Raw genomic sequence first — 72,089 nt, 5'->3', positions numbered from 1 at the left:
GAACCAGGTTTTCCTAGTCCTTGCCGATGGCAAGCACACCCATAACATGATACAGCTACCACCATGCTTGAAAATATGAAGAGTGGTACTCAATGATGTGTTGTGTTGGATTTGCCCTGAACATAACGCTTTGTATTCAGGACATAAAGTTCATTTCTTTGCCACATTTTTAGCTGTTTTACTTTAGTGCCTTTATTGCAAACAGAATGCATGTTATGGAATATTTGTATTCTGTACAAGCTTCCTTCTTTTCACTCTGTCATTTAGGCAGTGCTTAATTTGTAAAAAGTGAGCCTGAGAGGGGAGTGACCTGGGGGCTCTGACCTACCGGAACGCATGAAGAAAATCACCTTTATTATAAAGCAATGAATGCATTATCATCAATTTTGCATACTGGCATAGAACAGTAGAGTAGAGGGCATGCAGACGTTTCAGACATGGGGAAACATTTTTGTAGCCTAGGGTGTGGCCTTTATAAACGCGTTTCATGCAATTCTACAATATTTTTTAATACCTCACAAATGATCGAAATGACAGGCTACTTTGACACTGACAAACTGAGAATCTGAGATCAATAAAAACAACCTTGTCTTGAATCCATCAATACCCTAGGCCTAGGTGTATGGAGACACACATATTGTACAATATGAGAAGGAAATTATAGCTCTATATAAGCTTTCCTGTTTCACTGACTCACCAAATGATACACAACTCACTCACCAGCGAAGGCCGATCACTCTCGTTTTACATTGTAAAGCAATACTGTTCACTCAATAGGCCTATTTGGATGTAGATAACTTGGTAGCCTATTTTTTATATATATTTTTTATATTTAACCTTTATTTAACCAGGTAAGCCAGTTGAGAACAAGTTCTCATTTACAACTGCGATCTGGCCAAGATAAAGCAAAGCAGTGCGATAAAAACAACAACAACACAGAGTTACATATGGAATAAACAGAACGTACAGTCAATAACACAATAGAAAATCTATATACAGTGTGTGCAAATGTAGTAAGTTATGGAGGTAAGGCAATAAATAGGCCATAGTGCAAAATAATTACAATTTAGTATTAACACTGGAGTGATAGATGTGCAGAAGATGATGTGCAAATAGAGATACTGGGGTGCAAATGAGCAAAATAAATAACAATGTAAATAACAATATGGGGATGAGGTAGTTGGGTGGGCTAATTACAGATGGTCTGTGTACAGGTGCAGTGATCGGTAAGCTGCTCTGACAACTGATGCTTAAAGTTAGTGAGGGAGATAAGTGTCTCCAGCTTCAGAGGTTTTTGAAGTTTGTTCCAGTCATTTGCAGCAGAGTACTGGAAGGAATGGCGGCCAAAGGAGGTGTTGGCTTTGGGGATGACCAGTGAGATATAACTGCTGGAACGCATACTACGGGTGGGTGTTGCTATGGTGACCAATGATCTAAGATAAGGCGTGGATTTGCCTAGAACTGATTTATAGATGACCTGGAGCCAGTGGGTTTGGCGACAAATATGTAGTGAGGGCCAGCCAACGAGAGCATACAGGTCACAATGGTGGGTAGTATATGGGGCTTTGGTGACAAAACGGATGGCACTGTGATATACTACATCCAATTTGCTGAGTAGAGTGTTGGAAGCTATTTTGTAAATTACATCGCCGAAGTCAAGGATCGGTAGGATAGTCAGTTTTACGAGGGCATGTTTAGCAGCATGAGTGAAGGAGGCTTTGTTGCGAAATAGGAAGCCGATTCTAGATTGAACTTTGGATTGGAGATGCTTAATGTGAGTCTGGAAGGAGAGTTTAAATTCTAACCAGACACCTAGGTATTTGTAGTTGTCCACATATTCTAAGTCAGACCTGCCGAGAGTAGTGATTCTAGTCGGACGGGCGGGTGCAAGCAGCGTTCGATTGAAGAGCATGCATTTACAGTTGAAGTAGGAAGTTTACATACACTTAGGTTGGAGTCATTAAAACTTGTTTTTCAACCACTTCACACATTTCTTGTTAACAAAAGTTTTGGCAAGTCGGTTAGGACATCTACTTTGTGCATGACACAAGTACATTTTCCAACAACTGTTTACAGACAGATTATTTCACTTATAATTCACTGTATCACAATTCCAGTGGGTCAGAAGTTTACATACACTAAGTTGACTGTGCCTTTAAACAGCTTGGAAAAGTCCAGAAAATGATGTCATGGCTTTAGAAGCTTCTGATAGGCTAATTGACATCATTTGAGTCAATTGAAGGTGTACCTGTGGATGCATTTCAAGGCCTACCTTCAAACTCAGTGCCTCTTTGCTTGACATCATGGGAAAATCAAAAGAAATCAGCCAAGACCTCAGAAGAAAAATTGTAGACCTCCACAAGTCTGGTTCATCCTTGGGAGCAATTTCCAAATGCCTGAAGGTACCACGTTCATCTGTACAAACAATAGTACGCGAGTATAAACACCATGGGACCACGCAGCCGTCATACTGCTCAGGAAGGAGACGCGTTCTGTCTCCTAGAGATGAACGTACTTTGGTGCGAAAAGTGCAAATCAATCCCAGAACAACAGCAAAGGACCTTGTGAAGATGCTGGAGGAAACCGGTACAAAAGTATCTATATCCACAGTAAAACAAGTCCTATATCGACATAACCTGAAAGGCCGCTCAGCAAGGAAGAAGCCACTGCACAGCCATAAAAAAGCCAGACTACGGTTTGCAACTGCACATGAGGACAAAGATCGTATTTTTTGGAGAAATGTCCTCTGGTCTGATGAAACAAAAATAGAACTGTTTGGCCATAATGACCATCGTTATGTTTGGAGGAAAAAGTGGAAGGCTTGCAAGCCGAAGAACAGATCATGAGGAAGGAAAATTATGTGGATATATTGAAGCAACATCTCAAGACATCAGTCAGGAAGTTAAAGCTTGGTCGCAAATGGACAATGTCCCCAAGCATACTTCCAAAGTTGTGGCAAAATAGCTTAAGGACAACAAAGTCAAGGTATTGGAGTGTCCATCACAAAGCCCTGACCTCAATCCTATAGAAAATGTGTGGGCAGAACTGAAAAAGCATGTGCAAGCAAGGAGGCCTACAAACCTGACTCAGTTACACCAGCTCTGTCAGGAGGAATGGGCCAAAATTCACCCAACCTATTGTGGAAAGCTTGTGGAAGGCTACCCAAAACGTTTAACCCAAGTTAAACAATTTAAAGGCAATGCAACCAAATACTAATTGAGCTTATGTAAACTTCTGACCCACTGGGAATGTGATGAAAGATATAAAAGCTGATATAAATAATTTTTTCTGCTATTATTCTGACATTTCACATTCTTAAAATAAAGTGGTGATCCTAACTGACCTAAGACAGGGAATTTTTACTAGGATTAAATGTCTGGAAGTGTGAAAAACTGAGTATTTGGGTAAGAAGTATGTGAACTTCCGACTTCAACTGTAGTTTTACTAGCGTTTAAGAGCAGTTGGAGGCCACGGAAGGAGTGTTGTATGGCATTGAAGCTTGTTTGGAGGTTTGTTAACACAGTGTCCAATGAAGGGCCAGATGTATACAAAATGGTGTCGTCTGCGTAGAGGTGGATCTGAGAGTCACCAGCAGCAAGAGCGACATCATTGATATACACAGAGAATAGAGTCGGCCCGAGAATTGAACCCTGTGGCACCCCCATAGAGACTGCCAGAGGTCCAGACAACAGGCCCTCCGATTTGACACATTGAACTCTATCTGAGAAGTAGTTGGTGAACAAGGTGAGGCAGTCATTTGAGAAACCAAGGCTATTTAGTCTGCCAATAGCCTACAGACAGATTAGTCTTCTTTTCTCAACAAGATCCATTTGCTTTCCAACCTGTGTTTCCCGCGATTGTATTTGAAATATTGTGAAAGGCCTGTTTTGGCGGCATGCTGTTCACTGACAGATTTGCCGCCCATTCCCAACTGTAGGCATGCCTTGTGATTGGGCTACACACAATCCACAGCTAGGCTATTTAAAAAAAAATAAGCTATTGATTCTCTGTGGCCTACTCCTGGTGTAGTATTCTGAAATATTTTCTTTCTGAACAGATTCTATAACTTTGGCATGTGTTTCAATTTATCAGGGGTGCTGTGGCACCTCCAACACCCTTCCCGCGGCTATGATTCTATAAGGAAATAAATGATGAAGTGCAACGCTGGAGAGATGAGAGTTGCAGGCTCATGCCTATCAGAACAGAGACAGAGAGAAAGATCATAGAAAGTGAATCTCATTCTAGTTCTGTGAGAGATACAGGCGCGCTTCGCTCTCTCAGCACAGCAATGGCCACGCGTTGGTCGATATAGGCTACAATGTTGCGCAAACCATAAACCCGGGCCGGCCCAAAACGAATCAGTTCTTAGAATATCAGGCATGTTTTCACATTACATTTTTTAGGGGGCAGCCAGGAGAATTACAGAGGAGTCAACTTGAATTAACTCTGATTGCTTTTATTAGAATTTGTACATTACAAACAGTGACAATTATTTGTCATGTCAGGAGAGGCACCAGATCCTGGCAAATGGGTTCCGGAATGAAACAGTCTAAAACTAAGAGGTGCCAGATCCTGTTCAGGCAGGATCCGGCTCAAATTAAGCACTGCATTTAGGTTAGTATTAACTGTTTTGCCAGTGCTAAAGATGGCTATGTTGGGCTGCTAATACAGGACTAGTAAAGGCCCAGTGCACTAGTTTTGTGAAAACATATATTTTTTTGTATTCTGATTTTTCAGGGGGGGGGGTGCTGCAGCACCCTCAGCAACCCTTCTTCCTGCGGCTATGCCTCATGATGAAATCCCTGAGCAGTTTCCTTCTTCTCCAGCAACTGAGTTAGGAAGGACGCCTGTATCTTTGTAGTGACTGGGTGTATTGATACACCATCCAAAGTTAAATGAATAACTTCACCATGCTCAAAGGGATATTCAATGTCTGCTTTTTTTTTTTACCCATCTACCAATAGATGCCATCTTTGCGAGGCATTGGAAAAACCTCCCTGATCTGTAGTTGAATCTGTGTTTGAAATTCACTGCTTGACTGAGGGACCGTACAGATAATTGTATGTGTGAGGTACAGAGATGAGGTAGTCATTCAAAAACCATGTTAAACACTATTATTGCACACAGAGTCCATGCAACTTATTATGTGACTTGTTAAGCAAATTTGGTAACACTTTACATGACACCCAGCGTCATAACATGTTATGAGACGGTCATAACCATGTCATAATATGTCATAACAGCTGACATATCTTGCCATAACCTGTCATAATATGGTCATAATATGGTCATAACACTGTCATGACACATATTGTGACATATTTATGAATGTGGTTGCTACCATGATTATGGATAGTCCTGAATTAATTGTGAATAATGATGAGTGAGAAAGTTACAGACGCACAAATATCATACACCCCCCCAAATGCTAACCTCCCCTGTTATTGTAATGGTGAGAGGTTAGCATGTCTTGGGGGTATGATATTTGTGCGTCTGTAACTTTCTCACTTATCATTATTCACGATTCATTCAGGATTAACCGTAATCATGGTAGTAGCATCCATATTAATGTAGAAGTGTTTAGAAACATATTCTAATTTGTCCCAATACTTTTGCTCCCTATGTACAAAAAGTGATGTAATTTCTAAACGGTTGACCCAATATGGATGAAAATACCTACAAATTAAAGCTGACAGTCTGCACTTTAACCTTGTTGTCATTGCTTGATTTAAAATCCAAACTCTTGGAGTATAGAGCCAAACAAAGAACACATGCTTCACTGTCCCAATAATTACAGAGTGCACTGTAAGCCAGATGGGCTATGCCCTTATGCCAGTCATCAGTCAAAAAGAGAGTGTCTTGCTCCTGATATCTGCTCCTGCATTCACCCCAGTCATCAGAAACAGAGCATTGGGGTAGGTGCATGTCTGACATCAATGTGTGCGCAATTAAAATGATAATTTAATATGGTCAATATTGTTGACAAGTAGGCTATGGTGTAATGGAATGTTTTGCCTTGTGTGGTAGGTTTTGTGAGTTTTGACACTCTTATGTAGGTGTCATAACCAGCCATAAAATAACGCAATATATGTCACAACAGGTCTAAATATATGTGTAATGACAATGTTATGACCATATTATGATAGGTTCAGGCAAGTTATGCCAGCTGTTATGACATATTATGACATGTTATGACCTTGTCATAACATGTTATGATGCTGGGTGTCAAGTAAAGTGTTAACCAAATTGGTACTCCTGAACTTATTAGGCTTGCCATAACAAAGGGGTTGAATACTTATTGACTCAAGACATTTCAGCTTTTCATTTTTTGTTAATTTGTAAACATTTCTAAAAACATAATTCCACTTTGACATTATGGGGAATTGCGTGTAGGCCAGTGACACAACATCTCAATGTAATCCATTTTAAATTCAGGCTGTAACACAACAAAATGTGGAAAAAGCCAAGGGGTGTGAATACTTTCTGAAGGCACTGTATATACAAGCTAGTCTAAGAAAGCTCTGTGGTGTGAAATCGCATATTAATTCAAATGTGTAAACGCTACATCAGACACAGCAATGGACACAGTTTGATCCAGTAATCAGTCATTAACAGGAAGAACAGACAGACTATGGCAGCATCCCAAATGGCACCCTATTCCCTATAATAGTGCACTACTTTTGACCAGGGCCCTTAGGGTAGTGCACTATAAAGGGAATAGGGTGCCTTTGGGACGGACCATGTATATCTATGTGGCTGCTGCATAATCAGGAAGTTTCATGGTGTAATACGGCATAAGAGTCCTTCATTAAAGCAGCCTTCAAGGGAGGGACACTGACTGCAGGGTAAAGCATGTAAAAACAGGCTCTCCTTTGACTCATGGAATACTAAGTGATAATTAATGTATTGCTAACTTAGATGGGGCATTCATCTTAAAGCTAGTTGCTATTACTGGGTGTCAGGCCAGTTGGGCCCGGGCTGCAGTTTTGTATTGTAACAGCCCAGCCAGCCTTGTCTATAAATCACAAAGTCCCTGTGGCAGTCCTTCCACACACACGCGCTGCGCACACACACAGACATGCACAGTCACCCCCCCCCCCCACCCCCCACACGTTATTTCCAACCACTCGATCACTATGGCATTCATTCTGTAAAACCACCATGAAAAATGAGTGCACCAGCAGACCTCTTCTGCTCTCTCACAGTGATACCGAATGTTAGAGTCCACTAATTGTTCTTTCAGTCTGGTGGGAAGTGCTGTTCATTGGTCTAAACAGCAGGGTTGGGAGAGGTGAAATCACTGATATGAAGATGGATCTCTCCCCCTCTCTCTGAATGTGTGGCCTAGATTTCATGAAGAGAAGTCCAGTACAGTACAGTGATCTCAAGTGTATATACTCTTATAAGAACAATACAGCCAAAATACCATTATGGCACAAAAATGGCTGATCATTGACAGTATTATAACCATAATGTCAAAGACAAAGAGCTATAGGACATAATGTAAGACACCAAACTTCTCTTTGTCACACATACACACTCATAGGATGTTTTCACTGCTAAGGCAATTACGTCATACGGAACACACAAAATTATTGTTATTTTTTAAATGTATTTTACACTCAAAGTATTGCTTTGACTACTTTTTCTATGTGAGGTGAGTGAGGTGACTAAGGGCATGACATTAGACAACCTGATGACTGAATTACATTATCCTCGGCCCTAGAATATACAGTGCGGTCCATAATTATTGCCACCCTTGATAAAGATGAGCAAAAAAGACTTTATTATGTTATTTTATACTGATACAATTGCTAATAATAATAAAAAAGTATTGGCACCCCTGTTTTCAATACTCTAGCACCCTCCCCATGTTGGGAGGGATCTTATACCGTTCCATAGTCCCGTGTAGCTCAGTTGGTAGAGCATGGCGTTTGCAACACGGGGTACCAGTATGAAATAAAATGTATGCACTCACTAACTGTAAGTCGCTCTGGATAAGAGCATCTGCTAAATGACTAAAATGTAAAAATTCCTCCATACAGAGTCTTTCCAGATCCTTGATATCCTTCGTCTGTGCTTATGGACTGCCCTCTTCAACTCAAACCATGGGGTTCAACTCCGGAGACTGAGATGGCCATTGCAAAATGTTGACTTTGTGGTCAATTAACATTTTCTTTGTGGATTTTCATCAACGTTTTGCAATGGCCATCTCAGTTTCCGGACTTGAACCCCATTGAAAACCTGTGGTTTGAATTGAAGAATTGAATTTAAATGTTCACTGAATGTTTCAATAAGAGTTTTAATAACACTGCTAGCTTAGTTTGGGTTAACTGTTTCGAACTAAGGCGGCAGGTAACCAAGCAGTTAAGAGTGTTGGGCCAGTAACTGAAAGGTAGCTGGTTCAAATCCCTGAGCCAACTAGGTTAAACATCTGTCAATGTGCCCTTGAGCAAGGCACTTAACCCTAATTGCTCCTGTAAGTTGCTCTGGATAAGCGCGTCAGCTAAATGACTGAAATGTAAAAAACTCCAAGCACAGATAGGACACATGGCGATTCATTTGCTAAGGCATTAAATCATGCAAATACTTATTTCTCTAAACTATTGTCCTTGAGAACTATGATAAAATCATTGTGTTGGGCGATGTGAATATTCATGTTGACAAAGAGACTGACTCCAAGGCCATTGAATGTATTAATCTTTTCAGCTCTATGGACTTTATCCAACATGTTACTGGGCCCATCCAAAACCACGGCCATACTCTGGACCTGGTAATTACCAAGGGCCTTTCTATTGACACATCCTCTACTGTTGATGTTGCTTCATAGGATCACCACATCATGTATTTTTTACTACCTTGTTGCCCATAGCACAGGGTAATACTGAACGCATTATTAAGAAATGCTACAGTGGCTTGCGAAAGTATTCACCCCCCTTGCCATTTCTCCTATTTTGTTGCCTTATAACCTGGAATTAAAATGGATTTTTGGGGGGGTTGTATCATTTGATTTACACATTTGCGTCATTTAGCAGACGCTCTTATCCAGAGCGACTTACACTTAGTGCATACATAATTTTTTCATACTTGCCCCCCGTGGGAATCGAACCCACAACCCTGGCATTGCAAACACCATGCTCTACCAACTGAGCTACCTCCCTGCCGGCCATTCCCTCCCCTACCCTGGGCCAATTGTGCGCCGCCCCATTGGTCTCCCAGTTGCGGCCGGCTACGACAGAGCCTGGATTCGAACCAGGATCTCTAGTGGCACAGCTAGCACTGCAATGCAGTGCCTTAGACCACTAGACCACTGCGCCACAACATGCCTACCACTTTTTGTATATATTCCCCCCATTTTAGGGGAGCATAAGTATTGGGACAAATTCACTTATATGTGTAGTAAAGTAGTAAAAAGTTAAGTTAAGTATTTGTTACCATATTCACAGAAAGCAATGACTACATCAAGCTTGTGACTGTACAAGTTTGTTGGATGCATTTGCTCTTTGTTTTAGTGGTGTTTCAGATTATTTTGTGCCAAATAGAAATTAATAGTAAATAATGTAATTTTGGAGTCACTTTTATTGTAAATAAGAATAAAATATGTTTCTAAACACTTCTAAATTAATGTGGATGCTACCATGAATATGGATAATTCTGAATGAATCGTGAATAATGATGAGTATAAAAGTTACAGACGCACAAATATCATACCCCCAAGACATGCTAACCTCTCACCATTACAATAACAGGGGAGGTTAGCATTTTGGGGGGTTATGATATTTGTGCGTCTTTAGGAAAGTTATGCTAATGTTCAAAAATTCCCACAGAAGAACGTTGTTTCTTAATGTTCTTTGATCAATTTCAGAAAATTACTTTAAATAGAAGCATAAGGAAACCTGTAGGAAACGTTATGCTGAAGTACTGAAATTCCCACAGAAGAATGTTGTTTCTGAATGTTCTCTGAACTATGAGAACATTACCAAATACCAAGAAAAATACGTTTTTTTGTCAAATTCCTTAAATGTGCTGAGAATGTTCCAAAGCCAAGCAACTATCCCACACCATTCCCAGAAAGTTGTGGGAAGTTTGTATGCAAAATAACCATATGACAACCACACTCTCACAAAGCTCTAAGAAACATATGGTTCTCAGAACGTTATGTGCTAGCTGGGTATTTTCCTATTGAGACGCATTACATTGAAAATTGTACACTGTCTCTTTAAGAGCGTCAAGTTTCCGCAAGAGATTCGTAATTCATTCATTGCTATGATCATTGTTCTTCTGAAGAAGCTACCCCTTTTCCTTCCTTTCTTTGCCCAAAAAATATTTTGTTGCATATGACATATGGTCGCACTTTAGAGCACTGGGTGCCAAAAACTTTTAGCCCTATCTTTTTTAGATTTGTTGTATTACTTGTTAAACAAAAATCTCTTTCTCTGAGCAATTGTATTAGTATAAAATGTATTTTCGCCATTTCTTTAGCATACAATATATCTCAGTATTTGTATTATTTATTTTATACAGTCTTTTTTGCACATCTTTATTAAAGGTTTCCAATAATTATGGACCCCACTGTAACATATGTCAATATTCTACCCAGACATGAATAACGTAACCTTCCCTAGTGTGCAGTAGCTTCTCCGATACACTCAAATCAAATGTATTTATAAAGTCCTTTTTACATCAGCAGAACCCCAGCCTAAAATCTCCAAACAGCAAGCAATGCAGATGTAGAAGCACGGTGGCTAGGAAAAACTCTCTAGAAAGGCAGGAACCTAGGAAGAAACCTAGAGAGGAACCAGGCTCTGGGGGGTGACCAGTCCTCTTCTGGCTGTGCCGAGTGGAGTCATTTTAGATGACTCTACTGAAGTCATCAGAAGCACTATAATAACGCTAAACTAAATTCTTATTTAAATGTTTCTGTTAATTTGAAACCAATCTTTTTTTTATGAAACCAATTTAAACTAGACTGTTGTCGAAGACACCTTCAAAACTTGTCTAGCAGATGTACTGTGGGCTGTGACAGAGGTGAATGAATATTCATCATTGTGACCTATGGTAACATAAGGCTGCCATGGCCCTGCGCTGAATGAAAACAAACAGAAACAATAACAGAACAAAAGGCTATGCCACCAAGAGGATGAATGAGGGAGTGTGGGCTGTAGCCTCTCAGAGACTGGTAACCAAGTGCCATCTAGTGTCACATGGGGTTTGTGAGTGTGTGTAGAAAAGGCTTACATTTTTCTTCGACTTTTAATTACCTGTCCCTTTAATTGTACTTTTTGGTTAACTGTCCCTTTAACTGCAGGCACGTCTGAGCCACAGAGATGTATAGAGATCGCAACGTATCCTCAATGGCGCCCATGTAATATAGGCTTTTGGGCACTGGAGACCTCTATACATCTCTATGGTCTGAGCGCACCTGCAACCAATTCCCTTATTAAATACCTGAACGCCCTTTGTCTTTTAGTTCAGTGCCAAACAAGCTATGCCTCTTAAAGAAACTCTCCAGCATTTTTCCCTTTTATTTCTGTTATCTTTGCGTGCAATACCCAACATGAGTAAAATGTAAATTAGCAACCGTAATATTGTTTACATTTTATATTTTGTTTCATGTGTGAATATATTTGCATATAATGATGCTCTGTTGTATCAGTAGTGGTAGACTGTTGAGTTGTTGCCACATGTCACGTATGGACATTAATAATGAATATATTTTGTATATACTTTGGAGAATGATGGTTTAAGAATGAGAATTATGGAAATAATGGGTTTGATAATTGTTTTATGACGAATCCTCTTGTTTATGATATGAAAATATGCTGATGAGAATGTTTTGTTTTCTGTTTATTTCTAGCACACACTTATGGAAATTAAATGGATATTTGTAAGGATCAAATAAATGGGAGCCGCAACTCTCTAAACCGAAACCCCAAGCATTTCTGCTCTATCCTTGTCCTCCAAAAGCCAATTTATGCTTGATCTGAAAATGTGGTTAGAGGCTCTGTATGGAGGTTGTGATGCAATTGCGGTGGCATGCAGAGGCCAAATTGAACTCTGTACCGCATCGCCGTGCACCTCCCAAATGTTGTAACAATGCGGAGGGCTCCTTATAGCGTCGTATAGCTCCACATTGACATGATTGGTTGACGGTAGTGTTATGTATGGTACGACGTGCTGTACGTCGTACTGTACGTTGTTATGGTTTACGACAGTGTGCTGCTTTACGGATGAATGGGTTGCCAGAATGTGTGGCACATGTCATTAAACGACAGAGTGATGTACAATATGAAACTGTGCAGATGTCCGTTCTTCTACAGCTAGGCTAGATATAACATTGGCGACGAAGATGGCTGAATTCAGTTTACCACCGCCAGCACCATTCCTCGCCGTGCCTGGCGAACCTCCAGTCCCGTGGAATAACTGGCTTGAAAGTTTTAACACTTATCTCGAAGCTATGGACTTTTCTACAATCTCCGACAAGCGGAGGACAGCACTGCTCCGTCACTGCCTTGGTACAGAGGGACAGAGGATTTTCAGAGCGCTTGGATCGGCTCCTACATTCACTGCTGCAGTCAGCCTCCTACGGAACCACTTCGCCGGGAAAGAGCGAGTGCTCCTCCGACGCTACCGGCTACGGAAGAGACACCAACGGCCGGGTAAGTCCATTCAAAGCTACGTGGCTAATCTGAGGGATTTGGCTAGCTCTTGTAACTACGGGACACTTCAGGACAAGATCATCAGGGATCAGTTGATAGAGGGGACGTTATGTGAAAAGACAAGGGAGAAACTGCTTTTGGAATCGGATAATTTACAACTAGATGGAGCTATTAAAATAGCACTCCAGGTTGAAGCGGCGTTGGAATGCTCTTCTATGCTAACAGACAACTCTGCAGCATACACTCGGCCCCCAGCCATTCTCACACAGCAGCTTCAGCCCGAGCAGGCGCACTACAACGATCACGCGCTGCGCACGCCCTCCCACGTCGATAGCTGCATGGACACAGACACCGGCATGCCCGTGCAGCAGGCACACAGACAAACAAACAGAAGTAGCTGTGGCAACTGTGGGGCTAGCTCTCACAATTCAAGGGCTTCAAACTGCCCAGCCCGTGGGAAAATATGCAAGAACTGTTCAAAATACAATCACTTTGCGAAAGTGTGTCGTTCTGCCCCTGCTACTAGCTCCACCCAGAACAGGCCCTTCATTTCATCTCACTCTCAACATGAACACACGGAAATCCGAACCGTCTCCACCAACCATGTGTCATTCAGGACATGCACTGTGCAGCTGGGTGAGGTGGGTTTGCCTTTGCTGCTGGATACTGGCGCTGCGGTGTCGTTGCTCAACCTTGCCACTTACTACAAGTTTTTCAGTCACCTACCACTCCAACAGCCCTCCACTGCCCTGTGTGGGTACGGTAGATCCAAGATAGACATTGTAGGCACCCTCCAGGTCCCAGTACACTATGGCACCAAACATCTGCCATCATTCACATTTCATGTTGCAAAGCGGGGTGCCAACCTCCTGGGCCTCGACCTCTTCACAGGCTTGGGATTCACACTGAGAGATGACAGTGGGTCAGCTATCTACCAGGTTACCTGCACATGGCAACAGAACTGGCCGACTCTGTTTGATGGACTGGGCTGCCTCACAGCCTTTACTCACAGGCCCCTAGTGAATCCGGAAGTGACCCCAGTCATGCAGCCCCTGCGGCGCATTTCCTTTGCACTGCGTGATGACGTCACAAAAGATCTCCAGTCACAGTTGGATGCAGGCATCATTGAGCCAGTAAACGCTGCCCCCTGGATTTCAAACTTGGTCATTGCAAACAAAAAGTCAGGTGGAATCCGGACCTGTGTGGATCTCCGTGCTGTGAACAAGGCCGTTGTCCCGGATAAGTACCCCTTGCCTACAGCTGAGGAGCTGACCGCACAATTCCATGGCTCCACGATCTTCACGAAGCTTGACCTTCGTCAGGGTTATCTTCAGGTACCCCTCCATGCAGCTAGCAGGCCTTTGTCACACATGATGGCGTGTTCAGATATACACGCATGCCTTTTGAACTTAGCTCCGCCCCCAGCTGCTTCCAGAAGGTGATGAGCACCATCCTCGCTGGAATACCTGGGGTGGCGGTCTATCTGGATGACATCGTGGTCCACGGCCCTGACCTCCACATCCATGATTATCGACTCCACAGAGTATTCAGTGCTCTACTGCGGAAACAACCTGACCCTTAACGGTGGAAAGTGCACCTTTGCAGCTCCAGCCATCGAGTTTGTGGGCTTCCGCCTGTCGGCCAAAGGCATTGCCCCACTCCCGGAACCGACCTCAGCCTCTTAGGTGGCCTCATTCTTGGGCATGACAGCTTACTACCTCCGGTTTCTGCCCCACTACTCACAGACCACAGCGCCCCTTCGCCAGCTCCTCAAGAAGGATGAGCCATGGGCCTGGACGGCGGCCTGCTCAGACGCGGTCCGCTCACTGAAGAGCCAGCTCACCACAGCCCCAGTCTTGGCTCACTTTGACCCCGTCTGCCACACCATTCTCACATGTGACGCCTCAGCTGGAGCACTAGGAGCTGTCCTCTCACAGCTGCAGAATGGCATTGAGAGGCCCGTCGCCTTCGCCTCAAGGGCCCTGAGCCCCACAGAACAACGGTACTCTGTGGGTGAACGAGAAGCACTGGCCTGTGTCTGGGCGTGTGAAAGGTGGCACCTCTACCTATATGGCCATCTGTTCACACTCCGAACCGACCACCAGTCCCTCACAACGCTACTGTCAGCATCAGGAACTGGCCACAAGCCACTTCGGCTGCACAGACGGGCCGACCGCCTCAGACAGTATGACTATCAGCTGAAGTTCACTCCGGGGAGGGATAACGTGGTGGCAGACCTCCTCTCACGCTCTTTTGACGCTCCTACTCCGACCGTCTTGCCAGACGACAACGAAACAGAGCTTGTACAAATTCTCTACGCTCCTCTTCAGTCAGTCGTCTCACTGGAGGAGCTGAAGCAAGCATCGGAACAGGATCCCACACTGTCTACCCTGCACACCTACATACACACTGGATGGCCAGCACATGTGCCGGAAGAGCTGGCGACTTTCGCCAGGGTGAAGCACGAACTTTCTTGCTGGGAAGAAGTCTGTGTCTCTCGAGGGTTTTGCACTGTGGTCCCGAGTGGCCTGCGTGCGCGTGTTCTATCCATGGCGCACGAGGGTCACTTGGGCATAGTGAAGGTCAAACAGCAATGTCGAGACCTTGTGTGGTGGCCAGGCATCGACCACGACATTGAAGCCCTGGTCAGGGATTGTGCTGCATGCCTCCTCAGTGGGAAAACAGGACAGTCCGCCCCACCCCCCCTGCAGCCTCTCGCATGGCCGTCCCACCCCTGGGAGCACATCCAACTGGACATCTGTGGCGAGATCCATGGACACGCAGTCCCTCATCATCAGCGCTTCCTGGTGGTGGTGTATGACCTCCACTCTAAGTGGCCAGAAGTGGTTCCTGTCGGAACTGTCACAGCACAGGCCATCGTGGACATCCTAGACAGCCTGTTCACAAGGTGGGGCCTACCCCTCACCCTTATCACGGACAATGGGCCCCAGCTAACCTCTGCCGAGTTCTCCTCATATCTCAGCAACAAGGGAATCAAACACATCCGCACGGCCTACTACAACCCACAAGCTAACGGAGGGGTGGAACGCTTCAACCAAACGCTGAAGAACGGCATCAGAGCGCTCCTGGTCCAGGGGTGCACGTTCCAAACTGCTTTGAATCAAACGCTAATGCACTACAGAGCAAGCAAACACACAACAACACAGGTCTCCCCGGCATCCCTCATGCTAGGTCGTGAGATGGAACTGCCACTGGACAGACTCAGAACACAGAGAGTAGCAGAACCGGCGACTAGGCGCACCCAAGAACAGCAGGCAGTGACCAGACACCAAAGAGCAATGAAACAGCGTTTTGACAAGGCACACAGGGTGAAGAAGTCGATCATCCAAGTGTCAGACTGGGTCCGAGTCCGACGGCCTCAGCGGTGCAACAAAATGGCCTCATTCTGGTCGGACCCCTTGCAGGTCAATCGACAACTGGGGCCCGCCACATTCATGATGAGCAATGGATCACGCTGGCACGCCAGCCGCCTCAGAAAAGTCCCTGCCCCTCAAGGAACACGAAGGCACACAAAACAGACATGCAGGCCAGAGACGCCACCGGATGGACCTCCTCCACCACTACCACCCGAGCCCCAGCCTCTGTGGGCTCCCCAAGGGCCAGAGCCACAAGCGGTGGCGGTTGAAGAAAGGCCTATGCGGGCACGAACTCGCCTTGCTTATCTGGGGGACTACTTAACCTCTTTTCATTCTTAGGCTCCGTTAGGTGTCTTAGTCAACCTCCAGGTTAATGGACTGAACTGGCTAGTTTGGAGAGTCCATCCGTTTAAGGGTTCATGTTTATTTCTTACAGGTATCACTCTAGGTTCTTGCCCTATGGACATTTTATATATGGTACCAGTCCCTGGTTTTGGAAAGGGGGGGAAATGTTGTGTATGGTACGACGTGCTGTACGTCGTACTGTACGTTGTTATGGTTTACGACAGTGTGCTGCTTTACGGATGAATGGGTTGTCAGAATGTGTGGCACATGTCATTAAACGACAGAGTGATGTACAATATGAAACTGTGCAGATGTCCGTTCTTCTACAGCTAGGCTAGATATAACAGGTAGGTGGGGGCGGGAGGTCCTGTATAAACACAAACTCACTTCCTTCACAACAGCTCTGCGCTGCTCCGCGACCCACAAGAAATGCTGCACAGCCAATGCAGATTTCGGATTGACCATGCAGTGCCTTTAACTAGGACACCCTGCACCTGTATCAGTTTCTACTTCACCCAGTGCATTCAGAATAGGCAACCTGCCTTAATGTGTGTAGGCCTAGTTGTCTTCCCTGCTGTTACTGTAACAGGCCATGTTGTATCTAACTCTGCTCTGCTCCTCTGACGCTGTTCCTCCAGACACAAAATATATTTATTAAGTTATTTGGTATTATAGGTCTATAGCCTACCATAAACTATAAAATGGTTGATGTATGTGTATGTAGGCCTACAGTATCGATGTGGCATAATCATACATCTGCAATAAAGAGATTAAGTATATGAAGTATGTCCCCAGCTGGCGCATAACGTTTTGAGAACCATATGTTTCTTAGAGATTTGTGAGAGTGTGGTTGTCCTATGGTTATTTTGCATACAACCTTCCCACAACTTTCTGGGAATGGTGCAGGATAATTGCTTGGCTTTGGAACATTCTCAGCACATTTAAGGAATTTGACCAAAAAAAACATACTTTTCTTGGTACTTCATTACATTAACAGAACGTTTTCTACAAGTTCAAACATGGTTACATTTAATTTCAATTTTGGTAATGTTCTAGGAACGTTCTCCAACTGGTTTGACATTGGGAATGTCCTCAAATTGTTCCAAGAACATCAAGAATAAGTTATTCTGTGGGAATTTCAGTACTTAAGCATAACATTTCCTACAGGTTTTCTATTGGTTAAATTTAAAGTCATGTTCTCATTGTTCCAATAATGTTACGAAACAACGTTCTACTGTGGGAATTTCAGCACTTCACCATACAGGTTTTCTCATGGTTCTATTTAAAGTAATGTTCTCAAATTGTTCTGAAAACGTACCATATTAAACACAATAATCTTTAGTAACGTTCAGAGAGTATTCTAAGAATGTTATTTAAAAACCTATACATTCCGTTCTCAGCATTAACAAAATTCTAGCCTCTATCTTAAGTGTGTTCAGCTGTGTTGGCCAGCTGTGTTGGCCACGCTCACTCATTGGCCACACCTCCTGATCTTAATGAGTGCTTGTTTCCATTGAAATGGGGTCCATTTCAATAGACAAAAATTAACAGCTTTGTATGCGTAACAAAAAATAGGTCATGCTAGCTCCATCCAGTTGGTTCAAGGGACTAATTCCATGGATAGAAAACAGAAGATTATAGGTCTGAATCTCACTGATGCAGTGTGACAATAAAAAATACATGTATTTGCATGGTTAATGCCTAAGGAAACACATTTCCATGTATCTGTGCTTGGAGTCCAAAAAAGGTTTACCCAAAATAAGCTAGCAGTGTTAATAGAAATCTTATTGAAACATTCAGAGAAAGTTAAAGAAGTTATTAAAAACCTAAAAATAACCAATATTTTGCATTCTCAGAACCTTAATAAAACCTCCTAGGAAAACATTCTCAGAACCTCCCTGCAACCTAAAACTCAATGTTTCCAGAACAGGCAAAATGTTTTGACCGGTAAAATCAGTTTTACCGGTCAAGAAACATATGGCTTCGCACCCAGAACCAATGGGAAAACAAAAACGTACGTTCCCACAACTTCCAATGAACCAAATGGTTTAGCTGGGTCAAGTGTTCACTCTTTCCTCTAACCTTGATCATTCATTTTGGGCAACAGGATCTGACCCTAGTAATAATTATTAATATAATAAATAATTAATAATAATAATTAGTCATTTAGCAGACGCTCTTATCCAGAGCGACTTACAGGAGCAATTAGGGTTAAGTGCCTTGCTCAAGGGCACAGACAGATTTTACACCTAATCGGCTCGGGGATTAGAACCAGCTACCTTTCGGTTACTGGCACAACGCTCTTACCCACTAAGCTACCTGCCGCCCATAGTGGTGACCTACCTAACAACAAACATTCCCACAACTTTAGAGAACGTTCCCTTAAAGGGACATTTTAAAAATCATTCTACTTCATATTCATAATCTCCAGCACCACCCCAACATCAACATATGTGAAAATTGCACATTTCTATGTTTTGTAGTAAAAAAAGATAGAGGAAGATGTGTTTCCAATGACATCATCGGTGTGCATCTTGTGGTTTTAACCACTTATGAGTAGGCATTGCCTACTAATTGCCTGCTAATTGGTTGATGATGTCATTGGAAACACTTCTATATTTTTTACTACAAAACATAGAAACACGCCATTTTCACATATGTTGATTTTGGGGTGGTGCTGGAGGTATGAAGTTGAAACATTTTGAAATGTCCCTTTAGAGTCTCATTAGGTCATTAACTAATGTTTTCATAGAAACGTTCCTGTGATGTGCAAGGAATGTTTCCAAGAGACCATTCCCTTAACGTCAAATAGAACTTACCCAGAACGTTGTTACCATGTTCGCAGAACTTAAGATATTAATGTTCTAGACACGTTTCATGAGAACGTGGCTAAAACATTGTGTCATTTTCTATGGGTTTGGAGGATTTTCCATCAACGTCCCACCAAACATACACAGAACATTGTTGCCATGTTCTCAGAACATAAGATATTAATGTTCTAGACACGTTTATTTGGAACGTTGCAAAAACATGTCCCAAAAAATAATCATTACACATCAAGTCTTGGTACTGTTGCAGAGCCAATCAAGGCCCTGATTGGTGAACCACTGATCCATTCATAGCTCTTTGTTTGTTGGCAAGGTTAGGGCTAATCACACACAGTGCTTTTAAGATAGTGTTTTCAACTTAAATATTTGACATACATGATTACATTGTCATGTTCAATTAATCAGACATTATTATTCAACATGTCCTCACCTGGGATTTGAACTCACAACCTCTTGGTTCACAGTACTCCAATCGTCCTGCTATGCCACTATGTCCAAATCAGGTATCAGTTAATATGACAATTCTCTCATCATTGATTTGATTTACTTATTTCAACAATTTAAGGGCTTTCTGTATAGTTGTCTAATGTTGGTGTGGCATATTTACCTGTTTTAATGATACTCCTGAATCGCTATGATCAATAAAAGTTTTTCTTGAGTGTACTTTTAACAGAGCTGAGATTTACTTCAAAGTGCATTCACCCTATTGCTTACATCTATCAAGTGGTTTCAGATCGACACAAGTGCCTAGGGAGGAGGGGTTAGGGTTTCTTCTGGACAGGGCCTATAAGCACATGCCCTAGAGCAGTTGTCACCAACCTTTTCTGAGTCAAGATCACTTTCGCAGTCAAAAAGCAAGCGGAGATTTACCGCTCAGGTTTTCACAAAAAAACATGAACATTTTAAGCCTATGGACTAAATACAGTCTGTAGGAATGAAATAGACATTACGAACTCCTAATAATAAAAACGCAGGCCTATCGATACACTTGGCTACTAATTCAGTGCAGCTGCAGCGCGAGAGTCGGGAGAAGCGCGTTTTATGTTTTATAAAAACAGTGTTGACAGTGCTGAATAAAAACTTAAACATACAGCTCTTTGACTGTTTCTCTCTGGTCATGGTTTTAAATGTCAGTGAATCTCACGTTGGCTGGTATCAAACTTTGCTGTAGGGTCGTGGAAGCTGCACTAGACACGGTGATTTGCGCTATCCGTTTGGCCAGCACAGTAGGCCCACTTGATTTAGCTATAGCTCTCCTGGTCCTCCTTTGTTCAAAATGGGAAAACTTTGCAACCCCGGCGCGCAGGGTTTCTGCCAAAAGCGCAAAGTCAATAATAATAATAATAATAGAGCGCAAGTCTTTAACGTTGGCTTTTCTACAGAAATGTTTGGTGATAGACTAGGAATGCCTAGAAGATTGACCGGTTGGTGACAGCTAGAGATATCCTTTATTGGGACAGTGGTTAGGGTGTTCATCATTGGTGCTGGTGGCCTGGGTTCGAGACCCACGAGGGGAGTCACCCTACTCTCACATTCTTAGCAATATATGTTAACGTCATTATTTGGCAACAGTTACGACACACCTATCTGATCTAATTAAAATCTGTTTCTCATTGAAAGATGAGAATCTCTAGTATTACCCCTTGAGCACGAATTATGACCACATTTCCACTACCTCTCAAATTATCAGACATGTACAAGTCGCAGGAAGCTCTGAATGCCGTGAACCAAGAGGTTGTGAGTAAATGTTGAATAATAATTACTGTATAAATGAACATGCACAATGTAATCATGTGTGTCAAATATGTAAGTTGAAAACACTATGTTAAAAGCGCTGTATGTGTGAGTATCCCTAACCTTGCCAACAGACAAAAAGAGCTGTGAATGGATCAGTGGTTCACCAATTAGGGCCTTGATGGGTTTGGCAACAGTAACAGGGCGTGATGTGTGATGAAACAAAACATTTCTTTGGGACCATCTGGCGACATCCTGACAACTGATACACAGAAATGTTCTTGCAATGTTCCCATGAAACGTGTCTAGAACATCGAGCCATGTTCTGTGAATGTTTGGTGGGACGTTAATGGAATATTCTCCTAACCCTCAGAAAACTGGACACAGGAATGTTCTTGCAATGTCCCATGAAACGTGTCTAGAACATTAATGTTCTACAGTATATTCTGAGAACATTGTAACCACGTTCTAGATAAGTTCTGGTTGACATTAAGGGAATGTTCTCCTAACTTTAACACCAAAACATGCAAAAAAGATTCTCAGAAAGTTTTTGCTATCATGGATATAATGTTCCCCTAACTAACAGAAAACTGGACACGCAAACATTAGGGGAACATTACGGGTAACATTACAAAAACGTTCTCTCTTCCTAGAATTGTTAGCTGGGGAAACTAATCTGAATAAATTGAATAAAACCAGACCGCTAGGAGACATTGGGGGGGAAATCTCCTCATATTACAATGGGGGAGGGAGGTAGGGGAAAGGAGGCGTGAACAAAGTGCCCTTTCCATGCTCATCTGATCATGTGCTTGACAGTTCTGTTCTGCAGTGGAGGGAGTACGGCTTGTTGAACAAAAGTTAGAAAAGCATCATGGAACTCAATGACAGGCGAGCTCTGACAGTCAAACGAACCCTGACCTGACAGACAGACAGACACGCCTTGCCTTCGCTCCACCGCCAAAACGAAAAAGCACCCTGACCCACTCCAACCCTCAGATAAAGAGATGGGGGGTGGAGGGGGGAAGGGGGGGTCAAAGGTTAGGATTTAAGGAGGCAACCATGAGAGGAGACTGTCATGCCCCAGCACTCTCTGCGTGGCAGCCCAGGAGCGGAGCATGCAGAGTGAACTCATTCTGTCCAGTCCGGCTCTCATCTCAGCATTCTAAATTAGTTCCATTGCCAATTCATGAAAGGCAGAGAGCTGACAGCTTGCCTGTCAAATCCCGGACTGTAAACCAGAGCTCTTTTTCCATCTAAGATCACAACTAGGCCTACATGCAAAGTTTGGGATTATGCATAGAACAGGACCTGATTGATAGCCCTGCTGCTTCCCTTCACAGAGGATGGTCTGAGGGAAATAAATGGTTCCACTTCAGATAAAAAAGTTAAACGAACGATAAACATGAAGAAGCATAGAAAAGATTGTATAAAACATTGGGACATTCATTAACTTAATTGTAAAATATCCTACACATGTAGGCTACAACACGACTGATTTTGCACAATCCCCATTGCACTACACATTGTCCTATCCCACCTGGATAAGAGGAATACCTATGTGAGAATGCTGTTCATCGACTACAGCTCAGCTTTCAACAGCATAGTGCCCCACAAGCTCATCACTAAGCTCAGGGCCCTGGGTCTGAACTCATCCCTGTGCAACTGGTTCCTGGATTTCCTGTCGGGCCGACCCCAAGTGGTGAGGGTAGGCAACAACAACTCCGCCACGCTGATCCGCAACATAGGGGCCTCCCAGGGGTGTGTGCTTAGCCCCCTCCTGTAGTCCCCTGTTCACCCTTGACTGCACGGCCATGCATGACTCAAACTCAATCATCAAGTTTGCTGACGACACGACAGTGGTAGGACTGATCATCAACAATGACGAGACAGCCGACAGGGGGGAGGATAGAGCCCTGGCAGAGTGGTGCCAGGTCAATAACCATTTACATTATTTACATTTACGTCATTTAGCAGACGCTCGTATCCAGAGCGACTTACAAATTGCTGCATTCAACTTATGATAGCCAGTGGGACAACCACTTTTTTAATTATTATTATTATTTTTTTATGGGGGGGTGGGGGAGGGGGGAGTAGAAGGATTACTTTTCTACTATTCCAGGTATTCCTTAAAGAGGTAGGGTTTCAAGTGTCTCCGGAAGGTGGTCAGTGACTCCGCTGTCTTGGCGACGTGGGGGAGCTTGTTCCACCATTGGGGTGCCAGAGCAGCGAATAGCTTTGACTGGGCTGAGCGGGAACTGTGCTTCCGCAGAGGTAGGGGGGCCAGCAGGCCAGAAGTGGATGAACACAATGCCCTCGTTTGGGTGTAGGGACTGATCAGAGCCTGAAGGTACGGAGGTGCCAATCCCCTCACAGCTCAGTAGGCAAGCACCATGGTCTTGTAGTAGATGCGAGCCTCAACTGGAAGCCAGTGGAGTGTGCGGAGGAGCGGGGTGACATGAGAGAACTTGGGAAGGTTGAACACCAGATGGGCTGCAGCATTCTGGTTAAGTTGTAGGGGTTTAATGGCACAGGCAGGGAGCCCAGCCAACAGCGAGTTGCAGTAATCCAGACGGGAGATGACAAGTGCCTGGATTAGGACCTGTGCCACTTTCTGTGTAAGGTAGGGTCGTACTCTGCAAATGTTGTAGAGCATGAACCTGCAGGATCGGGTCCCCGCTTTGATGTTAGCGGAGAACGACAGGGTGTTGTCCAGGGTCACGCCAAGGTTCTTTGCACTCTGGGAGGAGGACACAATGGAGTTGTCAACCGTGATGGCGAGATCATGGAGCAGGCAGTCCTTACCTGGGAGGAAGAGCAGCTCTGTCTTGCCGAGGTTCAGCATGAGGTGGTGATCCGACATCCACACTGATACAGTGGGGGAAAAAAGTATTTAGTCAGCCACCAATTGTGCAAGTTCTCCCACTTAAAAAGATGAGAGAGGCCTGTAATTTTCATCATAGGTACACGTCAACTATGACAGACAAATTGAGAAAAAAAAATCCAGAAAATCACATTGTAGGATTTTTTATGAATTTATTTGCAAATTATGGTGGAAAATAAGTATTTGGTCACCTACAAACAAGCAAGATTTCTGGCTCTCACAGACCTGTAACTTCTTCTTTAAGAGGCTCCTCTGTCCTCCACTTGTTACCTGTATTAATGGCACCTGTTTGAACTTGTTATCAGTATAAAAGACACCTGTTCACAACCTCAAACAGTCACACTCCAAACTCCACTATGGCGAAGACCAAAGAGCTGTCAAAGGACACCAGAAACAAAATTGTAGACCTGCACCAGGCTGGGAAGACTGAATCTGCAATAGGTAAGCAGCTTGGTTTGAAGAAATCAACTGTGGGAGCAATTATTAGGAAATGGAAGACATACAAGACCACTGATAATCTCCCTCGATCTGGGGCTCCACGCAAGATCTCACCCCGTGGGGTCAAAATGATCACAAGAACGGTGAGCAAAAATCCCAGAACCACACGGGGGGACCTAGTGAATGACCTGCAGAGAGCTGGGACCAAAGTAACAAAGCCTACCATCAGTAACACACTACGCCGCCAGGGACTCAAATCCTGCAGTGCAAGACGTGTCCCCCTGCTTAAGCCAGTACATGTCCAGGCCCGTCTGAAGTTTGCTAGAGTGCATTTGGATGATCCAGAAGAGGATTGGGAGAATGTCATATGAAACCAAAATATAACTTTTTGGTAAAAACTCAACTCGTCGTGTTTGGAGGACAAAGAATGCTGAGTTGCATCCAAAGAACACCATACCTACTGTGAAGCATGGGGGTGGAAACATCATGCTTTGGGGCTGTTTTTCTACAAAGGGACCAGGACGACTGATCCGTGTAAAGGAAAGAATGAATGGGGCCATGTATCGTGAGATTTTGAGTGAAAACCTCCTTCCGTCAGCAAGGGCATTGAAGATGAAACGTGGCTGGGTCTTTCAGCATGACAATGATCCCAAACACACCGCCCGGGCAACGAAGGAGTGGCTTCGTACGAAGCATTTCAAGGTCCTGGAGTGGCCTAGCCAGTCTCCAGATCTCAACCCCATAGAAAATCTTTGGAGGGAGTTGAAAGTCTGTGTTGCCCAGCGACAGCCCCAAAACATCACTGCTCTAGAGGAGATCTGCATGGAGGAATGGGCCAAAATACCAGCAACAGTGTGTGACAACCTTGTGAAGACTTACAGAAAACGTTTGACCTGTGTCATTGCCAACAAAGGGTATATAACAAAGTATTGAGAAACTTTTGTTATTGACCAAATACTTATTTTCCACCATAATTTGCAAATAAATTCATTAAAAATCCTACAATGTGATTTTCTGGATTTTTTTTCCTCATTTTGTCTGTCCTAGTTGACTTGTACCTATGATGAAAATTACAGGCCTCTCTCATCTTTTTAAGTGGGAGAACTTGCACAATTGGTGGCTGACTAAATACTTTTTTTCCCCACTGTATGTCTGTGTGTCGTCTGCGTAGCAATGATAGGAGAGACCATGTGAGGATATGACAGAGCCAAGTTCCGTGAAAACCGCCCAGGGCACCGTATCCTATGACGCCATAGCTAACTAGCATGCTAGCTTCCAATAACACGGTTTAGCACCAATACTCGGTTACAACAAACTACCAATAGTATGTTAACACGCTAAACAGATCATTCGTGTCTGTGTCTAACGTTGTGTAAAGTTTTGGATTGGTTTTGACAGTTTGAGTGAGTACGTCGTCAACTTATTCAGCCAGTTAGTTAGCTAGCTAGAATAGTTAGCATATTAGCTAGCCATTGCTCTCTGTCAACGAACCAACCCCACGGTATGAAACACACAGAGAGAGCCAAGCTAAAGTTAACTAGTCACCCATGTCTTGAATTCCTTTTGAACGACTCTGGTTACCAGTATGTAAAAAATAAAATTAAAATAAATGTAGGTTATAACTTACCCTTAGTTGCTACTGTTAGCTAGTTAAGTGTAAAGCTAGCTACTGAATCAATTTAGCCGGTTCGCGTCTGTCCCAACGGAGAGAAAGCGTCTCCAAACATTACAGCTAGGTCATTCCAGCTATTGTTTAGTTAGCTATCCAGGTAGCAACAAGCTAGCTACATTTCGAGTACAGTAGCTACTAACTACCTAACGTTAATGCTAACGTTATGTATACCATATCGCTGCCCACCTGCCCCGTAATACCCGGTCTAGATGCTCCTACCCATCTCTCCCTTGAACCTATCCCTCAACGTCAATAAAACCAAGGAGCTGATCGTTGACTACAGGAGACAGAAGAGGGATAACTCCCCCATCCACATCGACGGGAACACAGTGGGGAGGGTCAAAAGATTCAAGTTCCTCGGCGTGCACATCACTGAGGACCTGAAATGGTCCCTTCACATTCACACCGTGGTGAAGAAGGCACAACAGTGCCTCTTCAACCATAGAAAGCTGAAGAAATTCGGCATGGCCCCTAAGACACTCACAAACTTCTACATTCTGTCGGAATCACCGCCTGGCTCTTCAGAGGGTAGTTCCATTAGCCCAACGCACCATCGGGGGATCGCTGCCTGCCCTCATTAAGGACTTCAGCCACCCGGGCCACAGTCTGTTCACTGTGCTACCATATAGCAGACAGGTGCATCAGAGCCTGGACTGAGAGACTGAGAAACAGCTTCTATTACCAGGGCCCAGTAAAAAAAAAATCCGGATTATCTATTTCGGCTATCATATAGGATTTCTATTTTTATATTATTATCCATGTTTATGTGTGTTTGTATGCATGCGTCTGTGCCTATGTTTGTGTTACTTCACAGTCCCCACTGTTCCATAAGGTGTATTTGTATCTGTTTTTTAAATCTAATTTTACTGCTAGCATGAGTTACTTGATGTGGAATAGAGTTCCATATAGTCATGGCTCTATGTATTACTGTGTGCCTCCCATAGTCTGTTCTGGACTTGGGGCTGTGAAGAGACCTCTGGTGGTATGTTTTGTGGGGTATGCATGGGTGTCCGAGCTGTGTGCAAGTAGTTCAAACAGACAACTCAGTACATTCAACATGTCAATACCGCTCACAAATACAAGTAGTGATGAAGTCAATCTCTCCTCCACTTTGAGCCAGGAGAGATTGACATGCATATTATTAATGTTAGCGCTCTTTGTATGTCAAAGGGAAAGCTGTGCTGCCCTGTTCTGAGCCAATTGCAATTTTCCTAAATCCCTCTTTGTGGCACCTGACCACAAGACTGAAAAATAGTCCAGGTGCGACAAAACTAGGGCCTGTAGGACCTGCCTTGTTGATAGTGCTGTTAAGAAGGCAGAACAACACTTTATTATGGACAGACTTCTCCCCATCCTAGCTACTGTTATATCAATATGTTTTGACCATGACAGTTTACAATCCAGGGTTACTCCAAGCAGTTTAGTCTCCTCAACTTGCTCAATTACCACATTATTCATTACAAGATTTAGTTGAGGTTTAGGGTTTAGTGAATGATTTGTCCCAAATACAATGCTTTTAGTTTTGAAATATTTAGGACTGACTTATTCCTTGCCACCCATTCTGAAACTAACTGCAGCTCTTTGTTAAGTGTTGCAGTCATTTCAATCACTGTAGTAGCTGACGTGTATAGTGTTGAGTCATCCGCATACATAGACACACTGGCTTTACTCAAAGCCAGTGGCATGTCGTTAGTAAAGATTGAAAAAAGTAAGGGGCCTAGACAGCTGTCCTGGGGAATTCCTGATTCTACCTGGATTATATTGGAGAGGCTTCCATTAAAGAACACCCTCTGTGTTCTATTAGACAGGTAACTCTTTATCCACAATAAAGCAGGGGGTGATAGACTATGATAGATTGTCAAAAGCCGCACTGAAGTCTAAAAAAACAGCCACCACAATCTTTTTATCATCAATTTCTCTCAGCCAATTATCAGTCATTTGTGTAAGTGCTGTGCTTGTTGAATGTCCTTCCCTTTAAGCGTGCTGAAAGTCTGTTGTAAATTTGTTTACAGTAAAATAGCCAGGTTGCAGGCAAATTCAATTTATTGGACATGATTTGGAAAGGCACACACCTGTCTACATAAGGTCCCACAGTTGACAGTGCATGTCAGAGCAAAAACCAAGTCATGAGGTCGAAGGAATTGTCCGTAGAGCTCCGAGACAGGATTATGTAAAGGCACAGATCTGGGGAAGGGTACCGAAACATTTCTGCAGCATTGAAGTTCCCCAAGAACACAATGGCCTCCATCATTCTTAAATGGAAGAAGTTTCCAAGCTTTCTCTTGAGTGGGCAGCCTGATGAAAGCCAGTCAATATTTAAATCACCCAGAAAATATACCTCTTTATTGATATCACATACATTATCAAGCATTTCACAAATGTTATCCAGATACTGACTGTTAACACTTGGTGGTCTATAGCAGCTTCCCATCAGAATGGGCTTTAGGTGAGGCAGATGAACCTGTAGCCATATTACTTCAACAGAATTTAACATGAGATCCTTTCTAAGTTTTACAGGAATGTGGTTCTGAATATAAACAGCCAAATCTCCACCGTTGGCATTTCTGTATTTTCTGTAGATCTTATAACCATGTAATGCTACCACTGTATCATCAAAGGGATTATCTAAGTGAGTTTCAGAGATAGTCAGAATATGAATGTCATCCGTTACTAGCAAATTATTGATTTCATTAACCTTGTTTCTTAAGCTACATATGTTAACGTGGGCTAATTTTAACACTTTTCTGGGATTATTGGATTGTTTTTCTTGCTTTACTGAGATGTTTAGCAGACATGCTCAAGTTATTTATGTTAGTGCAGGGTGAGCTGCACATGGTGGACTTCCTGCTAGGGTACACCACCTCAGCGCTAACAGTATATCTCTGGTTCATAGTCATACGCTTACTGCATACAATAGCTGTAGGATCAATAGAAGCATTCAGGGCAGTAAGATGGACATAAATTAGGTTACTTACATTGTGTCTTCCAACACCCTTGGGATGATGTACATTTGTTGAAGCATTATGACAACTCCGCGACACAATGGTAGGGATTAAATTAGCTGGGCTTGATAATTCATTGTCTCAACGCAGCCTTATAATGCTGTGAAAGGATCCAGGAACCCAAATGATTTGGGTGGATCCCATCCTCCTTATAGTACGAGCTTTGTTTTCAGAAGGTATCAAAATTGTCAATAAATGTTACACATACAGAGCTGCAATAATCTCGTAGCCAGTTATGGAAGGCCAAAAGTATGCTGAACCGTTCAATGCCACAATTTAGGGAGGGCAGAGGGCCAGATATTATGGGGCGTTTGTTGGTGTCAAGTAGTGACCCAATCAGTTCTTTAAAATCCATCTTCAGCTGTTCTGAGCTGCCATTCATAATGTCATTCGATCCCACATGAACCATGACAGTATAAGCCCATGACAGTATAAGCAATCTGGTGATATCTTTGCCCAGGTACAGATACAGTGCCTTCGGAAAGTATTCAGAACCCTTGACTTTTTCCACATTTTGTTACGTTACAGCCTTATTCTAAAATGGATTAAATAAAAAATGTCCCTCAACAATCTACACACAATACCCCATAATGACGAAGTGAAAACAGGTTTTTAAACATTTTTGCAAATTCACTAAACATTTTAATCAGAAATAGCTTATTTACATAAGTATTCAGACCCTTTGCTATGAGACTCGAAATTGAACTCAGGTGCATCCTTTTTCCATTGATCATCCTTGAGATGTTTCTACAACTTGATTCCACCTGTGGTAAATTCAATTTATTGGACATGATTTGGAAAGGCACACACCTGTCTATATAAGGTCCCACAGTTGACAGTGTATGTCAGAGCAAAAACCAAGCCATGAGGTCGAAGGACTTGTCCGTAGAGCTCCGAGACAAAAGGCACATGACAGCCTACTTGGAGTTTGCCAAAAGGCACCAAAAGGACTCAAGATTATCTGGTCTGATGAAACCAACATTGAACACTTTGGCCTGAATGCCAAGCGTCACATCTGGAGGAAACCTGGCACCATCCCTACGGTGAAGCATGGTGGTGGCAGCATCATGCTGTGGAGATGTTTTTCAGCGGCAGGGACTGGGAAACTAGTCAGGATCGAGGGAAAGATGAACAGAGCAATGTACAGAGCGATCCCTGATGAAAATATGCTCCAGAGTGCTCAGGACCTCAGTCTGGGGCGAAGGTTCACCTTCCAACGACCCTAAGCACACAGCCAAGACAACGCAGGAGTGGCTTTGGGACAAGTCTCTGAATGTTTTTGAGTGGCCCAGCCAGAGCCCAGACTTTAACCCGATCGAACATCTCTGGAGAGACCTGAAAATAGCTGTGCAGCGAAGCTCCCCATCCAACCTGACAGAGCTTGAGAGGATCTGCAGAGAAGAATGAGAGAAACACCCCAAATACAGATGTGCCAAGCTTGTAGCATCATAACCAAGAAGACTCAAGGCTGTAATCCCTACCAAAGGTGCTTCAACAAAGTACTGAGTAAAGGGACTGAATACTTATGTAAATGTGATATTTCAGTTTGTATTTTAAATTTGCTAAAATTTCTCCCCAATTTCGTGATATCCAATTGGTAGTTACAGTCTTGTCCCATTGCTGCAACTCTCGTACGGACTCGAAGGTCGACACACTGCTCGCTTAACCCGGAAGCCAGCCGCACCAATGTGTTGGAGGAAACACTGTCCAACTGGCGACCGTGTAAGCGTGTATGCGCCCGGTCCGCCACAGGAGTTGCTAGAGCGCGATAGGACAAGGACATCCCAGCCGGCCAAACCCTCCCCTAACCCAGACGATGCTGGGCCAATTGTGCGCCGCCTAATTGGTCTCCCGGTCACGGCCGGCTGCGACACAGCCCGGGATCGAACCCGGATCTGTAGTGACGCCTCTAGCACTGCGATGCAGTGCCTTAGACCGATGTGCCACTTGGGAGGCCCGAGCAGCCATTTTCTGGTTCAAGCTAGTAGAGGGGTGCAGAGGCGGAAATGTATCATAGTCCAGGAAGGTCCCATTATGATCCTCATGGATGTTTTGATGGGAAGCATTTAAAGATGCCGATAGTATCATGGAATCCTTATTCAGTTCAATTGTTTATTTCTTCATGAAGAGTAATAATCATTTCTTTAGCTGCGTCAAGTTCAATACATTTTTCACAAATGAAGGTATCCATCGGAACTTTCCCCATGACAACTACAAACATGTCGCAGATTATACACTTCATAGCACGCGAATCTCCAGCAGATTCAAATGAGTTTTCACTGCTGAATGCCGACAGTTCAAGGGAACAAACATTTCCCCGCACCGCCGGGGCCTTAGATGCTCCCTGCATGGCCGCGGACACCCTCACCAGCGCCTCGCACAACTGTGTTGTTGTCTGTCTCTCGTTGAATGTGAAGAGCGAGAGAGAAGTGCAGGGGGGCGGGTGATGGCTGGGTCGGTTGGCAGTGGCAGGTCGCCGGCTGTTCCTTGCTACGCACCGGCCTGGCTGCGTGTTAATGTTCGGTGTAGCCTCTCAGAGCTGTGTCGGGCATGCATAGAAATAGAATGAATAGAACAGGTGTCCCCATTCAAGTCAATGATTCGTCCGTTCTATTCATTCTATTTCTATGCATTAACCCTATCTGATAGACGAAATACAGATAGATAACTTTAGAAAAACTGGCCAGGCCATTAGATTGTTGAACAGCCATCACTAGCCGGCTACCTTCCCGGTACTCTGTCCTGCACCTTAGAGACTTTCTTGCACACATACTCCCACACACACACTCTCACTCACACAAAACACACACACAAGCTCATACACACGCAGACTCCTGCACTCACATATACACTCACACACACGCATATACCCATACTCACAACACACACACAGCCAATGCTGCTGTCCCATATAATTTATATAGAGACATTAAACACTGGACACTTTCCATTTATTTTATACTGTTTCTCACACTGTGTATTTATATACTGTATTCTCGGCATAGCTAATTGTTATATCTACTACTGTAAATTGCATTTTCTGTTACACTGTTTATACACCCCGCGTATTTACACACTGGATTCTTGACATAGCTAATATATATACTGCTGTACATACAGTATCATATGCATAGATTGCATTTGGATTACTGATAGTGTTATTTGGGTTGTTAATTGGATTCTTTCGGACATTTCTTGTTTGACATTTTACTTCATTGTTAGGAGCTAGTTCCTCAAGCATTTCGGTGCACCCGCTATAAATACATATCTATATATCTGCTAAACTGTGTACACGACCAATACACTTTCATTTGATTTGGCATTGCAGGTATCATGGTAAAGGCTAGCCCTGGATCATGACTCTCAGTTTTTTTGTCATTTTTTAGTATTTTTTTTAGCAGACGCTCTTATCCAGAGCGACTTACAGTTAGTGAGTGCATACATTATTTTATTTTTCATACTGGCCCCCCGTGGGAATTGGCAAACGCCATGCTCTACCAACTGAGCTACCTCCCTGCTGGCCATTCCCTCCCCTCCCCTACCCTGGACGACGCAGGGCCAATTATGTGCCGCCCCATGGGTCTCCCAGTCGCGGCCGGCTACGACAGAGCCTGGATTCGAACCAGGATCTCTAGTGGCACAGCTAGCACTGCGATGCAGTGCCTTAGACCACTGCGCCACTCGTCAGTTCCTTTAAATTACACATAAGTCATTGTGCGAAGGTGCCTTCTGTACAGGGGAGTTTGGTTATGAGCCCTGACACTCGGTCTGAACATTAACACACATCGCTTGAGGTACGGTTTTGGAAGCATAAGGACCTTATCTTTCATATAATAATTTTCTAAAAAGCAAAAGGTTAAATTGATACACACCTTTATAGGGTTAGTGTTCCCACACGGCCATATCTCCATGTTCCAGTGCGTGTTTACGGAAGACAGACGTAAGACAGAGGGTGGCCCCTGTGCTAACGGCGAAGGTGCTTAAAGATGGAGGAATTCCGATATTATGTAATTGTTTTTAGCAATACCCACAGAGTTCTTAAACTACGGCAAGCAAACAACATGGTTCAATGTGACAGTAAATCAGCACAATCTACTTTTTAGTTTTTCAAATTGCCGCCGTCTTGGAGCTAGAATTGGGATGATGTATACTGCGCTAACGCCGATACAAGAAAAATAGTCACTGAGAGCAATGTACAATACGGTGAACTTCGCAAACAAAGCATTTGTGTTAAGTACATGGGGGCCGCCATCTTTATGCACTTTCGCCATTAGCTATCTAGCATGCTTCGAACACCTGTGTGTAATGGAAGCCCCAATAGCGTCCAGCTGTGACGTCATCTCTCAGAGCAGTCATTCCTCAGGGCCTCTATGCTGCCACCTACTGATATGTCATCTCTCAGTGCAGTGCAGCTCTCAGGAAAAGTGGGGGTGTCGATAGGAATGAGCGTTTAGAAAGGAACCATATAAGGAGAAGTGGGGATTTCGAAAGTTGTCTTTTAACACTAGATGCGCTGGAATTCTATAACTACTAGCACCGCCATGACTTTCAAATAATAAATAATACATTCATACAACAACAAACAATTATGCATTTTTAAAAATAAGTTAAGATAGCTGGTCCCGTGTAGCTCAGTTGGTAGAGCATGGCACCAGGGTTGTGGGTTCGATTCCCACGGGGGACTAGTACGAAAAAAGTATTAAAATGTATGCACTCACTACTGTAAATCTGCTAAATTACTAAAATGTAACGGAAATTCCTAACTGTCATCTCTGCAGACCATGACTAACGTCCGATAACCCAAACAATTTATTGAGTGAAACGTGTCGAAACCCCCACTTCTCCTTATATGGTTCCTTTTGAAACGTCCACTCCTTTCTCGGTTCTGTGACACCATTGGAAGGGCGACACCTGTGGGAGAAGTGTGGGGGATGATTAAGAGGATGAGTGGGATCAGAAGGGAGTGGGATTATCCAGCGTTGATGAGTGGGGAGGATGTGGCAGTAACAGATGAGGAGAAAGCAGAGATGATGGCCAAAGCATTTGTCCAAGTGCATAGCTCCGCAAATCTGTCAGAGGAGGGGCAGAGGGGGAGAGAGAACACAAGAGAGAGGAGCATCCTGGAGTGTTGGAAAGGAGGGAGGATGTAAATGATGCGTTGAATGCACCATTTACCAGGGCAGAGGTAAAAAGAGCAATAGGTAAGGCTGGGTTAACTGCAACTGGGAAAGGTGAGGTGTGCTATGTTATGTTGGCCCATCTTTGTGATGAGGCACTGGATAAGGTATTGGTGTTGTACAACAGAGTGTGGGAGGAGGGGAAACTAACAGGCAGTTGGAAGGAGGCAGTAGTGGTACCAATCCGGAAGCCCGGGAAGGATCCAACGAAGCCAACAAGCTATCGGCCAATAGCTTTAACATCACATGTATGTAAGATTATGTAACGTATGATTACGGAGAGGCTAACTTACTTCCTGGAGAGCAGAGGTGTCACGGTTTCTGCCGAGGCTGCTCCTTCTCCTTGTTCAGGCAGGCGTCGGCGGTCGTCGTCCCCGGAGTACTAGCTGCCACCGTTCGTTGTTTCTGTGTTCGTTTGGTTTGGTCTGTTTTGGTACACCTGTTTCTCATTTTGTCTTGATTATGTGTCCTTTAAGTTCTCGTTGTTTCTGTCTTGTGGTTGTGTGTAGTTGTTCATTGTCAGCAGGTGTTTCCATGTCAAGTTTGTGCTCTATTTCTGTAGAGAGTCCGCACTATTGTGCGTGTTTTGTTTATTACGCTGAGTGCGTTATTTTTCTTGTGCCTCCGGCTCTGTTTGTAGCCGTTCATTCTGTGGACTTTATTAAAGTATTTTGGACTACTTCTGCATCCTGCATCTGATTCCCACACCACCCCTACGCCAGCTTTGACAGAACTACACACCACTCATGGAATCAGCAGGAGCAGCAGCAGCGACCGAGTCATGGGAGGAGCGCGTCCGCGGACAGGATGACAGGATAGCTCAAATCACCAACGCTCTGCAGGGAGTAATGAATACCCTGCATCGCCTGGAGACCAGTTGGGCACCCACGCCTCCTCCCACATTACCACCAGCACCGGTCAGTCCCTTTGTCCACGCTCCGGAACCCAGTGGGATTCGGCTCTCGCTCCCGAGGGCGTATGATGGTACCGCTGCCGGGTGTCAAGGTTTCCTCCTACAAGTTGAACTCTACCTCGCCACCGTACACCCGGTGCCCTCGGGACACGAGAGCGTTTCCGCCCTCATCTCCTGTCTCACCGGCAAGGCGTTGGAGTGGGCCAACACCGAATGGAGGAGAATAGACCCCGCGACGATCACCTATGCGGAGTTCTCCCGTCGCTTCAGGGCTGTATTCGACCATCCACCTGAGGGGAAGGCGGCGGGAGAACGTCTATTCTACCTCCGACAGGGGAAGAGGAGCGCCCAGGAGTTTGCACTGGAGTTCCGGACTCTAGCGGCAGACGCAGGGTGGAATGAGCGGGCCCTCATAGACCACTTCCGCTGCAGCCTACGGGAGGACGTCCATCGTGAGTTGGCCTGCAGGGACACCACCCTCACGTTTGACCAGTTGGTGGACATGGCCATTCGCCTAGACACCCTGCTGGCCACCCGCGGACGTCCTGAGTGGGGGTCGTCCATTCCACCCTCCAGCACCTCCGAGCCTAGTCCTATGGAGCTCGGGGGTGCTGGCGCTAGAGAGGAGAGGAGAAGGAGCCCCAGGGGGACCAACCCCTGTACCAACTGTGGCCGTGGAGGACACACTGCGGCCAGGTGCTGGGGGGGGGTCTCCTAGGGGACGAGACGGCAGGCCACGCACTGGGGAGTCCTTCCAGGTGAGTAGGCGCCCCACTTACCCAGAGCTCTCTGTTGTGCACCTAACCATACCTGTTTGCTTCCCACAGGTTGCACCTCGTTCCCAGCATAAGGCGCTAGTAGATTCAGGCGCAGCTGGGAATTTTATAGATCGGAGATTTTGTGCAGAGTTAGGGATTCCCCTCCTTCCTGTCAACAAACATTTCCCTGTACATGCTCTAGATAGCCGTCCGTTGGGATCGGGGTTGATTAGGGAGGTCACAGCTCCACTTAGGATGGGGACGCATGAGGGTCATGAGGAGACTATACAGCTATATCTTATTGACTCTCCTGCGTATCCGGTGGTGCTGGGGCTTCCCTGGTTGATTACCCATAATCCCTCTATTTCGTGGCAACAGAGGGCTCTTAAGGAGTGGTCTGCCCAGTGTGTAGGGCGATGTCTGGGCGTTTCCGTAGGGGCGACCTCGGTGGAGAGTCCAAACCAAGTGCCCGCATTGCACATTCCCCCCAAGTATGAGGATTTAGCACTTGTGTTTAGTAAGGCGAAGGCGACGCAATTGCCACCACATAGACAGGGGGATTGTGCGATAGACCTCCAGGTAGGAGCTGCGCTTCCGCGGAGCCATGTGTATCCTTTGTCTCAAGAGGAGAAGAGAGCTATGGAGACTTACATAGCCGAGTCTCTGAGACAGGGATACATACGGCCCACCACTTCCCCTGCGTCCTCGAGTTTCTTTTTTGTGAAGAAAAAGGATGGAGGTTTGCGCCCGTGTATTGATTACCGCAGTCTCAATCAGATTACTGTGAAATACAGTTATCCACTCCCTCTGATTGTGACTATGACGGAGTCTTTACACGGGGCGCGGTTCTTCACAAAATATTAGGGAGGGAGACGAATGGAAGACAGCATTTAGTACCACCTCGGGTCATTACGAGTATCTCGTCATGCCATACGGGTTAATGAATGCTCCTTCAGTCTTCCAATCCTTCGTAGATGAGATCTTCCGGGATATGCAGGGGCAAGGAGTGGTCGTGTACATTGACGACATTCTGGTGTATTCTTCTACCCGAGCCGAGCATGTAGCCCTGGTGCGCCGAGTGTTGAGGAGATTGTTGGAGCATGACCTATATGTCAAGGCAGAGAAATGTCTGTTTTTCCAGGAGTCTGTCTCCTTTTTGGGTTATCAGTTGTCTGCGTCAGGGGTAAAGATGGAGGTTGACCGTGTGTCGGCCGTGCGTAATTGGCAAACTCCAACCACTGTTAAAGAGGTGCAGCGGTTCTTGGGCTTTGCGAATTACTACAGGAGGTTTATCCGGGTTTTGGACAGGTGGCAGCTCCCATAACGTCTCTTCTAAAGGGAGGTCCGGTGCGCTTGCAGTGGTCTGCTGAGGCTGATAGGGCTTTTGGGAGACTGAAGGACCTGTTTACCTCGGCGCCGGTGCTGGCGCATCCGGATCCCGCGCTACCATTCCAGGTCGAGGTAGACGCGTCAGAAGCCGGTATAGGGGCCGTGCTCTCGCAACGGTCTGGCACGCCCCTGAAACTCCGCCCCTGTGCCTTTTACTCTAAAAAGCTCAGTCCGGCGGAGCGAAATTATGACGTGGGGGACAGGGAGCTGCTAGCCGTGGTCCAGGCCCTAAAGGTGTGGAGGCATTGGCTTGAGGGGGCTCAACACCCTTTCCTCATTTTGACTGACCACCGAAACCTGGAGTACATCCGGGCAGCTAGGAGACTGAACCCTCGCCAGGCTAGGTGGAACATGTTTCTGGCCCGGTACGTTTTTAAGATCACGTACATCCCTGGGTCCCAGAACGGTAAGGCAGATTCCCTGTCCCGGCGGTATGACACGGAGGAGAGGTTCGTTGAGCCCACGCCCATACTCCCGCCGTCTTGCCTGGTGGCACCGGTGGTGTGGGAGGTCGATTCCGAAATCGAGCGGGCGTTGCGTACCGATCCTAGCCCTCCACAGTGTCCTGTGGGTCGGACGTACGTTCTGCTCGAGGTTCGGGATCGACTTATATATTGGGCTCACACGTCACCCTCCTCTGGACATCCAGGGATTGGCCGGACGGTGCACTGCCTTAGCACTAAGTACTGGTGGCCAACGTTAGCCAGGGATGTGAGGGTTTATGTTTCCTCCTGCTCGGTGTGTGCCCAGTGTAAGGCACCCAGACACCTGCCCCGGGGAAAGCTACAACCCCTGCCCGTTCCACAACGACCCTGGTCTCACCTCTCGGTGGATTTTGTTACTGACCTTCCCCCCTCCCAGGGAAATACCACCATCCTGGTCGTTGTGGATCGGTTCTTGAAGGCCTGTCGTCTCCTTCCCATGCCGGGTCTCCCCGCTGCCCTACAGACCGCTGAGGCACTATTCACTCACGTCTTCCGGCATTACGGGGTACCCGAGGATATAGTGTCTGATCGAGGCCCCCAGTTTACCTCTCGAGTCTGGAGAGCGTTCATGGAGCGCTTGGGGGTCTCGGTGAGCCTTACCTCGGGGTACCACCCGGAGAGCAATGGGCAGGTTGAACGGGTAAACCAGGATGTGGGTAGGTTTCTGAGGTCGTATTGCCAGGGCCGGCCGGAGGAGTGGGCGAGGTATGTTCCCTGGGCCGAGATGGCCCAGAACTCCCTTCGCCACTCCTCCACCAGACTCACTCCTTTCCAATGTGTACTAGGGTACCAGCCGGCTCTGGCACCTTGGCATCAGAGCCAGATCGAGGCTCCTGCGGTGGATGAGTGGGTGCGGCGCTCGGAGGAGACATGGAACGCTGCTCACGTACATCTGCAGCGGGCCATCCGTCGACACAAGGCGAGCGCCGATCTCCACCGCAGTGAGGGACCGGTGTACGCACCGGGAGATCGAGTCTGGCTCTCGACCAGAAACCTGCCCCTCCGCCTGCCCTGCCGGAAGCTGGGTCGGCGGTTTGTGGGGCCTTTTAAAGTCCTGAGGAGGTTGAACGAGGTGTGTTACAGATTACAACTTCCTATTGATTATAAGAATATTAACCCCTCGTTCCATGTGTCTCTCCTCAGGCCGGTGGTAGCTGGTCCACTCCAGGACTGTGAGATAGCAGAGACTCCTCCGCCCCCGCTGGACATCGAGGGGGCTCCGGCGTACACAGTTCGGTCAATCCTGGATTCGAGACGCCGGATGGGGGGTCTCCAATATCTCGTGGAGTGGGAGGGGTACGGTCCGGAGGAGCGGTGCTGGGTGCCGAGGAGAGATATCTTAGACCCGTCCCTTCTGACTGAGTTCCATCGTGGTCATCCCACGCGCCCTGCTCCGCGTCCTCCTGGTCGTCCCCGAGGCCGGGGTTGGCGCACGGCTGGAGCCGCGCGTCAAGGGGGGGGGCACTGTCATGGTTTCTGCCGAGGCTGCTCCTTCTCCTTGTTCGGGCAGGCTTCGGCGGTCGTCGTCCCCGGAGTACTAGCTGCCACCGTTCGTTGTTTCTGTGTTCGTTTGGTTTGGTCTGTTTTGGTACACCTGTTTCTCATTTTGTCTTGATTATGTGTCCTTTAAGTTCTCGTTGTTTCTGTCTTGTGGTTGTGTGTAGTTATTCATTGTCAGCAGGTGTTTCCATGTCAAGTTTGTGCTCTATTTCTGTAGAGAGTCCGCACCATTGTGCGTGTTTTGTTTATTACGCTGAGTGCGTTATTTTTCTTGTGCCTCCGGCTCTGTTTGTAGCCGTTCATTCTGTGGACTTTATCAAAGTATTTTGGACTACTTCTGCATCCTGCATCTGATTCCCACACCACCCCTACGCCAGCTTTGACAAGAGGGGTAGTATTGCCACATCAGAGTGGGTTCTGGAAGGGTAGGGGAACTATGGATCCAGTGCTCTGCTTAGAAGCAGAGGTTAGGAAGGCTCAGGTGAACAAGGAGACTGTTGTAGCTGTCTTTTTTGATGTGGAGAAGGCGTATGATATGATGTGGAAGGAGGGGTTGTTAATCAAGCTTGATATTATGGGGGTAGGAGGAAGAACGTACAACTGGATAAAGGATTTCCTGTTTGGAAGGTCTATCCAGATGAGGGTGTGGAAGTCTTTATCTGGCAGCTACTTGGTGGATAACGGTACACCACAGGGGAGCGTGATTAGTCCTCTGTTGTTCTCAATCATGATCAATTATGTTTACTCTCAGGTACAGTCGGGTATAGGGAAGTCGTTATTTGCAGATGATGGGGCCTTATGGAAGAGGGGAAGAAATGTGCCATACATAGTCAGGAAGGTACAGGAAGTAATTGATGAGGTAGAGCAGTGGGCATTAATGTGGGGATTCAGGTTCTCTGTAGAGAAAACTCAAACAGTGTTCTTTACCAGGAGGAAGGTGGGAGATGAGGTATGCTTGAGGTTATATGGGAGAAACTTGGAGAGGGTGGTGGCCTTCAGGTTCCTTGGGGTATACTTTGACACAAGACTGACCTGCGCAGAACACATTGAGAGCGTAGTGGGAAAGTGTAAGAAGGTGCTAAATGTGATGCGCTGTCTGACGGGGAAGGAGCTGACGGGGAAGGAGTGGGGGGCTGGGCGTTCCTCATTGAAGACCATGTATGTTGCATTGATCTGATCTGTAATAGACTATGGCAGTATTGCATATGGTTCGGCAGCCCGAACCTCACTGGAAAGGCTAGATGTCATACAGGGGCAAGGACTCAGAATATGTAGTGGGGCGTTTCGGACGTCCCCAGTGGCTGCATTACAGGTGGGGGATATGCCATTGCAGATTAGGAGACAGCAGCTGGCAATTAATTATTGGGTCAACCTACAATGACATGGGGTGTCTCATCCTGCGAAAGGGATTTTACAGGCATGCTGGGAACATTAGGAAAGACAGAACATGAGCTTTGGCTGGGTGGGTAATACCCAGGCGAAGGAGATGGGACTGTATGGAAGGGAGTTTAGTCCAACGGTAGTTATTCCTGTAAATCCACCATGGCTACTCCCGCCTCCAGTAGTTGATCTAGACGTGTTGGAGAGACTACAGAAAGATAGGGAGGGTGTTGATCCAGTTGATTTCTTTAAGAGATGTCTGGAAACTGTGTATCAGAATTTTGTGGCCATTTACACAGATGGTTCAAAAGATCCAAGGACAGGACATACTGGGTCAGCATTTGTAGTGCAGGAATGTGGGGTAGAAGTCAGGAAACGTATTACAGATCATCTGGCGGTATATACGGCGGAGCTGATGGCCATAGTGTTGGCCTTGCAGTGGGTGGAGGAAGTCAAACAAGACAGAGTAATTATTTGCTCTGATTCATGTGCAGTGTTAATGAGTCTCCAGTCCTTTAGCTCATGTAGCAGACAAGACCTGCTTTATGAGGTGCTACAAACCCATGGCAGGATTAAACAGATGGGTATTCAGATAAGATTTACTTGGGTCCCAGCCCATGTAGGGGTGGAGGGGAACGAGGCAGTAGATGAACAGGTTAAACAAGCACTTAGTAGTGGGAATGTTGATGTTGAAGTTTCAATGAGCAAGGCAGAGGCAAAAATACTGATATATACAGTGATGGTGCAGAGATGGCAGGAGCAGTGGAATAGAGATAATAAGGGAAGGCATTTATTTCATGTACAGAGGAAAGTCGGGGAGGGGAGGACGGCAGGAAGGGACAGAAGAGAGGAGGCTATTTTTTACAAGATTAAGGGTGGGACACAGCCAGTTGAATAAGACATTAAATGTAATAGGAAAGCATCCATCAGGAAAGTGTTATTATTGTCAGGAAATAGAGACTGTGGAGCATGTAATGTATGCACTCACTAACTGTAAGTTGCTCTGGATAAGAGCGTCTGCTAAATGACTAAAATGTAAATGTTATTGTATTGCTACAGTGTGGGCTGTATCAGAGGGAAAGAGAGAGGATGAGATCTAGTATGAGGGAGAAGGGGATACAGGAAATTAGTTTAAAGAGTATATTGAGTAGAACGTCATTAGATATAGTCTCAAATATTTTGTTATCTTTTTAAAGAGAAACTGGGTTGGCAGGTAGGATTTAGTTTCTCCCTGTCTCTGGCCCACACTCTAGTACAATAGGTGGCGGTAATGCACCATAACGTTGGATGCCAACCGCCGATAAACCCCACTGAAGAAGAAGAAGAAGAAGTCCACTCCTTTCGAAACCCCACTTTTCCTGCAAGATGACATAGCAGTAGGTGACAGCATAGAGACCCTGAGGGATGACTGCGATCTGAGAGATTATGTCGCAGCTGGACCCACCCCCTGGAAGAAGGCCGCCAGAAACGTTTTGTCACTGAAAAATACTGTGGGCTGCAACAGTGTGATAAAGCCGGTTAACATTTGTATTTATCCTTAATTTAACTAGGCAAGTCAGTTAAGAACAAATTCTTATTTACAATGATGACCTACCCCGGCCTCCCCTAACTCGGACTATGCTGTGCCAATTGTGCGCCGCCCTATGGGACTCCCGATCAGTTGATATACAGCCCGGGATCAAACCAGGGTCTACAGTGACACCTCTAGCACTGAGATGCAGTGCCTTAGACCGCTGCGCCACTCCGGAGCCCTTAAACAGTTTACAGTGTACAGTAAGTGTATATTTTGAATTTGCGCGATTATTATTACTTTGATGTGATATGATATGAACGCCTATCAGCATTACAAAGTAGGCTACTGTACTAAATACCTTTTAGAGACTGACTCACTATACATCATATTTTGGAATATACTCACTCGCCTGTTCCTTTCTGACTGTACTACTCTTCTCCTGAAACTACGTATCCCATGATTCTTTGGAAACGCATGCACCATGGAAACAGGAAGGAGGTTGTTTGCTAGCAACAGTCGCCGAGGAGTGAAATGTTAATTGTGAAACGGTAAGAAATGTGTAAGAAATGAATAGTTAACTGTCAAAATTATGCATGCTTTACCATTGGATAGACACGTTTGAAATGGACGATAGCTAACTTGTTAGCTTGCTTATCCACTCTAAAACTAGCTAGCTAATTGAGACTTGACTTCAGACGAGCCGCTTGTTTTGTAGGTAGCCAACCCCACCTAGTTTAGCTAGCCTATTTGTGAGCTCAGCGTAGTCTTTTGAACGAGAAATGTAGCTAAGTTAGTAGGACAAGAATAAGATGTACACCTATTCTAGACATTGATAGCAGCTAGTTAGTACTGTTAGTTGCATGGTTTTTATCTGACCTTCCTAGATGCAACAAGCCACAGGAGGCTGTGTCCAAGAAGAGGCTGTGTCCTGTTAGTTGTCTTTCATTGATGGGTTGTAGCTATAATGCTCGACCTTTTATTTCCAGATTGAACCATGTCTACGTTTGCTGACGAGACTGCAGCAGATGTGCCCGTTAAAGACATCAACCTTAACCTCACTAAGGTCGGAGTGGGATTATCAGGTTATTAATGCCATTGCCTACTACTTTACTGTAGTTTACTTTACTCTACCCTATGCACCTTAACTTTTTGTGTCTAAACTGGTGGTAACTTCCTGGTTCTGTTTGCAGAGTCGCTGGTAGCCCAGAATGCCCGGGCGAGGCAGGCGATCTTGCGGGTGAGCAGGGAGGAGCTGGAGGACAGGTTCCTACGCCTCCATGAGGAAAACCTGCTCCTTAAACAACACGCACACAAACAGGAGGACAAAATCAAGAGGTGGGAACTGCACCTGGATGCATGCACACACATGCAACACACGCAACACACACACACACACACACACACACACGTACACACATATTTAACAAAGGTTTCAACCCCAATGCATACCCCTACAGTATCAAACCTTAGAGTTCAACAACTCTTCATATGGATTTCTGACCCTTTCCTCTGCTCCCATTCTATTGAACTTCTAACTTGTTTTTCCTGACCTTGGCTTTTCACAGGATGGCCACCAAGCTGGTGCGCTTGGTGAAGGACCGTCAGCGTGTGGAACAGGTGGCTGCAGGCGGGGTGCGTCCAGGGGGCCGGGACGTGGAGCTGGAGGAGATGATGGAAGAGCTGCAGGAGAAGGTGGACCACTTTGGAAATAAGTGGATGCGTCCAAAATTGCACCCTTATTCCCTATATAGTGCACTAGTTTTTACTAGGGCTCTGGTCAAAAGTAGTGCAGGGAATAGGGTGCCATTTGGGACACAGGCAGTGTTTTCATGAATGCTTTCATGTGTTATCCTCTGGGATATCAAATGTGCATCTTGTCGATGTACGTTTTGTTTATTTGCAACCCAAAATCGAGTGTAATTCAATTCTAGGTCCAGGAGCTGCAGATGCAGAATGAGGGCCTGAAGCAGCGCCTGTTGGCCGCTAAACAGCAGCTGCAGACGCAGAGCAAACGGCCCAACCCCTACGGCCATGTCCAATCACGAGTCAATACAGGCCTGCGGAGGCTTAAGGAGGACACATTCACCCTGGCTCAGCTACCCCCTGCTGCCCCCAGAGGTGACCTTTTACTGTAGCTCTTTGATACTCTGACACTGAATCCCAAATTAACTCCTAGTCTCTACTCCCTAGGCATAGATTGGATAGGAAAGCAATATGGCGTCAACCTCATGTTAGAATTTTGGAGGGAGTTTTTCTGTTAGCCTTAACGTTTGTGTCTGTTTGTGTCTCCCAGGCCCCAGAAGTGTGGAGGTGGAGATGAGTGGCAGGGCCCCCCAGGGACTGCTGCCCAGATACGGACACAGTTTGCTGGACGACGCCAGAGCTGAGATCCGCAACCTGTATGTACTGTTCTTATCAGCTAGCTAGACTGTATGGGACGGTACTTTTTGCCCCATATTAGCAACATCCCCTCCATGACTGGAATGCTCTCTCTCTTTCTCTCCCTATCCTCCCTCTCTATCTGTTTATCTCTCCATCTCCCCTTCCCTCTCATTGGTCTCATTTTTTAATATATATATTATACAACGGGTTACCAACATATTCAAATAATGATTGACGTATTTTCATTTAAAAAAAAATATTTTGATGAATTTATTCCTACTATTTCATCCTTCCACAAGATATAGTCCCGACACAAGTCTAGGGTTGCTACCCAAGCCGGCTGATCGTTCGTTCTATCAGTTCAGTGGCCAGAGATGCGACCCAGTCGTTCAGTCTTTTTGTTCTGTATCTATAGACGTTCTAAATGTTCCATTGCCATACTGGCTGGCAACGTTCTTATCCCTTGCTTGCTAGCTAGCCAACTACGGCTAATTTACAGTCACGTCAAACAGTGCAGCCAGAATAACAACAGTAGCTGCATTTGCATTTGTTTAAGCTGTTTTCTAGTGGCATTTATTTGGAGACATTCATAACAATGAGCTAATGAGGCGCGATTTTGCCTGGCATAGAAAATGTGCTCTCTCGTCAGGACACTGTTGTTCAGAGGAGCCAGCCAACAACACAGCTAACACAATCACTTCAAACTGAAGCTGGAAGACTGCAAACTAGCTGCACTTCGTTTTACCTTTTTTCAATTTACATTTCTTTGTATATATCCATAAAAATGATGCCAGCTGATTCATGATTTCGACTGGCTGAGAAACGCTGTCTGCCTTTCTGTCTGTCTCGTCCCGACTCTCGACACGTTAATTACTATGGGACAGCAGGAGATCGAATTTGAATATTGAAACAATGTTGCAAATGTTGGAGAGACAGACAGCAAGGTTTATACAAATCTCTGCTGTTAAAAACTAAATGTTAGTCTAAAAGAAATGTGAGATAATGTCTAGATGCTTTTTATAGTGGATATTACGTTTATAAATTGCTTGGCTGGGCTGATGAGACAGTGGATTGCGCAGTCAGATGGAACAGAGTAAATAGGCATTTTAACGTCAGATTTAGCCGGTGGAATAGACACCGGCTGGAATAGACCAACCCGTTGTATAAATTATAATAGAGCCCCACAGTGGAGGTGTCATAAAACCTAGCGGTCAATCAGGACAATGGTTCCAATTGTTTTTCCACCATTTGATAAAAGTCGCCTTGTCCTAGAGAGATTTACACGGTTATCAAAACGTCACGCCAGGGTAAGCCTACACGAAACACAGCCCTTATTTTAAGTGTTTCTAAAATCCCCTATGGGAAAAATGAATGGTGGAAAAATGATTGGAACCATTTCCCTGTTTGACTGCTAGGTTTTATGGGTGTTATGACTCATACTGTGGTAATCTATACACTAAGTATTCTAAGCTGCAGGAGGATCTCCTATAATTTTGTGCCGATTTTCTTCATTTTAGCCTCTTACATCCGGCTGGCCACTGCTGTGTTTTGTATTATTTACCCATAATGCTAATTGAATTGACATTCCAAATGACCATTAAATAAAGCCCTGATTTGATTATTTCTACCAAGATTCATTCGGTTGTCCAAAAAAACAGAACACTAAAAAACATAAGCATAAGCAAAAAACAGAACACTAAAATACATAAGCAAAAAAACATAAGCAAAATCCTTCCAATATTGCTATTTTACTTTTCAAAATGCATACTGTCATTAATAATTATTGCATCATCATTTAACCCATGATGACGTCACTCCGCCCCCCTCCAGCCCTAGAAAAGAGACCCCCGGCCCATCTAAAAGTAATTCATAGTCTTATCTATCAATCACAGACTAGCCGCCCTGTCCGCAGGCAACACAGCACCAGACAGGCCGCAGGCTTTAGACCGGCTGGGTATCCTACCTGACTGAACCGCCCCCTCCCGTTTCTCCCTCCCGACAGACCCCTGGTAGTGTAGAAATGTTAGTCTGCTTAAGTAAAAGAGGGCTTTTAACTACACTGAACAAAAATATAAACGCAACATGTAAAGTGTTGGTCCCATGTTTTAATGAGCTGAATAAAAAATCCCAGAAATGTTCCATACTCACAAAAAGCTTATTTCTCTCAGATTTTGTGCACAAATTTGTTTACTTTCCTGTTACTGAGTTTTGTCACACAACACAATGCCACAGATGTCTCATGTTTTATGGGAGCACGCAATTGGCATGCTGACTGCAGGAATGTCCAGCAGAGCTGTTGTCAGATAATTTAATGTTAATTTCTCCACCATAAACTGCCTCCAATGTCATTTTAGAGAATTTGTCAGTACTTCCAACTGGTGTAACCACACCAGCCCAGGAGCTCCACATCCGGATTCTTCACCTGCCGGATCGTTTGAGACCAGCCACCCGGACAGTTGATGAATCTGTGGGTTGGCACAACCGAATAATTTCTGCACAAACTGTCAGACTGTCTCAGGGAAACTCATCTGCTTACTCATCGTCCTCACTAGGATCTTGACCTGACTGCAGTTTGATGTCGTAACCGACTTGAGTGGGCAAATACTCACCTTCGATGGCCACTAGCACGCTGAAGAAGTGTGCTCTTCACGGATGAATCCCGGTTTCAACTGTACCGGGCAGATGGCAGACTGTGTGTATGGCGTCATGTGGGCGAGCGGTTTGCTGATGTCAACGTTGTGAACAGAGTGCCCCATGGTGGCGGTGGGGTTATGGTATGGGCAGGCATAAGCTACGGACAACGAACACAATTGCATTTTATCGATGGCAATTTGAATGCACAGAGATACCGTGATGAGATTCTGAGGCCCATTGTCATGCCATTCATCCGCCGCCATCACCTCATGTTTCAGCATGATAATGCACGGCCCCATGTCGCAAGGATCTGTACACAATTCCTGGAAGCTGAACATTTCCCAGTTCTTCCATTGCCTGCATACTCACCAGACATGTCACCCATTGAGCATGTTTGGGATGCTCTGGATCAACGTGTACGACAGCGTGTTCCAGTTCCCGCCAATATCCAGCAACTTCACAGCCATTGAAAAGGAGAGGGACAACATTCGACAGGCCACAATCAACTGATCAACTCTATGCGAAGGAGATGTGTCACTGCATGAGGCAAATGGAGGTCACATCAGATACTGATTGGTTTCCTGATGCACACCCCTACCATTTGTTAAGGTATCTGTGACCAACAGATGCGTATCTGTATTCCCAGTCATGTGAAATCCATAGATTAGGGCCAAATTAATTTATTTAAATTGACTGATTTCCTTAAATGAACTGTAACTCAGTAAAATCTTTGAAATTGTTGCATGTTGCGTTCAATATTTTTGTTCAGTGTAAAACTGTTACGACTCTGACTTGTTATTATTAGATGGTTTATAAGAGTTTTAGGCAGTAGAGTTAATAATAGATAAGTAGATGATAATAATAATACTAATAGCCCAATCTGTTAGGGAAATATACAATTAAAACATTGAATAATTGTATCTGTCCCTAACAAATGAATAAATACATTAAAACAATGTATTTATTGAAAACATTGATACATTCAATAGTCAAGTCAGATGCAATGCACCATTATGGTTTAGTTTGCACTCATTTGCAGCATAGGCCTACAATCATTTATTGATCCAGTGGTTGGATTCCAACCATTATAAATGGCAAATCATTAATTCATAAACGTTAACTATAGATATAACATTGCACAACATTGACAGACGACTACGGAATAAAATAGACAGGGGAATATAAACTGAAAGGCTATTAGTTTAAAAGTATAACATTTATAGGATAATTTCAAGATCCATAATAAGCTGAAAATCATCTACAGTGCTATGAAAAGTATTTGCCCCCTTTCTAATTTTCTCTACTTTTGCATATTTGGTTTGGTTTTCGCCAGGCATAATGGGACCCATCTCGTCCAAAAAGTTGACTCAAGTTTGCCAAAAAGCACCTGGATGATCATCAAGACTCTTGGAAGAATGTTCTATGGACAGATGATTCAAAAGTATAACTTTTTGGACGACATGGTTCCAGTAATGCCTGGTGAAAACCAAACTCTGCATTCCACAGTAAGAACATCATACCAAAGGTAAAGCGTGGTGGTGGTGGTGTGATGGTTTAGGGATGCTTTGCTGCCTCAGGACCTGGACGACTTGCCTTAATAGAAGGAACCATGAATTCTGCTCTGTATCAGATAATTCTACAGGAGAATGTCAGACCATCCGTCTGTGAGCTGAAGCGCAGCTGGGTCATGCAGCAAGACAATGATCCAAAACACACAATGAAGTCTACATGAAAATTGCTAAAAAGCAACAAATTGGAAGTTTTGGAATGGCCTAGTCAAAGTCTAGACCTAATCCCAATTGAGATGTTGTGGCAGGACTTGAAACGAGCAGTTCATGCTTGAAAACCCACACGTCACTGAGTTAAAGCAGTGGGCCAAAATTCCTCCACAGCGACGTGAGAGACTGATCAACAACTACAGGAAGCATTTGGTTGGAGTCATTGCAGCTAAAGGTGGCACAACCAGTTATTGAGTGTAAGGGGGCAATTACTTTTTCACACAGGGGAAATGGGTGTTGCATAACTTTGTTTATGAAATAAATATGTAATTGTTGTGTTATTTGTTCACTTATGTTCCCTTTATCTAATATTAGGTTTTGGTTGAAGATCTGATAACATTCAGTATCACAAATATGCAAAAGTAGAGAAAATGCAAGTCTCCCTTGTGGGGCAGTGGTCTAAGGCACTGCATCGCAGTGCTAGCTGTGCTACTAGAGATCCTGGTTCGAATCCAGGCTCTGTCGTAGCCGGCCGCGACCGGGAGACCCAAGGGGCGGCGCACAATTGGCCCAGCGTCGTCCAGGGTAGGGGAGGGAATGGCCGGCAGGGATGTAGCTCAGTTGGTAGAGCGTGGCATTTGCAACGCCAGGGTTGTGGGTTCGATTCCAGTATGAAAAAAAATAAAAAATGTATGCACTCACTAACTGTAAGTCGCTCTGGATAAGAGCGTCTGCTAAATGACGTAAATGTAAATGTAAATAACCTAAAAGGCCACTCAGCAAGGAAGAAGCCACTGCTCCAAAACCGCCACTATGGTTTGCAACTGCACATGGGGACAAAGATCGTACTTTTTGGAAAAATTTCCTCTGGTCTGATGAAACAAAAATAGAACTGTTTGGCCACAATGACCATCGTTATGTTTGGAAGAAAAAGAGGGGGACTTGCAAGCTGAAGAACACCATCCCAACCGTGAAGCACAGGGGTGGCAGCATCATGCTGTGGGGGTGCTTTGCTGCAGGAGGGACTGGTGCACTTCACAAAATAGATGGCATCATGAGGAACGAAAATTATGTGGATATATTGAAGCAACATCTCAAGACATCAGTCAGGAAGTTAAAGCTTGGTCGCAAATGGACAATGACCCCAAGCATACTTCCAAAGTTGTGGCAAAATGGCTTAAGGACAACAAAGTCAAGGTATTGGAGTTGCCATCACAAAGCCCTGACCTCAATCCTATAGAACATTTGTGGGCAGAACTGAAAAAGCGTGTGCGAGCAAGGAGGCCTACAAACCTGACTCAGTTTCACCAGCTCTGTCAGGAGGAATGGGCCAAAATTCACCGAACTTATTGTGGGAAGCTTGTGGAAGGCTACCCGAAACGTTTGACCCAAGTTAAACAATTTCAAGGCAATGCTACCAAATACTAATTGAGTGTATGTAAACTTCTGACCCACTGGGAATGTGATGAAATAAATAAAAGCTGAAATAAATCATTCTCTCTACTATTATTCTGACATTTCACATTCTTAAAATAAAGTGGTGATCCTAACTGACCTAATTTGGTTAAGGTGTATGTAAACTTCCGACTTCAACTGTATTATTATTATTATTTATATATATATATATATATATATATATATATATATATATATATATATATATATATATATATATATATATATATATATGTATGTATATATATACAGTTGAAGTTGGAAGTTTACATACACCTTAGCCAAATACATTTAAACTCAGTTTTTCACAATTCCTGACATTTAATCCTAGTAAAAATTCCCTGTCTTAGGTCAGTTAGGATCAGGTTTGTAGACCTCCTTGCTCGCACAAGCCTTTTCAGTTCTGCCCACACATTTTCTATAGGATTGAGGTCAGGGCTTTGTGATGGCCACTCCAATACCTTGACTTTGTTGTCCTTAAGCCATTTTGCCACAACTTTGGAAGTATGCTATATATATACACACAGTGCATTCGGAAAGTATTCAGACCCCTTGACTTTTTCCACATTTTGTTACGTTGCAGCCTTATTCTAAAATTGATTAAATTCATGTTTTTTCTCCTCAATCTACACAAAATACCCCATAATGACAAAGCGAAAACAGGTTTGTAGACATTTTTGCGAACGTATAAAAAAACAAAATACGGAAATACCTTATTTACATAAGTATACAGACCCTTTGCTATGAGACTCAAAATTGAGCTCAGGTGCATCCTTTTCCCATTGATCATCCTTGATGTTTCTACAACTTGATTGGAATCCACCTGTGGTAAATTCAATTGATTAGAGATTATTTGGAAAGGCACACACATGTCTATATAAGGTCCCACAGTTGACAGTGCATGTCAGAGCAAAAACTAAGCCATGAGGTCGAAGGAATTGTCCGTAGAGCTCCGAGAGGATTGTGTCGAGGCACAGATCTGGGGAAAGGTACCAAAAAATGTCTGCAGCATTGAAGGTCCCCAAGAAAACAGTGGCCTACATCATTCTTCAATTAAATACGTTTGGAACCACCAATACTCTTCCTAGAGGTGGCCACCCGGCCAAACTGAGCAATCGGGGGAGAAGGGCCTTGTTCAGGGAGGTTACCAAGAACCCGATGGTCACTCTGACAGAGCTCCAGAGTTCCTCTGTGGAGATGGGAGAACATTCCAGAAGGACAACTGTCTCTGCAGCACTCCACCAATCAGGTTCTTTATGGTAGAGTGGCCAGACGGAAGCCACTCCTGAGTAAAAGGCACATGACATCCCGCTTGGAGTTTGCCAAAAGGCACCTAAAGGACTCTCAGACCATGAGAAACAAGATTTTCTAGTCTGATGAAACCAAGATTGAAGTCTTTGGCCTGAATGCTAAGCATCACGTCTGGAGGAAACCTGGCACCATCCCTACGGTGAAGCATGGTGGTGGCAGCATCATGCTGTGGGGATGTTTTTCAGTGGCAAGGACTGGGAGACTAGTCAGGATCGAGGGAAAGATGAACGGCGCAAAGTACAGAGAGATCCTTGATGAAAACCTGCTGCAGAGTGCTCAGGACCTCAGTCTGGGGCGAAGGTTCACCTTCCAACAGAACAACGACCCTAAGCACACAGCCATGACAACGCAGGAATGGCTTCGGGACAAGTCTCTGAATGTCCTTGAGTGGACCAGCCAGAGCCCGGAATTGAACCCGATCTAACATCTCTGGAGAGACCAGAAAATAGCTGTGCAGCAACGCTCCCCATCCAACCTGACCGAGCTTGAGAGGATCTGCAGAGAAGAATGGGAGAAAGTCCCCACATACAGGTGTGCTAAGCTTGTAGCGTCATACCCAAGAAGACTCGAGGCTGTAATCGTTGCCAAAGGTGCTTCAACAAAGTACTGAGTAAAGGGTCTGAATACTTATGTAAATATGATATTTTAGTTTATTTTGTATACATTTGCAAAGTTTTTAAAAGAACAGTTTTTCCTTTATCATTATATGATATTGATGAGGGAAAAAAACGATTTAATCAATTTTAGAATAAGGCTGTAACGTAACAAATTGTAGAAAATGTCAAGGTGTTTGAAAACTTTCCGAATGCACTGTATAGATAGGTAGGTAGATAGATAGATTGTGTGTGTGTGTGCATATAAACAGTCAGTGGCAAATGTATTAGGTACACCCATCTAGTACCGGGTCGGACCCAACTTTGCCTCCAGAACAGCCTGAATTCATCGGGGCATGGAAACTTTGCTCAGTTGGTATCACGGGACCTAACAAGACCGTTTTCCACACCACTGTTGTACTGCTCCGTTATTTGCCTGCTTGTGGCCCGCCTGTTAGCTTGCATGATTCTTGCCATTCTCCTTCAACCTCTCATCAACGAGCTGTTTTCGCCCACAAGACTGCCGCTGACTGGATGTTGTTTTTGTTTGTCTTACCATTCTCGGTAAACCCTAGACACTGTCGTGCATGAAAAGCCCAGGAGGCAGGTAACTGCCAAAATAAAGGAAACATTAAAATAGGGGCTTAATAGGTTGTTGGGCCACCACGAAGCTGAACCGATTCAATGCACCTTGGCATAGATTCTACAAGTGTCTGGAACTCTATTGGAGGAGTGCGACACCATTCTTTCATGAGAAATGTCATAATTTGGTGTATTGTTGATGGTGGTGGAAAACGCTGTCTCAGGCGCGGCTCCAGAATCTCCCATAAGTGTTTAATTGGGTTGAGATCTGGTCACGGCATATGGTTGACAATTGGGTTGAGATCATGGCATATGGTTGACATCGTTTTCATGCTCATCAAACAATTCAGTGACTACTCGTGCCCTGTGGATATGGTCATTGTCATCCTATGGGTTCATAGCCTTGGTAGCCAAAATAATGGCCTGCCCAGCGATTTTATACATAACCCTGAGCATGATGGGATGTTAATTGCTTAATTAACCTAGGAACCACACCTGTGTGGAAGCACCTGCTTTCAATATACCTTGTATGACTCATTTACTCAGTTGGTTCCATTATTTTGGCAGTTACCTGTATATTTTACCCTTTCTCTAATCACTATTAAAAGTATATATTTTTTTCTCACTTTGCTTTAGCAACAGTGACCTTGTCATTCATGCTAATAAAACTAATCTGAATCTTTGTCTGTCAGTGAGAATGTGATCGAGACTCAACGGTCTCACATAGAGGAGATGGACAGAGCTGCAGAGCTGCTGAGGGACCAGCTGAGGAGGAAGGAGAGAGAATTTGAGGAGACGCTCCTTCACCTGAGAGAGCAGCAGACCACTGGGCAAAGGTAACATACCATACAGAAGTAGCTACTCTGCATCTTAACAACACACTCCTCAATCAACTAAATTTTTTTTTTTGGGGGGGGGGAGATTCACATCCACAATAAGGGGTAGTATTCACGTACCTGTGCATCTCCAGTTGCTTTTCAGTAACGGCGTACAACGCGCACACACACATAACGCACACACACACTATATGGGGAATAGTGATCGAAAGCATGCCTCTGTGTTGTGGTGTCTCCAGATCTACTATCAAGGACAACGTGGAGATGATCAGGTTGCAGAAGCATCTTGTTGAGAAGGGCAACGCGTTCACTGTGCTCGAGGGCAGATTCCTACAACTCCAAGAGGTAAAATACAACTGCATGTTCCAGGAGACACTAGTTTATTAGCAATGCTCTAGCAATGTATGGTGTGGATTATTTGTGAAATGCAGGTTGCATTAGTATTGCAGCAGATGGAGGTTTTAAGAAAAATATTTGAGCTGATTCAGAAGAAGTTTTGGTCTCCACAGCACATTCTCATCAATCGACATGGAAACTTCAAATATCTTGTTCTTTCAAAGTGTTTGAAAGAACACATACTATTCAAACCCAGTCACCATGGTAATGACCACCATGTTGTGATTGCAGAGTCAGAGGACCTTGAAGGCCAGTCATGAAGCTGTGATGGCCAAGGTGGATGAGTTAACGGGCCAGCTGAAAGACGAGCGATTGAGGAGTCTGGGCCTGGAGAGCAAACTACAGGCCAACTCATTCTCACAGAGAAGGACAGAGGAGGTAACCTTACAATACATTTGGGGCTGGTTTCCCAGACCCAGATTATGCCAAGTCCTCGACTAAAAAAGCACTTTCAATATTCTCCATTGAGCATGCTTTATAGTCCTGGACTAAGCTTAATCTGTGTCTGGGGAAAATGGCCCTTATGGTTTAGTCATTTAGCAGGCTCTTTTATCCAAAGCAATTTGATGAGACTGAAGCAATCTCATAACATTGTAGGGAAACCCTTGGCTAATAAACGATCCTCTTTTTAATGAAACACAGTTGCAGGAGCAAATCTATGACCTGGAGAAGGAGAGAGTGCTGCTGAAGGACAACTGTGATAAACTGGTGAACAGGTGAGGGATTGGACGCCACGTTTGTACGTTGCTGTGCATGTTGAAATCCTATATTGAAAACTTTTCTGTATGATCATTTTGTGGATGACATATGGTTTTGTGTTCCCAGTGCTTTCGATGTAAGCCAGGATCAGAAATGTAGGATGCGAGAGCAGCAGCTGAAACTACAGATAGCCCAGCTAGAGTTGGCACTAAAGTCGGACCTGACAGACAAAAACGAGATTCTGGACAAGATCAAGGTTGAAAGAGGTAACTGTCGACCAGAACCTTTTGTGTGCATTCACATTCAGAAACATTTTACATTTTAAATGTTTTAATTGTATTATTATTTTAGATATGAATGAAAAATTTAGTCAAGAAAATGAAGAGATTCAGCTTCGGTTCCTGGAGCAAAAGCAGCAGTTAGATGAAATAAAGGATCGAATAAAGTTTTACACCAAGGTACAGGAGCCATTTCTCACTCCATATAAAAATGAATGTGTTTTTGAATGCGTATTCCTCAACCAACATGGTTATAGATGTGCATTCATGTTTGTTTCTCTTCCAGGAGAGTGAGATCGATGTGGCAGAACTCAGTGAGGCACTGATGCTAATCAAGGTAATTGGTAATTTTATCTCAATTCAAATGTATTTATAAAGCCCTTTTTACATCAGCAGATGTCACAAAGTACTTATACAGAAACCCAGCCTAAAACCCCAAACAACAAGCAATGCAGATGTAGAAGCACGGTGGCTAAGAAAAACTCCCTAGAAAGGCAGGAACCTAGGAAGAAACCTAGAGCGGAACCAGGCTCTGAGAGGTGGCCAGTCCTCTTCTGGCTGTGCCGGGTGGCGATTATAAGAGTACATGGCCATTTAGGCCAGATCAGTCTCTCATCTCTACCTGAAGTCATACTGTAATGTCCACTTAGACCATATACAGTGGGGGGGGAAAGTATTTAGTCAGCCACCAATTGTGCAAGTTCTCCCACTTAAAAAGATGAGAGAGGCCTGTAATTTTCATCATAGGTACACGTCAACTTTCTCCAGAAAATCACATTGTAGGATTTTTTATGAATTTATTTGCAAATTATGGTGGAAAATAAGTATTTGGTCACCTACAAACAAGCAAGATTTCTGGCTCTCACAGACCTGTAACTTCTTCTTTAAGAGGCTCCTCTGTCCTCCACTCGTTACCTGTATTAATGGCACCTGTTTGAACTTGTTATCAGTATAAAAGACACCTGTCCACAACCTCAAACAGTCACACTCCAAACTCCACTATGGCCAAGACCAAAGAGCTGTCAAAGGACACCAGAAACAAAATTGTAGACCTGCACCAGGCTGGGAAGACTGAATCTGCAATAGGTAAGCAGCTTGGTTTGAATAAATCAACTGTGTGAGCAATTATTAGGAAATGGAAGACATACAAGACCACTGATAATCTCCCTCGATCTGGGGCTCCACGCAAGATCTCACCCCGTGGGGTCAAAATGATCACAAGAACGGTGAGCAAAAATCCCAGAACCACACGGGTGGACCTAGTGAATGACCTGCAGAGAGCTGGGACCAAAGTAACAAAGCCTACCATCAGTAACACACTACGCCGCCAGGGACTCAAATTCTGCAGTGCCAGACGTGTCCCCCTGCTTAAGCCAGTACATGTCCAGGCCCGTCTGAAGTTTGCTAGAGTGCATTTGGATGATCCAGAAGAGGATTGAGAGAATGTCATATGGTCAGATGAAACCAAAATATAACTTTTTGGTAAAAACTCAACTCGTCGTGTTTGGAGGACAAAGAATGCTGAGTTGCATCCAAAGAACACCATACCTACTGTGAAGCATGGGGGTGGAAACATCATGCTTTGGGGCTGTTTTTCTGCAAAGGGACCAGGACGACTGATCCGTGTAAAGGAAAGAATGAATGGGGCCATGTATTGTGAGATTTTGAGTAAAAACCTCCTTCCATCAGCAAGGGCATTGAAGATGAAACGTGGCTGGGTCTTTCAGCATGACAATGATCCCAAACACACCGCCCGGGCAACGAAGGAGTGGCTTCGTAAGAAGCATTTCAAGGTCCTGGAGTGGCCTAGCAAGTCTCCAGATCTCAACCCCATAGAAAATCTTTGGAGGGAGTTGAAAGTCCGTGTTGCCCAGCGACAGCCCCAAAACATCACTGCTCTAGAGGAGATCTGCATGGAGGAATGGGCCAAAATACCAGCAACAGTGTGTGAAAACCTTGTGAAGACTTACAGAAAACGTTTGACCTGTGTCATTGCCAACAAAGGGTATATAACAAAGTATTGAGAAACTTTTGTTAATGACCAAATACTTATTTTCCACCATAATTTGCAAATAAATTCATGAAAAATCCTACAATGTGATTTTCTGGATTTTTTTTCCTCATTTTGTCTGTCATAGTTGACGTGTACCTATGATGAAAATTACAGGCCTCTCTCATATTTTTAAGTGGGAGAACTTGCACAATTGGTGGCTGACTAAATACTTTTTTTTCCCAACTGTATGAAGAAAAAAGAAAAGAAAAAAAAAACATGTATGCACTCACTAACTGTAAGTCGCTCTGGATAAGAGCATCTGCTAAATGACTCAAATGTAAATGTATACAGCATCACCATATGCTACCACTCCCATCCACAAGTGGGCATTAGTATTACAGTTTGCACTGAAACGAACCCCCCTTCCCGGTTATCATTAGTTTACCACAGCAACAAAGTCAAAATTGGCTATATTGTAAAAATTTATGAAAACAAAAAATAGCTTTTTGGTTTTCATTTAAGGTTAGGCATAAGGTTAGCAGTGTGGTTAAGGTTAGGGAGCAGGTTAGGGTTAGGTTTAGAATCAGATTTTAAGAAGATAAATTGTAGAAATAGGTGGGGTTTAGCCAGAATTCTGACTTTGTTGCTATGGTAACTACTGACGACCATTCTTCTCCCTCAGGTGCGTAAGTCCCACAGGACTGGTGAGCTAGGCTTCCTGGAGCAGGTGGAGGAGGAGGTGCGTAGCGACACGGAGAACTCCACGAGGGAGCTGCAGGCCATGCACACTGAGACCATCCAGGAGCTGGAGAAGACCAGGAACATGCTCATCGTCCAGCACAAGATCAACAAGGACTACCAGGTACATGGTTATGCACAGCATGAATCACTTACTCTACACTTAGGAAAGTAGCTAGATATTCCATAACATTTGCAACAAGGACAATTTAATGGTGTCTTACATTACACATACTTTATAAATTATCTTTATTTGTAGTATTTTACTTGATAAGGTGACATACTTAAAAAAAAAAAAAGTTTAACCGTATTCTTGTGTCTCAGGCGGAAGTTGAAGCGGTGACACGTAAGATGGATAATTCCAAACTGGAGTACGAGCTAAAGTTGGAACGTCTTGCCCAGCTGCTGGACATGAGGGCTGCCAAGATCAGGAAACTAGAGGGTGTGTATTTATTCTGACATGATTGTTGTGGGTTGTGGTGATTTTATTGTTTTGTCTAGTTTTGTGTTGTTTGGTTTTGTCTTTATTGTAATATAAACTGATTTCCTTGTTGTACTGTACTCTCTCCATTCACCCCACAGCCCAACTGAAAGACATTGCCTACGGCACCAAAACACACGTTTTCAAACCCGAGGTTACAGACGACGACGTGGCCGACGAGTTCGACGAGACCGTACACCTGGAGCGTGGAGAGAACCTTCTGGAAATCCACATCGGCACGGCGACCCTCTCCTCAGTCGCCTTGGAGACACTGAGCGACCGTGAGCCCTCCACCTTCTGCACCTACGCCTTCTACGATTTTGAGCTGCAGGCTACACCCGTAGTCAGGGGCGCCCGGCCAGCGTACGGCTTCACGTCGCAGTATGTGGTGAGGGTGGACGACCTATTGCTGCAGTACCTTCACACGGGTTCGGTGACACTGGAGCTCCAGCTGGCCCGGGGCATGGACTTTACGACAGTGGCTGTGGGGCAGCTCAGGCTAACGCAGCTCCTGGAGAACGACAGCAAAGCCCATGGGACCGTACAGCTGGTTGGTGAGGGAAAAGGGATTTTAATATGGTCTTCTTTCTATCAGGGTATGTAACTCAGATTCTCAGCTATCTACTGTATATCCAGTACCTACAGTAACTCTGCTCTCAATTCTCTGCTCCTCAGGTGTGGCTGGCGAGGTGCAGTCGTTTGGCTCTGTGGAGTACTGGGTGAGGCTGCGGGTGCCCATGGAGCAGGCCATCCGGCTGTATAAGGAGAGAATGAAAGCCCTGGGCTACCTCAGCTCTGCTTTTAATGAGGAACAGCAGGTAGCTAGTGGAAATTGTAACCAAACTAATCTCTCTTGGACAGACTACGTAAAAAATAGTATGTGGACACCCCTTCAAATTAGTGGATTTGGCTATTTCAGCCACACCTGTTGCTGACAGGTGTATAAAATCGAGCACACAGCCATGCAATCTCCATAGACAAACATTGGCAGTAGAATGGCCTTACTGAAGAGCTCCGTGACTATCAATGTGGCACCGTCATAGGATTCTGGAGTGGTGTAAACCTCGCTGCCATTGGACTCTGGAGCAGTGGAAATGCGTTCTCTGGAGTGATGAATCACGCTTCACCATCTGGCAGTCTGATGGACAAATCTGGGTTTGGCGAATGCCAGGAGAACGCTACCTGCCCCAATGCATAGTGCCAACTGTAAAGTTTGGAGGAGGAGAAATAATGGTCTGGGGCTGTTTTTCATGGTTCAGGGCTAAGCCCCTTAATTCCAGTGAAGGGAAATCTTTAACGCTACAACATACGATGACATTCTAGACGATTCTGTGCTTCCAACTTTATGGCAACAGTTTGGGGAAGGCCCTTTCCTGTTTCAGCATGACAATGCCCCCGTGCACAAAGCGAGGTCCATACAGAAATAGTTTGTCGAGATCGGTGTGGAAGAACTTGACTGGCCTGCACAGAGCCCTTAACTCAACCCCATCGAACACCTTTGGGATGAATTGGAACGCCGACTGCGAGCCAGGCCTAATCGCCCAACATCAGTGCCCGACCTCACTAATGCTCTTGTGAATTAATGGAAGGAAGTCCCCGCAGCAATGTTCCAATATCTAGTGGAAAATCTTCCCAGAAGAGTGGAGGCTGTTATAGCAGGAAAGGGGGGACCAACTTCATATTAATGCCCATGATTTTGGAATGAGATGTTCGACAAGTAGGTGTCCACATAACAAGCAGCAGTAGTTCTGGTGCTTGAACCCAGAACTTAATCTGACCAAATTCTGTGAGATTTTAGTTCTGGGTTAAACAAGATTTATAACCAGGCCACAACACAGAACTAGCCAAATGTAATGTCCACCCTATTTTGGTGGTTCAATGTTGCTGGTTCAATTGCACAAAACTTTAGTTAAAATACTTATTTCCTACTTGGCCCATAAATCCTTACTAACCCCACTCTGTTTTTCTATAATCCCTAAGCCGTCAACCTCCACCCTCCAGTCAGTATCAGCCAACGAAGGCCTGAACCTGAATGAGCTCAACGTCACCGTCCGATGCTGCAGCAACCTGACATCCCGCCAGGCCCACCCACCCAGCCCCTACGTGGTCTACCAGTTCTATGACTTCCCTGACCACGACACCTGCATCATGGGCGACTGCAGCGAGCCTCAGTTTGAGGACCACATGTCCTTCCCAGTGGCCATGGAGGCAGAGCTGGACAGCTACCTGAAAGCAGGGGCTCTGCTGCTCTACGTGTTCGATGACCACGATACCCAGAGTGAGATGTACCTGGGCAAGGCCAGGGTGCCCCTCCTGTCTCTGGCCCACGACAAGGCCATCACTGGTTAGTTTGGTAGTTAATCAGGGTGGTTAGTTAGAGCAACTACACTGGTAATTATTGACTTTGAGTGTGTTTGTATGTGTGGAGGTTTGGTTAGTACTTTTATCTGTCAGTGTCTTCAAACTGCATACGTTACTTCCATGTTTTGCCTATTTTATTGAATCTTAGTCACACAAACGACTCGTTTTTGTTTGAGTGGGACCAGTTGGGCCACTCCAACCATTGACATCCCCTCTGTGTGTCCTAATTTCAGGTACATTTGAGCTGACTGACCCGTCCGGCCTCCCCAGTGGCCATATTGATGTGATGCTAAAGTGGAAGTTCACCTACCTCCCTCCTCCTGGCTCTACCATGACAGTTGAACAGGCCAAGTTTGTACCCAAAGAGAGACCAGTGAAGCTAACAACACGAAAGGTAGAGGAGAAGAAGGTGGAAGTGGAGGAGAAGAGGGAAGAGGAGGAAAAGAGGGAGGGAAAGAAAGAGGAGTTGAGGATGGTGGTGAAGGAAGAGAAAAGGGCCAAAGCTCTTCTTCCTCTTCCTACTACTTCCACTGTATCTGAGGTAAGGATGGTTTGATGGATTTTGAGGTGGCTTCCAGTACAGAAATAGTATTTACTACGATGTACCTTTTGAAATGCCATTTGATGGGAAAAGATTGATTTCAGTTACCTTTTGGTTTTTGATTTGTCATGAAATTGTGTTTGATTCTTGTCTCCCAAGATACCGTTACCAAAACCTAGACTACGGACCTTGGTGAAAGACAAAACGGCAAGCAAAAAAGTCTCATTCATGGATGTCACAGCACCTGAAAATCAAGAAACTGAAAATGTTTCATATCCCTCTATTTTGCCTGGAACAGAGAAAAGGGAAGTCTCAAAGCTACCACCCATAACAAAGGTACATTATGTCTCTCGTCTCTGAGTTATACGTTATATTAAACACATACCTTTCCTGAGGTTTGGTGAAGATGGGATTATTTTGCTTCATGTTATAGTTGTAATTTTAGTTTGTGTGTGTATATACACTGGAACTGTAATGAGGCAATTCAATGTGATGATTAAGCTTTATTTAGAGTTACTGTCTACTGTGAGATTATGCAAGGGTTACATGCATAGAACGGTGATGTGCTCCACAGGTGGTCACAGGGTCAGAGGTAGCACCAGTTCCTCCTCAGAGCACCACAGAGGAAGAGGATGATGAGGAAGAGTCTTACTTCTCTGAGGGACAGGTGATCGCAGCCAGCTCTCAGTCAACCTCAGACGAATCAGACATTTCCGAGGAGATTCTCGAACAAATGGAAGGTAAGCATCTCACTGATATCAACAACAACAACCCTAACAGAAACATGTAACAATAATAACAACCAGTTTTCTGTTTTCCTTTGTCCAATGATAACGCTAATAATTTGTATCAAGGTCCTATCGGAATTGGCAAGGATATGTTTGTTTTCCCTGCTCTCCCTGTCTTGTGTTTTGGAGTGCAGCTGCAATTTTTCTACTTCTTGCATCAATCTTAATCATTTTCCAGCAAGGCCTGATTTACAAACAAAACCCAAACCTGGACTGTAACTCTCTTAAGTATGACTTTAGTGTACAGGACCTGCTTTTTAGTCTAACACTGAGTTAGGATAGGGTTAGGGCTGCAGGTCAGCTCTGGCTCTTCAGTCTTACACCTACATTTACATTTTAGTCATTTAGCAGACGCTCTAATCCAGAGCGATTTACAGTAGTAAGTGCATGCATTTTTGAACTGGTCCCCCATGGGGATCGAACCCACAACCCCTGGCATTGCAAGCGCCATGCTCTACCAACTGAGCTCCACGGGACCAAATCCCCTATGGATCCTTAGGAAACAAATACTCACTATTGTATTCTCTTTTAAGTGCAAACAGTCCATGTTATTGTTTGCTGGCATGTTTCTTCACCAGAAAGTCCATAAATATTTAATTCTGCTGCCAATAGTCTTCAGGCTGGGGATAGCTGAGCCCATCAATGTTAATGCTGACCTTGAGTAGTACAGGACAGACACCCCCTTCAAAGTTCAGCAGTGGTACATAGAGTTGAAGTCGGATGTTTACGTACACCTTAGCCAAATACATTTAAACTCAGTTTTTCACAATTCCTGACATTTTATCCTAGTAGAAATGCACTGTCTTAGGTCAGTTAGGATCACCACTTTATTTTAAGAATGTGAAATGTCAGAATAATAGTAGAGAGAATGATTTATTTCAGCTTTTATTTATTTCATCACATTCCCAGTGGGTCAGAAGTTTACATACACTCAATTAGTATTTGGTTGCATTGCCTTTAAATTGTTTAACTTGGGTCAAACGTTTCGGGTAGCCTTCCACAAGCTTCCCACAATAAGTTGGGTGAATTTTGGCCCATTCCTCCTGACAGAGCTGGTGTAACTGAGTCAGGTTTGTAGGCCTCCTTGCTCGCACACGCTTTTTCAGTTCTGCCCACAAATTTTCTATAGGATTGAGGTCAGGGCTTTGTGATGGCCACTCCAATACCTTGACTTTGTTGTCCTTAAGCCATTTTGACACAACTTTGGAAGTATGCTTGGGGTCATTGTCCATTTGGAAGACCCATGTGCGACCAAGCTTTAACTTCCTGACTGATGTCTTGAGATGTTGCTTCAATATATCCACATAATCTTCCTTCCTCATGATGCCATCTAAGTGCACCAGTCCCTCCTGCAGCAAAGCACCCCCACAGCATGATGCTGCCACCCCCGTGCTTCACGGTTGGGATGGTGTTCTTCGGCTTGCAAGCCTTCCCCTTTTTCCTCCAAACATAACGATGGTCATTATGGACAAACAGTTCTATTTTTGTTTCATCAGACCAGAGGACATTTCTCTCAAAAGTACGATATTTGTCCCCATGTGCAGTTGCAAACCGTAGTCTGGCTTTTTTATGGTGGTTTTAGAGCAGTGGCTTCTTCCTTGCTGAGTGGCCTTTCAGGTTATGTCGATATAGGACTCGTTTTACTGTGGATATAGATACTTTTGTACCTGTTTCCTCCAGCATCTTCACAAGGTCCTTTGCTGTTGTTCTGGGATTGATTTGCACTTTTCGCAGCAAAGTACGTTCATCTCTAGGAGACAGAACGCGTCTCCTTCCTGAGCGGTATGACGGCTGCGTGGTCCCATGGTGTTTATACTTGCGTACTATTGTTTGTACAGATGAATGTGGTACCTTCAGGCGTTTGGAAATTGCTCCAAAGGATGAACCAGACTTGTGGAGGTCTAAAAAAAAATTCCTGAGGTCTTGGCTGATTTATTTTGATTTTCTTATGATGTCAAGCAAAGAGGCACTGAGTTTGAAGGTAGGCCTTGAAATACATCCACAGGTACAAATGATGTCAATTAGCCTATCAGAAGCTTCTAAAGCCATGACATCATTTTCTGGAATTTTCCAAGCTGTTTAAAGGCACAGTCAACTTAGTGTATGTAAACTTCTGACCCACTGGAATTGTGATACAGTGAATTATAAGTGAAATAATCTGTCTGTAAACAATTGTTGGAAAAATTACTTGTGTCATGCACAAAGTAGATGTCCAAACCGACTTGCCAAAACTATAGTTTAACAAGAAATTTGGGAGTGGTTGAAAAACAAGTTTTAATGACTCCAACCTAGGTGTATGTAAACTTCTGACTTCAACTGTATCACTCAGCCTGCATCAATGAAACTCACTGTCAATGCCAATAAGAATAGGTCATGTCATGTCAACTGTTCTCATTCTCCCCAGTTCCTTTCGAAACACGCATGCAGTGTACACACACACACGCTCACAGCAACACTTATGAATCTTGTCCTACTTAATCGCTCAGTATTACCCCCCCCACTTGCTTCCTTCTGCAACACATCAAGCCTGAAATGCTCTCGTTGGTTATGACTGAATCTCTATTTCTCCCCCCCCCCCCCCCTATTTTTCCCTCTCTCCCCCCTCCCCCAGATGTGGAGGAGGCCCCAGTGGTGGAGTACGAGGAACAGAGTGAATCTATCCTCTCAGACAGTGATGACTGCATTGTTCCTGGCCAGTCCTCCATGGGACAGAACGTGGGTGGACCAAGGATAGAGGATAGAACCCAGCCTGTTTACCTTGTACTCTCAGAGTCCATTGAGGATAGGAGTAAAGTACAGTTGGATAGGAAGTACTGTATCAAGGTTGTTGGGCTTGTTGTGTTTATATCAAGGCCGTTGGTTCTTCAATGTACACAGTGTAAGGGCCATGTATCACGGGAATATAACACCAGCATCCAGGTGAAAGCTGATGATCAGCTTTGGGGAAAAAAGTTTTACTCAACAAGTCTAGTTTGCTTTAAGTTATTTTTGTTTATGTTACCAACCCCCAATGTTTGGACAAACCTCTAGTGCTGTAGGTATATTTACTGTGCCAAGGTTTTCTACTGATCACCTTTAACCAGTTTGTCAAATGGGATTATTGATTCTTTATTCAAAGCACAAAACAAAACACAAGTATTCATTCATCATTAATGGTGTGGATTTGAACTGTACAGATATATCCAGTTCAATATTAGCTGCATTGTTATTGTTGATGGATAGAAAAGCTTAGAAGGATGGATAGAAAAAAGATTTCTCACTGATCATCTATCTGGAAGGAGGTGGAGCGATTGTTCTGCAAGTGAGTTACTTGTATATTCCTTTCACATCTGCTTAGAATGTTATTTTACAGTATATTTACAATTTATTTTGCTATTTTAGATTACTCTCATTATTTTAGTAGTTTATATTTCAGTACAATTATGTCTGATCCTTCCAAACATATTAGGAGGTATAAGAAATAAGGAATCATCTCCAGTATATGACTATCTGGAATTCTTCAGTCATTACTGCCCTGATAGGTTAAGATTCTACAGAGTGTTCTTATAGACACATCAGCCTAGTAAATGGGATCCGCAGCATCAATATTAACCAATAGACTTTCCAAAATCCCACCACAGGTAAAGCCTAAATGATGATCAACCCTTGTTTATTCCAGTGGAGTTCTATTACCGAGTCTTATTACATTACAGCGTCCTGTTTGTCTCTGCAGCCTTCTGCGCGTGTGCGTGTGGAGATAGTGTCTCTGAGCCTGAGGCCTGAGTCGCGGGCAGCAGCAGACAGTAGTGTGGTCAGGCTGTTTGTAGAGTATTCCCTGTTGGACATGCCCTCTGAAGAGACGCCACTGTCCCTGTCCAAACCCTCACCGGGCAAGACCAGCCACTACAACTACAGCAATGGTAAGGGATACCAGAGAGAGCCTACATACACTAATACACTCACATATATGCTGAACACACACACACCACAGGAGGTTGGTGGCACCTTAATTGGGGAGGGTGGGCTCGTGGTAATGGCTGGAGCGGAATAGGTGGAACGGTATTAAATATATCAAACACATGGTTTCTATGTGTTTGATGCCATTCCAGCCATTTTTATGAGCCGTCCTCCCCTCAGCAGCCTCCACTGACACACACATATACTCTCTCAAGCACACACACACACACACACACACACACACACACACACACACACAAACAAACAAATACTCATACAATGTACACTCTGTCATTCTTACTGAGCCCTTGCCAGTGTAGAATTTCAGCTACAGATAAAGTAGCTAAAGAGCAACTGACAGGCTTGATGGAGCAACTCTGAAATGTTTCCTCCATTGACTCTGTATGTGTGTGTACTTGGAGTGTCAGATATGATTCAGTAAGCCATGCCTTGTTTCTCCTGACAGTGATTCATGTGGACATAGAGAATAACAAGACCAGACGGGAGATTCTAAGAGGGGTACTAGAAGGACGCAACCCACAAATGGAAAAGTAAGAAAAAGGTTAAGAGTGTGTGTGTTTGTTTGTACATTGCGTGTGCGTGCGTGCGTGCGCATGCATTCTGGTAGTAAAAAAGGAGGCATAGCTGAGATTTCCCTTGCAAAACTGAAAGTAACATTACGCAACATTACTGTCAGGTAGAAAATAGCCTAAATGAATAGACCAGATAGTGATGAGTTATGTGCTTCTCTATGGCATTGCTGGTCATGGAAGACAAGAAGGCGAGACCGAGGACAGCACTGTTCTAGACTGAACTGTTCTAGAAATGACAGACTGTAGATCTAGAAATTTACAGACCGTTCTAGAGATTACGTATTAACCTTGCCTGACCACTGACCTGCTGTGATTGGTCCTGTCTAACCTCTGGTGTGTTGTGATTGGCCAGTATCAGGTTCACGGTGGTGAGCGAGCCACCGGAGGAGGAGGAGCAGGAAAAAGAGTGTGAAGACGTGGGCGTGGCCTTCTTCAGGATCCCTGACATCCTGGAGCAACAGCAGGACCTGATTGAGACCAGCCTGAACAGTGAGTATTGTGTATGTATATTGTGTAGAAAACTGGGTCTTTATGTCAACTTGTGCAACAGGAAGTAAAACCTTTTTGTTTTCTCTCACCCCATCCCTCTGTTTTTCTTTGTGCGTCTCTCTCTATCGCTCTCTCTCTTTCTTCTCCCTCTCCCACTCTTTGTCTCTCTTTCTGAGTGTGTAGTTGTGGATGTGCAGGACAGCAGTGTGGTGGTGGGCAGTCTGTGTGTGTCTGTAGAGGGACTGGAGGCACTACAGTCTATCATGGAGGACCCAGACCATGACTACACGCCCCTCTCCTCACTGGAACAAAAGGCAGAGGGTTAACTCACAACAAACATGTTACTAGTGTGAATGACTGGGGTGTGGAGCCGGGGCTCCTGCACGCCACAAGACACAAGTCTTCTGGTCTCAGACAAGGTTACCTATCACATAAATATGGTTCACCAAATCACCGCTGTAACACTAGAAATCAGTGGAGGCTGGTGGGAGGCGCTATAGGAGGACGGGCTCATTGTAATGGATGGGATGGACGGAGTCAAACTTGTGGTTTCCATATATTTGATACCGTTCCATTCATTCCATTCCAGCATCTACAATTAGCCTGTCCTCCTATAGCTCCTCCCACTAGCCGACTGCTTGAAATACATTTTACTGCTGTTTACACAAGTATTCATCACTTCACTTATTTATTCTGGGAGCTACAAGAAGTAAAACATGGAATATGTAATGGAAAAAATGGTCTATGGACACATTTTTCTATGTTCTGATACTGTTGCGTATGCAAATTAGTAATTAGAAAATTATACTGTATTTAGATTATATATTTTATTTATATATTTTTATAGTTGAAAGGGATTATATTATGAGGCAGTATGGCACTCCATGTCAATGGCGTGATGTGTGAAATTGTGTTAGTAAAAAACAGTATATTTTATAGGGCCTTGTAACATTGGCTCTGGTTATAATTGGATAATTAGCACATTAGCACAAACCAGGAGTAATGTACGGACTGTGAAAATGTGTACCTCAACCATATTTTAGATTATGTTTATATCTGAAATGAGGCTGTTCAGTAGAGTTATAGAATGTCCAAAGCATTGACGAATATCTTATTTTTAAGAGAGTAATAAAGAGTTTAGTTTCTACATTTCCTTATTTTTTTGTATTGATTCCTATCCTTTATTTGTTTCGTTTTAATGATTGCCAGAACAACCTCCTTGGCAGGATTTAATATTGCAGGGTTCACTGGCTCTGAAACGTGCTCAATTTCTTACATTTTACATTTACATTACATTTTAGTCATTTAGCAGACGCTCTTATCCAGAGCGACTTACAGTTAGTGAATACATATATTTTTATACTGGCCCCCCGTGGGAATCGAACCCACAACCCTGGCGTTGCAAACGCCATGCTCTATCAACTGAGCTACATCCCTGCCGGCCATTCCCTCCCCTACCCTGGACGACGCTGGGCCGATTGTGCGCCGCCCATGAGTCTCCCGGTCGCGGCCGGCTGCGACAGAGCCTGGATTCGAACCAGGATCTCTAGTGGCACAGTTAGCACTGCGATGCAGTGCCTTAGACCACTGCGCCGCTTCTTGTGACATATTAAATATCTGCCCCAGAGGTCAAGGCAATTGGGTGTCCACTCATTTGTGTGTTATAAAGCCCTTTGAAAAGAGGATCATAGTCCTATAAGCGAAATCCTCACATTCTTCTCAAGGCTTGTGGTTATAAGGGAATTAAGTGTTGATTACACCATAGAAGTATGTTGTGGTCATGAAAGGGATGTTGACTTACACTACAGTACCATCTAGTGTTGATTTGATGCATCTCATCTGAGACAATATTTTAAAAAGTAAAAATATGCATCTACTGTGTAGAAAATGCCACTGATTCCATACAGTGGCTTGCAAAAGTATTCACCCCCCCTGGCATTTTTCCTATTTTGTTGCCTTACAACCTGGAATTAAAATTGATTTTTTGGGGGGTTTGTATCATTTGATTTACACAACATGCCTACCACTTTGAAGATGCAAAAAAAAAAGTGAAACAAACAAGAAATAAGACCAAAAAAAAAAAGACCTTGAGCGTACATAACTATTTACATTTGTCATTTAGCAGACGCTCTTATCCAGAGCGACTTACAAATTGGTGCATTCACCTTATGATAGCCAGTGGGACAACCACTTTACAATATACAGTGGGGAGAACAAGTATTTGATACACTGCCGATTTTGCAGGTTTTCCTACTTACAAAGCATGTAGAGATCTGTCATTTTTATCATAGGTACACTTCAACTGTGAGAGACGGAATCTAAAATAAAAATCCAGAAAATCACATTGTATGATTTTTAAGTAATTAATTTGCATTTTATTGCATGACATAAGTATTTGATCACCTACCAACCAGTAAGAATTCCGGCTCTCACAGACCTGTTAGTTTTTCTTTAAGAAGCCCTCCTGTTCTCCACTCATTACCTGTATTAATTGCACCTGTTTGAACTCGTTACCTGTATAAAAGACACCTGTCCACACACTCAATCAAACAGACTCCAACCTCTCCACAATGGCCAAGACCAGAGAGCTGTGTAAGGACATCAGGGATACAATTGTAGACCTGCACAAGGCTGGGATGGGCTACAGGACAATAGGCAAGCAGCTTGGTGAGAAGGCAACAACTGTTGGCGCAAGTATTAGAAAATGGAAGAAGTTCAAGATGACGGTCAATCACCCTCGGTCTGGGGCTCCATGCAAGATCTCACCTCGTGGGGCATCAATGATCATGAGGAAGGTGAGGGATCAGCCCAGAACTACACGGCAGGACCTGGTCAATGACCTGAAGAGAGCTGGGACCACAGTCTTAAAGAAAACCATTAGTAACACACTTCGCTGTCATGGATTAAAATCCTACAGCGCATGCAAGGTCCCCATGCTCAAGCCAGCGCATGTCCAGGCCCGTCTGAAGTTTGCCAATGACCATCTGGATGATCCAGAGGAGGAATGGGAGAAGGTCATGTGGTCTGATGAGACAAAAATAGAGCTTTTTGGTCTAAACTCCACTCGCCGTGTTTGGAGGAAGAAGAAGGATGAGTACAACCCCAAGAACACCATCCCAACTGTGAAGCATGGAGGTGGAAACATCATTCTTTGGGGATGCTTTTCTGCAAAGGGGACAGGACAACTGCACCGTATTGAGGGGAGGATGGATGGGGCCATGTATCGCGAGATCTTGGCCAACAACCTCCTTCCCTCAGTAAGAGCATTGAAGATGGGTCGTGGCTGGGTCTTCCAGCATGACAACGACCCGAAACACACAGCCAGGGCAACTAAGGAGTGGCTCCGTAAGAAGCATCTCAAGGTCCTGGAGTGGCCTAGCCAGTCTCCAGACCTGAACCCAATAGAAAATATTTGTAGGGAGCTGAAAGTCTGTATTGCCCAGCGACAGCCCCGAAACCTGAAGGATCTGGAGAAGGTCTGTATGGAGTGGGCCAAAATCCCTGCTGCAGTGTGTGCAAACCTAGTCAAGACCTACAGGAAACGTATGATCTCTGTAATTGCAAACAAAGGTTTCTGTACCAAATATTAAGTTCTGCTTTTCTGATGTATCAAATACTTATGTCATGCAATAAAATGCAAATTAATTACTTAAAAATTATACAATGTGATTTTCTGGATTTTTGTTATAGATTCCGTCTCTCACAGTTGAAGTGTACCTATGATAAAACAAATACAGACCTCTACATGCTTTGTAAGTAGGAAAACCTGCAAAATCAAATACTTGTTCTCCCCACTGTATGTATGTATGTATGTATGTATGTATGTATGTATGTATGTATGTATGTATGTATGTATATATATATGTATGTATATATATATATATATATATTTTTTTTTTGGTGGGGGTAGGGGGAGGGTAGAAGGATTACTTTTATCCTATCCCAGGTATTCCTTAAAGAGGTGGGGTTTCAAGTGTCTCCGGAAGGTGGTGAGTGACTCCGCTGTCCTGGCGTCGTGAGGGAGCTTGTTCCACCATTGGGGTGCTAGAGCAGCGAACAGTTTTGACTGGGCTGAGCGGGAACTGTGCTTCCGCAGAGGTAGAGGGGCCAGCAGGCCAGAGGTGGATGAACACAATGCCCTCGTTTGGGTGTAGGGACTGATCAGAGCCTGAAGGTACGGAGGTGCCAATCCCCTCACAGCTCTGTAGGCAAGCACCATGGTCTTGTAGCAGATGCGGGCTTCAACTGGAAGCCAGTGGAGTGTGCGGAGGAGCGGGGTGACGTGAGAGAACTTGGGAAGGTTGAACACCAGATGGGCTGCAGCATTCTGGATGAGTTGTAGGGGTTTAATGGCACAGGCAGGGAGCCCAGCCAACAGCGAGTTGCAGTAATCCAGACGGGAGATGACAAGTGCCTGGATTAGGACCTGTGCCGCTTCCTGTGTAAGGTAGGGTCGTACTCTGCGAATGTTGTAGAGCATGAACCTACAGGATCGGGTCACCGCTTTGATGTTAGCGGAGAACGACAGGGTGTTGTCCAGGATCACGCCAAGGCTCTTTGCACTCTGGGAGGAGGACACAACGGAGTTGTCAACCGTGAAGGCGAGATCATGGAGCGGGCAGTCCTTCCCCGGGAGGAAGAGCAGCTCTGTCTTGCCGAGGTTCAGCTCTAGGTGGTGATCCGTCATCCACACTGATATGTCTGCCAGACATGCAGAGATGCGATTCGCCACCTGGTTATCAGAAGGGGGAAAGGAGAAGATTAATTGTGTGTCGTCTGCGTAGCAATGATAGGAGAGACCATGTGAGGATATGACAGAGCCAAGTTATTTGGTGTATAGAGAGAATAGGAGAGGGCCTAGAACTGAGCCCTGGGGGACACCAGTGGTGAGAGCACGTGGTGCGGAGACAGATTCTCGCCACGCCACCTGGTAGGAGCGACCTGTGAGGTAGGACGCAATCCAAGAGTGAGCCGCGCTGGAGATGCCCAACTCGGAGAGGGTGGAGAGGAGGATCTGATGGTTCACAGTATCAAAGGCAGCAGATAGGTCTAGAAGGATGAGAGCAGAGGAGAGAGAGTTAGATTTAGCAGTGCGGAGAGCCTCCGTGACACAGAGAAGAGCAGTCTCAGTTGAATGGCCAGTCTTGAAACCTGACTGGTTTGGATCAAGAAGGTCATTCTGAGAGAGATAGCAAGAGAGTTGGCTAAAGACGGCACGCTCAAGAGTTTTGGAG

At 44.6% G+C, this 72,089-nt stretch overlaps 1 protein-coding gene across 1 annotated transcript; it reads left to right on the top strand.

Annotated features, from left to right (window-relative positions):
• Positions 1-42,529: 42,529 nt before the first annotated feature.
• LOC311136880 (protein fantom-like) lies at positions 42,530-68,002 on the top strand. The gene is made up of 26 exons (XM_084171193.1): positions 42,530-42,599; positions 43,038-43,133; positions 43,242-43,386; positions 43,617-43,743; positions 43,983-44,169; positions 44,345-44,450; positions 53,419-53,562; positions 53,802-53,907; positions 54,190-54,336; positions 54,601-54,674; positions 54,784-54,923; positions 55,009-55,115; positions 55,222-55,272; positions 57,611-57,790; positions 57,991-58,108; positions 58,249-58,701; positions 58,823-58,965; positions 60,128-60,491; positions 60,742-61,049; positions 61,209-61,385; positions 61,624-61,789; positions 64,449-64,552; positions 65,550-65,736; positions 66,240-66,324; positions 66,719-66,855; positions 67,039-68,002. Exons 2-26 carry the CDS (start codon positions 43,046-43,048, stop codon positions 67,179-67,181), a joined length of 3,987 nt encoding a protein of 1,328 aa, XP_084027319.1. The 5' UTR covers positions 42,530-42,599; positions 43,038-43,045; the 3' UTR covers positions 67,182-68,002.
• The last annotated feature ends 4,087 nt before the right edge of the window (positions 68,003-72,089 follow it).

This window comes from Coregonus lavaretus, assembly GCF_964263955.1.
Source record: "Coregonus lavaretus genome assembly, chromosome: 11".
Classification (NCBI taxonomy): Eukaryota; Metazoa; Chordata; class Actinopteri; order Salmoniformes; family Salmonidae; genus Coregonus; species Coregonus lavaretus.
This window is presented reverse-complemented; position numbering and strand designations above follow the sequence as displayed.

Bases quoted from the DNA above. Each gene is read 5' to 3' on its own strand.
- LOC311136880 (XM_084171193.1), top strand. From the start codon at position 43,046: ATGTCTACGTTTGCTGACGAGACTGCAGCAGATGTGCCCGTTAAAGAC. The intron at 53,563-53,801 runs GTAACATACCAT...TGGTGTCTCCAG, and splicing joins CAGCAGACCACTGGGCAAAG to ATCTACTATCAAGGACAACG. The intron at 61,790-64,448 runs GTAAGCATCTCA...CCCCTCCCCCAG, and splicing joins GATTCTCGAACAAATGGAAG to ATGTGGAGGAGGCCCCAGTG.